The sequence below is a fragment of the Parasteatoda tepidariorum genome, chromosome 3 (genome assembly GCF_982258835.1).
Source record: "Parasteatoda tepidariorum strain Cologne lab strain chromosome 3, Ptep-v5.0, whole genome shotgun sequence".
In the NCBI taxonomy this organism is placed as follows: Eukaryota; Metazoa; Arthropoda; class Arachnida; order Araneae; family Theridiidae; genus Parasteatoda; species Parasteatoda tepidariorum.
The window spans coordinates 28171524-28243612 of NC_141757.1; the positions used below are offsets into that span (position 1 = coordinate 28171524).

Consider the following 72089-nt stretch of genomic DNA (forward strand, 5'->3'; position numbering starts at 1 on the left):
AATTACAGCCAGAATTACACAAGATTGAAGACCTTTGTCTTCAAACTGACAAGATTCTGTCCTCTAACGTCTCTAAGTTAAAGTTAGTTCACCAACTATGCCAAGAATTACAGTTCCAAGATATATTTAGACAATATGAAACGTCTAAAGGCATATTTTCGCATAGACTATTTATCAAAAGGAGATCCCTTTCAGAAACTGAGTATGACACGTGACAGAAATATCCTATGTTTTTGACATGTTTTGCCATTCATGAGTAAATAACCTCATAATAATACAACTAAAGTAGTGTAAGATAATATATTATATAGAAAGAGTTAACTAGCTCTTCTTTTATTTGTATACTGTGTGATATACAAAGTTTTTTGATAATGAAAAAGAAACGCGTTTTAAATTGGTCCGAAACTCATGTTATCAAATTATTTTTAAAATACACGCAGAAATTTTTTAATTGTTCTGTGGTGTTTTGTGACCTAGATATTTGTAATTTATGATGAAACTCAAAATATTATGCTTTAGTATAAACACTGAAGATGGTTGGATGAGAAATGGTGTTATTATTATGCTTCAGTAATAACAATTTTGGAGCTATTTTGAGTAAAAATTGGCTTACTTTAGTTTGTATTTAATATATTTCCCTACTCATAACCGTAATAATATAACTGAAATAGCAGTTTATGTCGTGCATATAATAAGAATAAAATAACCCCTTTTGCTTACATATTGGAAGTGATGCAATATCTTAACTAAGAACAAAACTCAGCGGCGCGACAGCCCTAGAGGGCCAAGGCCTACTGTGCCCCTCGCAGTTTTCTTGACCTTGGGCTCTGGGGTGTAGAAGCAGATGTTCCGGTCAGGTGGTCAGCCAGTACTCATTTATCAACCCACTAAAAGACTGAGTCAACCTTGCCCGGCCCGAGGATCGAACCAGGGACCTGTGACACGACAGCGCGAAGCGCTACCGCTCAGCCACCGGGCGTCAATATCTTAACTAAGTTTTTAATATTGAAGATTTGAGGGTTCTAAAACAAATGATTTGTAATCTTTCAAAAAAAAAAAAATTTCCTAAATTGATTTGTGCTTTTTTACAGTCACAATATTTGCATTTTTTAAACTAAAATTATATGCTTTAATGTAAATAATTTTGAAGGTGCTTTGAATAATAATATTGAAAATATTCTAAATTAATCTAAACAGATTTGAAGTTATTCTGCGTAAAAATATTTAAAATATCATGGTCCGAAACTAAAAAAATTTGAAGGTGTTTTGAATAAAAATACTGAAAACATTATGTCGCAATATAAACGATTTTGGTGATGTTTTGAGTAAAAATACTAAAAATATTGCTCTTGAGTCTAAACAATTTTACAGGTGTTTTGAATACAAATACTGAAAATATTATGCTTCATTATAAATAGTTTTAAGGGGGCTTCGAATAATAATGCTGAGAATATTATGCTTTAGCATTAACACAGTTTGGAGATTCTTGCAGTAAAAAATTTTCTGATAAAGTAATAATATATCTGGTTAATATTAATACTAACAGGCCAATATTAATAATCGCTTAGCGTCAAATTATTCAGTTTAACCGGTTATTATTAATGCTAACCAATGAAATTTGGCCAGCGTGATTAAACGGTTTATATAGCAATGGGACATGGGTGTGCCTCTTTGTACGTGTTTTACTGTGATAAATCCGGTTGTTATTTAGCTTAACCGGTTAAAATTAATAATAATCTCTTCGCTTGGTAAAAGGGGAAAATAAAAAGCTGAGATTTCCGTTTCGTGATGTATGGCAGAATAATCGCCAAGTCTTGGCCCGGAAGAAATTAAAAAGAATCACAGAAAGGGACCAACTCGAAGGTTATAACTCATAGCCACCCCCGGGCAAAAATATACATGTTTTTTTAAATATTTTTTCCCAGTTTTAATTCAATTTGGAGCCTTGGCTTTTGTAATTGGCGTGGCAGATTACGATACGGAAATATCCCCAATAAATACGAGGAAGAATGACGTTGATTAAACTTCATTGGTTATTATTATGAATTATAATGGAAAAATTATATGAGTTATAGTATTATATGAGTTATAATGGAAAAAATTCTCTTAAGTTTTTTTTAACTGGTTTATTTGGTTTTTATTAATATTGGGTTAGGATTAATAATAACTGATCTTATAAACAAAAATGTGAGAACTTCAAAACAAAAACGAAATCTAAAGCTACGCATGTTGGCAAAAAAGGCTCTTCATCAGGGGACATTTTTACACCGTCTTGCCAACATGCCAACCGATTATTCACATTACTGATTATAATAACCGATTATTCACATAGATCGTAACAAAAATATCGTTTGATGTTAACAACTTTGGAGGTTTTGCAGTAAAATTTAGCCTGCTTTAGTTTATTTTCAGAATTTGTTGTTACTAGAAATTAAAAAATATATATATATATATATATATATATACATATTTAAAATTCCTTATTTTTTAAATTCTCTTTATTAAGTTTAAATATTAATATCTTAATTTTTTTATTGAGCTTTCTGAAAACAAATTATTATCTCGTTAAAAAATTTCCATTTCTTAATCATAGTTTTAAAAGTTTAATTAAGTATAAGAGAAAGGCTTTTTGCATTTTCACAGTTAAAGCAGAAAAAAAAATATTTATAAAACATTTTTAATTACTTAAAAAATCATCATTTTAAAATATTTAGCTGAAATGCTTAAAAAAAATTTAACGCCTATATCTCTGTGAATATGCTTTTAAAAGTCAATCAAGTTTTTGTCCTCAAGCATTTGTATTGCTTTTTTAAATAGAATTTAATGTAATATTTAAAGATAAAAAAGTGTGAGACAGATTTTTTCCCCCAACATAACTTAATAAAAAATGCAAATTTAATTTAACGATCAAGAAAAATAAATTAAAAAAAATCGAATGTACTGAAATATTTATTAGGCTTTTAAATTTTTTCCCCTGTTGATTTCTTAGCTCAGGGGTACGGGTAACATTTAAAATATGTTTCATTTATATTTTTAACGCTTTTTTTTACCTTTTAAATATTTGTTTTTCCTTAAGAATATTTTCTCGTAGATATTTCATCATGGAGTGCTAGAAGTTTGTTGGGCCTACTTACTATTTTATATTTGTATATGTAATAATTTATTCACAAAAATATTCGATAAAATTTTTATTTAAAACTGAAATTAAATAAAGAAATTTAGGATTTTAACTACTTATATGTGAAAAAGTAGAATGTAAAACATTATTTGAAATGATAACAGACAGAAAACTTGCTTAAAGTTTTAAACTAAAAAGAGTATCAATTATAAAAATGTGTGTTAAAAAGAGTGCATTGTTCAAGGAAGAAAAGGTGCAAGAGAAACTACAGAAAATCTGTGCATTAATAAGTAAAAAAATCAGTTTTTGCTACATGTAATTAATAAAATTAGTATACAGTCTTAAACATATTTAAAGCAACATTTTAAAAATCTTTTGATTTAATAAACTGATTTTCAACCACTAATGTGCAATCTGATATGTTTGAGGTCATGCTAAGTAATGCATGCTAAGTAATTTGAGTAATTAGTTGGAATATTAAACACAAAATTTTATTTTAACTAAATGAACACACTTTTTAGATAGTTCTAAATTTCCCCACCTTCGAAACGTGAAATATTTGCAATCTGGAGAATATGGTCCCAACGTATGGTCAATAGAGTGGACGAAAGTTCTCCCATTTTAATATTTTTTTTATATCTAATCAATTATCGACCATTTTGTATACAGTTTAAAAAAATAGTCTCAACGTTGAACCATAATGTTGGTGATTTGAAACATGATCTGCAAAAATGTCAAAAATTATGTTCACATCAAAAATTTCAGTTACTTAAATAGAATCCTGTTTCTGTTTCTGTTTGAGAGGAAATGTTTACCATTATTCTAAACTAAAGGTTCAACTCAACATCATAATATGGTTGAACTTAGCACCAGAAGATGGTTGAACTTAGCATCATAATACGATTAAACTTATATCATAATGTGTTTAAACTTATATCATAATATGGTTCAACTAGCATCATAATATGGTTTATCTTAGCACTGTACTATTGATACAGCAAATTTCTGGTTCATCAAGCTTCACAATTTTTTAACAGTGTATCGCACCATATCTCTGTAACTATTTACTGTGATAAAAAATGAATATGATGAATGAATTCTATGAAGAAACTGAAAATTATATTTATTTTTATTTCAAGACAAAATTTTATTTAAGATATTTTTTCTCAAATTTTTTACACTGTACATGTGAATATTTGAAATACTTCATTGTGTTAGTAATTTTTTACGTAAAATTCTTAATTTGGATTTTAGCATTAGGTAATGTATTTTCTTTCATCCAAGACGAATACTTTGTTATTATTCTCTGAAATTTCAATTAAGTTTCTCAACACTCAATTTAAGCAACAACTAATTATTGTTGAGCAATTCTTGATAAAATAAAATAATTGCCTACTTTTAAGTTGTCTTATTGCTTGAGGTCAGTTGCCACAATAAAAAGGGGACAAGCACTACGAAGAATCAAGAAAGAACAATCAACTATAGTTGAGCAATTGTTGTTAGAATAAAATCATGGCCAACTTTTGAAAACATGAAAATATAACAATCTATTGTTTGATGACATTCATAGTAACCTTTAGTTCACACAGCAAGAAAGAGACAAATCGAAGCAATCAATCAGCGAAATAAAATTAGGAAGAAATAAATCAGCAAATTAAGACAATATATCTAAAAGTCATTACAATGGAACATGTAAAGCTTAGTTTGTTTAGTTTAACTTGTCTTTAGAAAAATTTTAGAAGCTTTGGATTTGATTTTATAATTTTTTTTAATATTAAAACAATTGTATGTTTTAACGTTGCTTTCAAATTGATAGTTCGTATTATCACAGATTTAGTAAAGAATACAAAATTCAAAAGTAAATTTAACTGAATTAATGGTTTTTATACCATGTTCTAAGGTAACATAATAAAATTACCAAACTTTTACACATATTATTTAACCATAATTAATAGTTGATTCGACCAAAATAATTATCAAAGCACTTCTATAAAAACTACCGTGCATACAACCAGAATCACGAAAACTTTTTACAAATTCTGGTAGTTTCGACTTTATATTTTTTCTCAGTGTGAATTTTTTTTAATTGCTCAACTGGGAGCAGGGATAGTCTGCTTGGTAGGGCGTTGAACTCCCGTTCGAGAGAACGGTAGAATCCAACAGACCAAAAATCTCCGTGTATTAAATGGTGACTGGTGCACGCTAAATCTGTTGGAGTCACAAAGTCCTCCAAGTGTCCATAACAAATTAAAACCTCTAGGGGTACTAAACCAGGAGTTCCTTTGTCTTCTGGAATAGGTTCTACAATTACAAGGCTACAAAGGTGAATATTGGTAGTTGAAAACTCACATTTGGGTCGACTGTTCAATGATGGTTATATAATAAAATAAAATGCTCAGCTGATTGCTGTGATGGTTCAGAGGTTAGAGCGTTTGCCTCCCAAAGAGGTGAATTGGGTTCGAATCCCAGCGATGACTGTTCGATATGAATTCAGCACCCAGATAGTACCGACCACAGTGCTCACGAAAAGTAGCCTCAGTGGTAGACGGATCATGGGTTAGAGTCTCCTTGCTACAGGTTAACCATGGGAGGATTTCGTGGTTTTCCCCTCCATGTAACGCAAATGAGCCACGTAAGCAAAATTTCTCCCAATACTTGATCGTGGAGTGCTCTTGTTTTCAACACCCAGCTAGCACCGACCACAGTGCTCACGAAAAGTAGCCTCATTGGGAGACGGATGAGTTAGAGTCTCCTTGCCACAGGATAACCATGGGAGGATTTCGTGGTTTTCCAGTCCATATAACGCAAATGAGGCTACGTAAGCAAAATTTCTCCCAATGCTTGATCGTGGAGTTCCCTTGTTTTCTGGAATGGGTTCAAAATTACAAGGATACGGAGATGAACATTGGTAGTTGTAAACTCAAAATTGGATCTGTTGTTCAACGACGGTTATAAATTAAAATAAAATGCTCGACTGTGACTTATTTTGCATGTATTAATTTAAATTTTGAACAAATATCTTGAATTAGTACTAAATTTTTCATATTGGTGCTTATTCTCGATAACAATTTTATAAGTGGTAATAACTCACATCTAAGAATGTAGTTTTGAATAGTTTACATGAGATACTCTTTAATTAATATATATATTTAAAAATATTGCTTTGATTGAGTGCTTTAGTTTAAAAGTTCTCTTGCTTTTGTCAAACTATTTTGATAAATCTCTTCTAAGTTCTTGAAGGGTATTAATTTTAACATTTGTTTAAAATACCACTTCTTTTGATGCTTTTGAAAAGTTTATCATTGCCGCGAACTTGAACCTAATTAATGGTTTTGTTTTCACAAATATCGTGTCAGAGATTTTTAAATCACTCTAAAATCATTTATTACAGAGATAAACACAATTAATAAAGCGTTATGTCTAAAGCCAATAACTGATTCTTATACTGTGCTTGTGAAAAAAGTTGTTTTTACTTAAAAAAGTTTTTCTGAGTTGATGCATTATAGATGCATAAGAGAATACGCGTTTATCGAACTATTTTTAAGGTATTCCGGAATTTGTTTTTGAGATTGTTTTTATAAAAAGAAAAAAAATGAAGAATTGCTTTTTTTTTAATATTGCTGTACCATACAAGATTTATACATGTCATGGACCTTTTCTGGTTCAGTACCAAAAGGACATGAAACAACAACAGAACATACGGAAATGCTAAAAATAATTTATTTAAAATGTTTAAAAAACTGATGCTTTTATTTTATTTAACATATTTTTATTATACTTTTTTATTTAATATTAAAAGTTTTTGGCTCATTTTGAACAAGAATGCTTACGAATTGCCCAAGTCGATCGACACTGTTATTTGTAGTATGTTATTTGTATCCATTCTAAGAACATGTAAATATTTTAATTCTAGAATTAAACTGTCCTTTTTTTTAAAAAAAAATTATTCTTTGCTTAAAAAAATTATACAAAATCAAGTGTTTAAGAAACTTTCTGAAGGCAACTTTAATTAAACTATCTGAAAAAGAAAAGAATTGCTAGAATTGAAAAGTATAAGCATGATAGCAGCAGAAATACAGTAGCGATAGCAACGCCACCTCTCAAGATTAAAAAGGAATGCAAAAGGAATGAAACGCAAACTACGCATAACTGATTAACCACTTTTCCTGAGAGCATTTGAATTGAACGTAAAGTTGAGTGAGGATCAACGTTAAGTAGTACGGTTTTCTGTGGCAGAAAATTGAGCGCAACAAAGATGTCACCTGACGTAATTTTTTGATTATCTCTAAACACAACAATTGAGTAGTTGAAGATCAAGGTGTTTGCTTATTCTAGGTCCTTTTAAATTTTCCTAATTTTTGTTTGTAGCCGTTTTTCTTAAATAGAGCGAACATTCTTCGATAGAAGACAGCATTGCGCAAACCTTCTTCTACAAAAAATTTTACTACTGTGCATTGTGTAAATACTCATCATTAGTATGCCTAACTTTTGTATCATCCACAAGTATTCTCCTTAGTATGCCTAACTTTAGTATCTTTCCCAACTATTCATCTTAGTATGCCAAACTTTAGTTTCTTCCACAAGTATTCATCTTAGTATGCCTAATTTTAGTATCTTCCACAAGTATTCATCTTAGTATGCCTAACTTTAGTATTTTCCCCAAGAATTCATCGTAGTATGCCTAACTTTAGTATCTTCCACAAGTATTCATCTTAGTATGCCTAACTTTAGTATCTTCCACAAGTATTCATCTTAGTATGCCTAACTTTAGTATCTTCCACAAGTATTCATCTTAGTATGCCTAACTTTAGTATCTTCCACAAGTATTCATCTTAGTATGCCCAACGTCAATTTTAATTTGTCCCATGCAAACTGGTTAATCAGTTATGCACAATCTTTGGTATAATCCTTCTAGGGGTCGTTCAAACACTACATAAGCATATTTTGGTAGATTTTTAGCATACTTTGGCCCTTTATCAGTAAAAAAAAGACCCCCCCCCCACGCTTACATAGGAACGTTGCAACGTCCCTTCCAACTTTTTGATTTAATTTTGAATTTATTGTAGTAATTTGTTCTTTGGTCTAAATTTAAATAAACTACGTAACTTCACAAACTAAAATATTACATTTTAATTCATTTTATGAAATTTTGATTTAAATGTACTTTAAGTATCTTAAATGTTTTCCTTTTGTGCTCAAAAATCATAGCTTTGAAGTTCTTGGAAAAAAATCACTTTTCCAGATATTTTCAAATCCTAAATTTGAATTTATCCTAAATGTGAATTTTTTTGGAAGGTTAAACGCAAATAGTTCAAATCATCAAACAAAATGTTCCATATTATCTTTAAATTACACTTATGCATGTTCAATAATAATAATAATAATAATAATAGATTTTCATTGCTAGCTCAAAGTTTGAAATTTATAATTGTTGTCTTAAAAAAGTTGAGAATCTTTTATGATAAGTCACTTATTTCCACTTGCATTTTTTTTTATTTCGATTACTTATAACTGACTAAAATTTTTATTTTTTAAAGAGGATTTAGTTTTAAAGATTTTAAATATTGATTTAAATTCTTAAGATTTTAAATTTAAATTCTTAAGGTTTAGACACTTGAACACAGTTCAAATGGGTTTAACTTAATAGTAAAACAAGCATTTTTGAAAAACATTTTTGAAAAAATACGCAATTCTTATATTTTTTAATTCTTTTATGTCAGGCACAGAACTTTCGTACTTCACCTTGGAAGAGCAGGAAATATTGCTCCTTTATCATTTTCCAGTGGGCACCTGTGAACCTAAGACATGGAGGCGCGCAACATTACCCACGACACACAGCCACAAATACCCATTAATAGGGTGGGCCACATTCAAACATCACACAACAGAGAGAGAGAGAGAGCGAAAGAGAAAAAGGGAGAGAGAGACGCACATCCATGCACTGAGCGGGAATCGAGCCTGAAACCATCGGCTTCTCAGTCAGGCACGCTGACCACTCGGCCACCTAGCTGGCTGTACGTAATTCATTAATTTGTGTAATGGCGAAATATAAAAAGTTTCTTCTCCAAGTAACGCAAATATGGCTTAGCTTAACTCTAATGTTCCTCAACAATGTTGAGTTTGTCTCAATGTTTGATCCAGGAGTTCCCTTGCTTTCTGGGTTGGGTTCAAAATTGCAAGGGTTCAGAGTTAAGCAATGACACAGACCACTGCTGCCACTGGGATTCACGCTGCCACTGGGGATCGAAAATCAGTTCTCTACAATGGCAGTTTAGTGCCTTAACCACTGTGAAATAAACCGTTGCAACAAATACAAACATAGTTTCTACTTATATGACACATGATTTTTGTTAGCTACACTGGTTTGAATTTCTAAACATTAACATTATAAAGGATATGGATCACTTTTACTCCCTTATACTAAATAATATAATCATGTTTAATATTACTAAATAATTTTTTGATATGTAAGACTGAAAGTATAAAACAGATTTTATTAGTGTCTGAAGTACTTTTTAAAGGTCAAATAGATTTTATTTTTTGTTATGAGATTAAATTAAAACTAATGAAGGCAAATCATAAACTAATTTTAAAAAGTATGGTATATATAATTTTTCCGTAAGATAAGAAAATAGTTAACCATAACAAAATAATCTGGTTAAATTAGTTTAAGGCTACTCTTTCTATAAAAGAAAGATGGATGAAAGAATGGCTGAGTTTGATAAGCTGACATGTAAAATTACTTTTACCATCAGACAGCAGCTATTACTTACTCTTTTTTTTACTTCCTTGCAAAGATAAAAGAAAATATTCTTATACTTGTCTTTATTGAGAATTATTAAAAAGTTAAAAATGTGTCAAAACCTTTTATCAACTTTTAAACAGTTTCAAAGTAATTATTTTCGAATATTAAATGTCAAGTTTAATTTCGTAGCATTATGGATTAAAATTTAGTGAAATTAATTTATTTAATAACAGATTTGATCTTTGACCTACACAGGAAGATACATTGTAAAAACATTTTGCATTAGAATATATTAGAAATTATTTATTATGAGAAGAACGGATGGTTTCTGAAAAAATATAAAATAAATATTTTTATAGAGACTTACTAATTCTACAGAAATAAGGCAAGTAAAGGTATGTATTTCTGCTTACGAAAATCTCAGTGACACGCGTTTGATAAAGAATTCTACTGATACAAGGAAACCTCTAGGAAGCGACCATTCTCTGTTCCACAGTAAAATGGTCGTTAATGGAGGTTAGTCTTTCTTAGGGGTTACCTCCATTGACTTCAAAATATTGTCTAATGTACATGATTTCATATGATTGTACATAATTTTACATGAACCGGATCGATGAATAAAATCTAACGTCAATAAAAATAACCTTTAATATAACTAGGAGGCTCCGCCCCCTGCTCGTTAACGCTCGCCAACCCCCGAGAATTGCTACGCAATCCTATGTGGTTCACGCCGTGAACCATGGCTCGCTGCGCTCGCTCGCCAATGAACACAATGTTCTAGCACAAAGACATAATATATTATCATCAAAGACATAGTATTTTATCATCAAAGACATAGTATTGTACTTATGTAGAAGAATTCTACCAATGTTCTTATTGGCTTTTAAAAAAGTATATTAGCTATTTAGATTGTACATGGTGAAAAAATCAAAACATTAGCTAAATAAGAAACATATTAGCAAAATAAATTATCAAATATTGCTTCACTAATATTCTGCAATTTAAAGCGTGAAAATTCAATGCATAAATAAACGCGAAATATAAAAAAATTCAATGCATTTAATTCAAACACTTAAACGCTTTTTAGACGTTTAGGTAGCTCCCAGTAGAAAAATATCAATTCAACAGCGGCCTTTTAAAGCATTCTCACATCAATTAATTAATTAATTCCTAATTGAGTTTAAATTAAATATTGTCATGTTTTTAGTGCATGAATCTGAACTGAACAACCTGATAATGCTCACTCTGGTTATTGTTATCTGGTTGCTCACTACGTGCTCTTGCGCGCCGAATCCAATCAATTAAAAATGAAAACTGTTGCCAGAGCGAGAAAAGAAATATCATCGGTTTTATGGATACATACATACATACGTATTAGCGTTTTATATAATATAGAAGATTATGCGTGAAAATAATTTTTCCAATTATGAATGATTGAACTATTTTAAATAAATAAATAATTGTGCTTTTTGTTTAATTTAAATAAAATTAAATAAAATTACATAAAATTAAATAAAATTACATAAAATTAAATAAAATTACATAAAATTAAATAAAATAACAGAAAATTAGCTTTAAAAGAAGGAAAGAGGTTTGTTTGTTTGAGATATTAGTTTTTCTAAAATAACTTATTTTTCTAATTTAACTTTTATCTTTAATAATAAATTATTAATAGCATCGTCTTTGCATTCTGACTGCAACGTAAGGTTGTAGATATTTTTCAGCGATTGTCAAAAATATCTCTCCAAATAAGAGCCTTGCGCATATATTTTGAATACAATTTAATTTGCTTATTTGTTTGTTAATATTTTTATTTGAATTTTTTTTTTGTGTTTCCTTATTTGACTTTTTCGGCATTTGGCGCAGATGTTTGCCCGGTCGCTGGGAGAGGTTTTGATAGTCTCTCTTAAAGGTTTTCTTCAACTCAAAGCCAATGGAAAAATTCCGTGCCCTTCAAAAGTGGTCGTAAAATAGAGGAGGTCCCTACATAGAAGTGGTCTTTCTTGGAGGTTCCACTGTCATTCTTGTTTTTTTTCTTCTAAATTTGTACAGGAGCTTTTGACACTGTATACTTGAAATGTCAATCGCAAATCAAGATAGATAGTTTTTTTTATACAGTTAATTTTTTGGTTACAAAAAGTATGTAAGTAAACAATAGAGTTATAGTTGTGAAAATGAAAATTATTTAAAATATTTTTAGGAAAATACTTTGTTAATAGCAGAAATTTTGTTACATCTGAAATAATTGACGTTGTTTGAAAATTCTCAAGCGTTTTCTCGTAAGGATTTATATTCATCAAATAAATTCTTATGTCTTAGAATGTAAAAACTACATTAGTTTTGAAAATCATTCAGGTGGAGAAGAAGTCGACACGTCCCGAAAATCGGCGCCATCTACCAAGATCAAAACCCACCACACGTGAGTGAATGAGGAAAACAAAACAGTTTTTAGAAAGAAAAGCAACGTTTCCGATAGGAAAATAGAAAATAACAGTGGAAAGTAAAACTAGAGAAACCGTAGTAGCGGAGAGAGGCAAGGAAGGGCAGAATGCCTTTTCAACCAATATGAAGGATAGATTATGAACTCATGAAGTTAACTGAGAAATCGGCATTCATATGAATGCAGCAAGATTAAACAGCATTAAGATGAATAGATTTCACAGAGGTGAAAAGAATTCCAGCGTTATTGAAATTAAAGCCTTCTTGGTCGGATTTTTTTTCGAATTTCCGACAAAAAAAAAAAAAAAAAAAAAAAAAAAAAAAACACTTTCTGATTGTTTCAAAATTAACGTATGTTCTATCCTTAATTCAAAAATGCAAATATTTTTGTCAGCAAGCAGTTTTTTGCTTGCTTTATTGGTGGTGAAATAGGTTATGTCCGATTCACTGGATTCTAATTTTCCTTTATCCTAAAAAAATACACTGTGATAACATATTAACTCAATTGCTTTAAGGATTTTAAGATACATATCTGCATAAAATACTTATTACAATCCGGTAAAAATATTTTGTTAAATGAGAATGTCTAAAAATGTTAAATGAGAACTGTCTTGTTCCGACTTAGAGATAATAAACTCACTGTCCTCAGACTCACTCTCTGAATACATCAAAACTATTTTAACATGCAACGGCAACACTAATGAAAGCGAAATTACAGAAAGTACAAAATGATTTTGATTTCAATTCAAGGCGGGAAATTTCACAGTGAAAATTGTCAAAAAAATGGGGTTATAGTTGCGCTATCTCTTATTAATATTCAGAAATACAAAAATAGTCACTTGATTTAAACAGACGAATTCAATTCCAATGATATATTATTTCTGTTTGTCGACCATACGGGCACGAAAATGCCGAACTTAAAAAATGTGACGACGACAACGAAAGGGTTAAATTTATGGCACATGACCTTTTAACAGGTCTTCTTTTCCCCCCTTTAAAGTGTTTGAAGCATTAGCAAGTACTCTGTTTTAGTATCTTAAAACTGCTGCAAGTTAAAAAGTTTTATAGTATTTTAAAACTAAATAAACAAAAAAATTTTAAAAACTGTTCTCCGAAACTGTTTTTTTTCTTCATTATTTGAGTCAAATGGTTTTTGTTTCATAGCTAAAATACCACTATAAAAATATAGTAAATAAGGTATAGTACATAAAATTACAGTAAAATAAGTATAGTACCACTATAAAAATATAGTAAAATATGAAATCGAAATTACCAGAGTATGGTTAAATTTACTATGTTTCTGGTTTTACATGAACAGCAAAAAAGCTCGATAATTTGTACTAAAGCGCTTTGGAAATTATTTTAGTGAAATCACCAATAAAATGTAATTTTATAATATGAGGTAAAATTTGGTAACAGTGACAAAATTCGGTTATTTTATTACGATAACGCCGAAAGCTCGGCATAAAAATAATTTATTCGGTTAAATTTACTTCTCAGTTTTGTATTTTTGACTAATGTGTGGTAATAACAACTGCAATTTTGAAAACCAGAATTTCTGCTAAAATATTTTACCATTTGAACGGAAAAATTATATTTAGGTTTCTAATGTCAGAATTATGTTTCTTACCCATTGGCAAAATAGGTCTTGGTTTGGATTTCATGGCGCCCGCACTTTTCAACTACAATAATCAAGAGTAATAACAGTAAACAGCGCGCATGCGCTGCTATGGCGATATGTGCTGTTGTTTGATAATTTTTTTAGAATTCCGTTTTTCACTTTTAATTTTGTTATGTATTAAGTTGGTGAGTTTATTTTTGAGATATGGGACCAGAGAGATCCCATAAATACTTCTTGAGTTGTGAATAAAAGAGAATTTCATCATTTGAACGATATTTTTGTTCTTAATGTTTTAATTAAGAATAAGAAATTCTGACCTACAGTTTAAACTAGATCGTTTTCAATGCTAAATCAGGTGAATAACACAAATAAAAAAGGTCCAAACTGATTGACACGGTCCCAAAAGTTAGAGTTTAAGCCCGAAAAAAAAAACGATGCCAAGATCTAAATTTACCGAGGCTGAAAAATCCAAAGCCAAAGAACGTAGACGGGAATATCTTAAGCGTTACACTCAAACGGAAAAAAGAAAAGATTTCATTCGCAAACGCAAGCATGAAGCCCCCCCCCACGAAAGTATGATAGTGGTTGAGAGAAGTGAACCTACCGAAGAGGGAATGGTGACTCTCCGAACCCCTTTCATGCAAAAACAAGAACAGGGTGTTGATCAGCAGTTATGGATAAAAGGATCCATAGTCCTCGTACCCAATAACTTGCACAAGACCGTAGACTGTCTTCCCCGCAATATAAATGATTCATTCACTATTCATGTAAAATTGAAAAATAGCCTAGCTTTCAAATCATATTTCATGCATGAACTTGTGAGTCCGAAACGGGTGTATGATACAGCTTACAATCTTCATCAAACACCATTGTACCAATCCGAAAATGTTTATATTGATCTTAATTGGCTGTTCAATGCCTATTCTGTCATCAAAAGAATTTACACAGAAAGTGTCTGAACTGCATTTAAATATGTCTGCGAAATTGTATGCCGAGCAGCTCAGGATTAACAGTTAAAAATGTCCAAGATGAAAACAAAATAAAGTTTCTTTTCCAAACAAAATTAGACAACAACCATTTTGTCAATGGGTAGCCTGTGATGGCCTTGCCGCGAATCACAATATTTTTCATTTTGTAGTGAATCGTATTTTTTTAAATTTTTTTATTTTAAATTATTTTTTTTACTAGAAATATTATTACTATACAGTACCGTAATTTTACCGCAAATTTTTCCTCCATGTACTTACTGTACGCACAAAATACAAAAAGTTTATCTCTAAGAAATTTAGATTATTTTCTCTTTGAGTTTTAAGATTATTTTCTTTTTGCATGCATCTAAGAAGCAACTGTTTTTGTAAAAATATAATTAAATTTTCCCTCATTGAAACAAAATTAAATGTAAGAAATTTAATTAAAGTAACCTTTCTTAAAATTTTCTGACTTATAAATATCTTATTATTTGAGTCAAGTAAATTTTGCTTGATGACCGAAATATTACTATTAAATATCCTACTATAATTACTAATTTCTAAAAATATCACTTTTCATGATATAATTATAAATAATTAACGGAGTAAATAAAGTTTAATCAATTGAATTTTTTTAAAAAAAATTATTGCATTTATGTGTATTCACGCGAAATATTTCTGAACCAAAATTCGTATTTTCTTCCATTACTTAAAGCTAAAGTCTCAGGAATTTAAAAAATGTTGTTCCATCACAATTTCCTATATAATATTATAACAAAAATGAAATGTTTTCTTTTTTGTAATTGAATTGACATTTAAACTATAACTTTGAGTAATTATTTGGCATAGAATAGGGTGTGAACGCTAAAGTTCAGAAAATAAGTTTTCTGATGTTAGGGAAAAAAGCAATTACTTACCGTAAACTGATTATTAAGGAACAAGACTAGCGAGCCAAGCATGCATATTTAAACAGAAAGAAATATTTAAGAACATTGAACGGAATTAACCGGAAAGAGTATTTAGCGTATTTCAAAAACAGCGCTTTGTTTCACAGAATCTAATCTAATGAAGTGAGATGTAATTTTTCTATTTAAAAATCAAATAAGTGAATATAATTTTTTTTATACTAAGGGGATATGTTGAGTTTATTTTACATAAAAGTAAATGGTTTGAGTTTACAATTTACTTAGTTTTAAGAAACAATAGAACGAAGAGTCAATATAAGAATAAAGAAAAAAAGCGAAGCATTATTTATTTAATGCAATTTGTCAATTTGTTGAAAACCTGAAGTCAACCTGTGAACTGAAAATAAAAATTGCTTTAAAAGAATATCATGGGGTTTTTTGAAACAATTTCCTTTAATTTCTTAAAAATGGAAGTCGGTTAAAATTAAATTTACCAGGATTAAATCTATTTATTTGACATACCAGTACTGAAACTTTGTAGCAAACAAAAGAGAAAAAAAAGAATTTTTTTAATGTTTTTTTTTATCTCAACTTCATATAGTTAAAAACGTATTAAAATTAATAAATAAGAATTTAATATATTTAATTATTAATAAATAAGAACTTACAATTGACATAGTTGAGAATTTTTTTAAATGCTTGCAATTTTCTTTTTTTTTAAATGCTAGCAATACTTAAATTAAATTTTTTTTAAATGCTTACAAATTTGTTTTGCATGCTTGCATGCATGCCAAACGAACTTAAAGCAAAAAACGCGTTTCTCTTTCTTCAGTGACGCCATCTATGGCTAAGAATAGGACTTTAGCAACACGCGTCACAGCCCGTTTATAGGGTGGACCCATTCATTCATCCACTGATCGTAATTTTGAGCTGAACCACCAGAGAACAATCAATCTCCAATTCAGAACCCCTAGATGTATTAATTTGCTATGGGAACATGAAGGATTTTCAGACCAGACAGATTTAACGTGCACCAGTCATCATTTACAACACGGGGAGTCTTCAGCCGGCGGGGAACGAAATCACGACCTCTTGGACATGGGCCCTACCAACCAGGCTATCCCAGCTTGTAGAACTCTTTAAAAATACTTTAAACGTAACTTCAAAATTTTTTATGATTGGTTTGCTTAACTGATTATGTTTCCCATTGGAATTTCTTCTATAAATATAAATTCATTGTTGTTTCGTCCACGAGGTAACAAAGCGCTCTAGGGCAACACTCTTAATTATTTTCCGTCATATGGTGGACTACTCAAGTGAAAGTAAGAGAAGCAGTAATCTTCTGGCCAAAATAAATTGTCACATTTTCTAGATTTCAGCTACCTCCCCTCACCCCCCCTGATTTGAGGGTCAAGAATCCGAATCATTTGTAAATCCGTGCGTTTTGTGTCTGGTTTCGTGACTTAAAATATCGTCTGCCCAAATTAATTAGCAAACTTTAAAATAAACTCTCTAACTATAAATATTGAATTCTTAGAATGAGAGAAAGCGATTATTTGATCAAAAGTTAGTTAATCTTTGTGTTTCCTTCCTTACTATGTACACTGTAGATTTTTTTTTAGCCTTTTGTTACCCCATTACCAGCTAGCGCAAACCAAGTCTTGAATTTTTACTGTTGTCCTAAGTTACCCTATGTTGAGGTTTTTTTATGTATTTAGCTTGTATGTTTTAGAAAATTTTCATGCATTTAAACATTGAGTAAACTGTTGATCCATGTCTTATAACTTTAATTTAGTCTGTAAATTAATTATTACTTAATTCCATCTTAATTTATTGATTTAGTCTGTAAAATAAATGCTCTTGAGCTGGCGGAGGTTTTAAAATAAAAAAGAGGCTTGAATAATCTCGAAGGACGGTAACATTAAAAACACTGTTTGAATTATAAAAAAATTAAAACAGAACGCTGCTTGAAACACAATTGCTTCGACAGTACATATACTAGAATTGGAACGAAACAGAGACGATTAGCAAGGACCTTGAGCAAGAATGTCACGCAAAACCGTGACGCATTCTACATTTTATATTTAGGCCGTGGTGGCTCAGGGGATAAAAAATTCACCTACTAATGTTGTGAACTGGGTTCGAATCTCAGCGATTGCTGGTCAATACGAATTCCGCAACTAACTCGCACCGACCACAGTGCTGATTTAAAATATTCTCAGTGGTAGACGGATCATGGGATAGAGGCTCCTTGCCATGAGGCTAACTGTGAGAGGTCTTCGTGGTTTTCCGCACCATGTAATGCAAATGCGTATTAGTTTTATCAAAAAGGGACAAATATCTCCCATTACTTGATTTAGGAGTTTTTTTGTCTTCTGGATTGGGTTCAAAATTACGAGGCTATGAAGTTGAATCTTAGCAGTCATTAATCCAAAATTTTCTTCTGCTGTTCAACGACGGTTATAAGATAAAATTGAATTTATAAAACCACTGAATAAGAGTTATCATTTTAAAGCATTGAAAACAATTTTTTTATCTAGTTAAAATAAATTGAAGTAAATTATACATTTAAATTATTTCAACTCACTCAACATCAAAACTTCCTCTAGCTGTTTAAATTTGTTTTTCTTTACTGGATATTTGATTTAAAATGAAAAAGTTTCGTTTCTTTTCGTACTCATTAACTTAAAATAACTAGAAAGTTAGGAAGCTAAACGTGGTAAATAAATAACGCAATTCAAATTAATTAAATTTATTTCTAACTTAGAAGAATATTATTATATGCAAAGAAAGAAAACAAATAACTTGTATTTTATAATTTACCATCGCTTAAAGCTTGGAAAACTAACCGTTTGACTGCCGAATAAATGACTTTCATTTATTTTTTACGAAAGTTTAAACAGCTTTTCTCTTATTTTATATCACGCGATTATAATCTGGGCACTTTAATGGAAAAACTTGACACTAAAACTTGTGTGATTAAATAAAGTTAATCAAATTTTAATGCAAATTGTTTTTTTCACCTCCTTTTTTTTTTTTTAAAGAATCGTTACTGGAGCAAAAAGTTAAGAGCATTATTAATGTATAAGAATATCAGACTTCAAGAAACTTTTAAGTAGATAATATGGAAAAGGGTGTAACTGGAGTTAAATTATCTGTTAAGTCACGCTTTCTGTTTTTTTTTCAAGAGAAAGCTAAATGTATATTAAACTACTTTTTTTTAGGATTTCTTGAAAAGTGCAAAACTAATTTTAAGCATTACTTAAGTTCTTTGGAAGAATTAAAAAAAAAAATAAATTAAATATTTGTACCATTATTAATTGCACGTAATAAAAAACAAAAATTAAAGATCACTTTCCGAAACAATTATTTAAACATAGAACATTAACAACGATTAAACAATTTTCGATAATCGCAACTGTAAAAATCAGAGCCGTTGCTGTTGTTCTTAATTTACGTCGCACTAGAGCTGCACAATGGGCTATTGGCGACGGTCTGGGAAGCATCCTGGAGGATGATCCGAAGACATGCCATCACAATTTTGATCCTCCGCGGAGGGGATGGCACCCCCGCTTCGGTAGCATGACGACCTGCGTGCGAAGTCGAGCATTTTACGGTAGCACAGTTTACCGAGGACCAATACCGCACACCCTCGGTCCTTACGCAGACTGATCCAAGTGGTCACCCTCCCGCACACTGACCGCAGCCAGTGATGCTTGACTTCGGTGATCTGCTGGGAACCGTGTCTTAACGATCAGTCCACCGCGGGACTAAAAATCAGAGCCATTATCAAGGTAGGTAGTAAGGTACTTTATTTACGTCATACTAGAGCTGCGTAATGGGCTATTGGCGACGTTATGTGAAACATCCCTGAGGCTGATTCGAAGACATGCCATCTCAAATTTGATTTCTCTCTGCTTTGTTTCGCAGTGGACTGATTGTTAAGACGCGGTTCCCAGCAAATCATCGAAGTCAAGCATCACTGGCTGCGGTCAGTGCGCGGGTGGGAGACCAATTGGATTAGTCTGCGTAGGGACCGAGGGTGTGCGGTATTGGTTCTTGGTAGACTGTTCTATCGTAAAGTGTTCGACTTCGCGTACAGGTCGTCGGGCTACTGAAGCGGGGGTGCCATCCATTCTGCAGAGTATCAAAATTGTGATGGCATGTCTTCTGCTCATGCTCAAGGATGTTTCCCAGAGCGTCTCCAATAGCCCATTGTGCAGCTCTAGTGCGACGTAAGTAAACTACAATTCCTCTGCTTTGGTAGCCCGACGACCTAAGTACGAAGTCGAGCAATTCACAGTAGAACTGCTTAACGAAGACCGATACCGCGCACCCTCTGTCTCTATGCCGGCTGATCAAAGTGCTCACGCACCTGCTTACTGACGGCTGCCAGTGATGTTTGACTTCGGTGTTCTACTGGGATCCATGTCGTTACAATCAGTCCACTGCGGGACAGAGCCCTTATCAAATAATTGGCTTACATACCGTAAAATTTTCAATTTATAACGATAACTTTTGTTTCTTTCAGAAATATTTTTACCACCTAATTATACCACATATATTTTTACCAGAAATATTTCTACAAAGTGCTTTTTTTTTAAAGATCTTTTTCACGGTGAAGGAATTATTAGTGAGAGGCTTTTGGTTTATACTTTTACACACAAATATGTGTTTCTGTCTGTGATTAATATTTATTAAAAAATTTTAAAATCTTTTTAACAAAGAGGTTTTTGAAATGTTGGGTCAAAGTAATGCATGCTTGGGGCTACTTTGGCCCGGGAAGTTTATTTTAAAGAAACTACCGACTGTGCTTTTTCCATGCCTTATATGAGCTATTTTAACAAATTGATTGCAATTAAAACTTAAATAATTTCAAGCAATAACTTTATAATGAATAAATGTATATAAAATAACTTAATTTATTAACCTTCAGAGCTTTAATTAAATGATTTATATTTTATGTTAAATGACATTGATAAACAATTATGATGGTTCCAACTGAGAAAATAAAATTGATTTTAAATATTATAGCTCCTTTATAGATCATAAATAAATTTTTTAGAAACTTTGGGAGTTACGTTTTCAAAACATAGACCTTGATCAAAGTAATCCCAAAACATAAATATTGCTTGATGTTCTATGAAAAACATTTTTTAAACTATAAAAAACGAAGGAAAAAACATATTTTCCTATTATTTCTTCACTTAATTTGAAGACTATTTTCTCACTTAATTTAATTTTTACTCTTCAAGTTCAAACAGCAGAGTTAAAAGTTTATATGGTTTAAAACTTGCAATAGTTTACAATATCTTCTGTGCAGCTTCTTATAAGCTCCCAAAAACATGAAATTTCCTTTATTTAAAATTTTTCACACTGAGAAAAAAAGTATGGTTGAAACTACTGGAGAAGGGCAAAATTTTCCGTATAAACTCATAAGCTCTCAGAAACATGAAATTTCCTTTTTTTAAAATCTTTCTCACTGAGAAAAAAGTATGGTTGAAACTACTGGAGAAGGGCAAAATTTTCCGTATAAACTCATAAGCTCTCAGAAACATGAAATTTCCTTTTTTAAAATCTTTCACACTGAGAAAAAAAGTATGGTTGAAACTACTGGAGAAGGGCAAAATTTTCCGTATAAACTCATAAGCTCTCAGAAACATGAAATTTCCTTTTTTTAAAATCTTTCTCTCTGAGAAAAAAAGTATGGTTGAAACTACTGGAGAAGGGCAAAATTTTCCGTGTTTCTGACATTATTTCAGCACTAAAAAGCTCGGTAATTCTTACCGAAGAGCTTTGGTAATGATTGTTGCAAAATTAACATTAAAATATGGTTTCAAAATTTGGTAAATGCATAAATATTTGGCAATTTTATCATATCCTGGAGTAGGGCATAGAAACTATTTATTCTGTTAAATTTACTTTTAAGCTTTGATTTTTGACCAAATGTGAAGTATAATTTTGAAAACCAGAACTTCTGGTAAACCATATTTAGGGTTCCCATGGGTCTTGTAAATTTTAAGAATTGCTAACGAAAATTAAACTCTGAAAATAGACAATAATACTGAGATAGATAATTTTATAGTCTGCGATTGTCTGAAAACTCAAATATTTTCGTTTTAAGTTTTTTCATTAAATCCGATTCCCAATTTTAATTTATTTTACTTGGTGAACAAGATTACTCAACTTCAAATAAATTTATTAAGCTGAAACTTAGCCATTAGTTTGAGTACAGCATATTGCATAAATTCATTTCATCACTTCAATATTAGTGGATATTTTAGATTTTTTTTTGTTCAAAATAATTATTTTGAAAAGATCCGAAAAATAAATTTATTTTTAATTAAATTTTTTATCCAATTACGTTTAGTTGGGATGGTTTTAAAAAAAACACATTTGACTGCTTATTAAAAGTTGTTTCAAATCCTCACAAGAATTTTTTCTTGAACGCAAGACGTCAAATTATGTTCTTTTCTTTGTTTAAAGTTTAGCTCTAAAAATTAAATTATAAAAATTCTTTGCATCGCTTACATAAATGTTTGAATTTAAACAATGCTGTGCTTATGTTCAGCAAAAAAAAAAAAAAAAAAAAAAGAAAAAAAAAAAGAAAATCAGAACTCTAAGTAAAAATTTAAGTAGTTTATGGAAAATCAATAGAAGTAGTATATTGATGTTTAATCGATAAAATCAAAACCAATTAGACCTCTTAAATTTAAAAAAAAAATTTGCCTGAAGTTCAGTAAAGTAAAAAAAAACTTCAGTTAGAATAATAAATGTTGAACTATTTTTAGACATTACTCTGTAAAACTTAAATTTATTTCTCAATATTTGAATGGACTTCGAGCTTATTAACTACATTTATCATAATAAGCAACAAATATTAAGCAATATGAATAGCAGTTTTTCATATTCCGGAGCCTTCAATCAATAAAATCAATCTCTAATGGTCAAAATTTTCTTTCTCGAAATGTTGGATTTACGATAATGAAGATTATTACCCTGCGGCTGGTGTCTGAGAATGTATATAGTTTTTTTCATTATTTCAGTTCAGGCCAAATAGTAGGAAGATGGTTTATTAGCGTAACCAATAAGACTTCCTTAAAAAGGATCCATAAATTGCATGTTTTAAACTGGTGAAGAAATCCAAGAAAACTGATTGTTAAGAAAAATCGTACAATGGAAGCTTATTAGTAAAGATACACAATACCAAAGAAGGATATCTCACAAATACGTGAGGTGGATATTTTTAACAAGCAATTACGATAAAAATATATAACTTTTGGATATTGGAGAATAGGAGTTTCTTATTTTCGTATCATATGCTATCTCCTTTGTAATAATGTAATTTTACGATGTTGATAAAATATATTATGTTAAGTTTTTTTCAAAGTTTTTGATAGATTTTTTGGTTCTGTGGCTTGCGTGTAGTAAGTCATTGTTACTGGCTTCTGTTCAAAAATTTTTTCTAAAGATCAGTAGAAAAACAAAGGTAAGAAGAAGTTTTGGATTTTTTTGTGTGGATTAGGTACTGTTTTTTTAAGGTTGTATTACGTTACTTCTTTTGGATTGTAACTTTCGTACAAGTAATTGAAAAATTCAAATTCTGATATTTGTATTTAAATATTAAAATTAATTATTGCTTTCTTACTTTAACAACTTATTTTGTAAGTTCGTCTGTTTTAAGTACAAACTGAATAAAGTATCCAAATGAGGGGATTTATGAGGCAACTTGCGCAGTCGTTGTATGGCGAAATGGGGGTTCAAAAATTAGACTGACTTTCTCAGAATCCCGATCTAAAACACTTGGAACACTTTAAGATCGAATTTAGGACGAATTAGATTGCGTATCTTGTCAAATCAACCACCCTCATTGATAGCCACTCATTTGAGCTACGATGGACTCCTGGATGTCAATTTTCATGGCCACCTATCAAAAAACTCCAGAAAGTCTCCACAGTCGTGCGCAAGCTGTCGTTGATGCAGAATTCATATGCCCTATTTTTGGAGATCGTTAATCTGGTTGTTTGGTTACTTTTGGCTAAATAGTGTTTATGAATCTATATTTTTATCGTTCCAAGAAACATCATTACTGCCCAACTAATATTTTAAAATTTATGGCTTTATTTATTTAGGGGGGTCCACAAGGGAAACCATTTCGTAATTTGTGTAAAAAATTATATTTACTTTGATATCTGTCTATTCTGTTATTTACTATGCGTGATTATATTTATAGGAATTAAAAAATACTGTTACTAACACTTATTAGGAAAGTTAACTTGAAGTAAGATCAATAGTGAACTCCTCTTCACAATGCGAATAATAATGACTTAGTTTTTGTTTTCCCAAATATTGGAGTTGTAAAAATTCAAAGCATTTCCTTATCTCCCCGTTGGGGTCTTGGGGGTTACACTCTAAAAACTGTACCGCTGATTTCAGAGGCACATTTGGATCGTTTGTGCCTCTGAATTTTAAGGGCACAACGTACCTTTAAAAATGAAAGGCACAATGTACCTCTGATTTCAGAGGCAAAATCAGATGTACCTCTTAGCTTGAAAGGTACATTGTACCTTAGATTTTGCTTTTATGAACCACTCATTGAAATAAGCATTTAGTGGAACCAAAACCTGTTATTTACCAGATTTGAACACACTTTTTTTTTTACCCATTCGTAATTTGCTTGCACTTCATATAAAAAGGGGTTTACACTATTACCAAGATATTAATTATAATAATTCTTAATGAAAAATATTTCCCAATTCTTTGAATATTGGCCACTTGAGGTGATCATCTCAAGGGATTCCATCTAATGCTTTTTCATAGGCAATTATAAAATATGTAAATTTATACAATTTCTTTAATTATGTAGCGTTTAATGATACTTCAACAATTACAATGATGTTTTTCTAATCAGATATAGGTATAAAAAATATTTATTTCTGTTAAACCAAGTTAATATAATTCATGGATTTTTTTTCCAAAAAGTATCCTCAAAATGGAAATTTCTTATAAATTTAGATATTTTTTAAATATTTAGAGATTCAATAAAATAGCTTTATAAGAATCAAAATTAAACACTAAATATCATGAAATCTAATATCTTTTATTTTCACACATAAAGAACAATATTACATAATTTAGTAACAGTTGCACACAAATATGGAAAAATATAGAACTTTCACAATATTTTAAAATTATAGATGTAGATTTTGAACAATTTGTATGTTTTATAACATCAAATATGTTTAATCAAATGACTTTACAAGTGTAAAATCAAAGATTTCTTTCTATTGAAATGAATTTTTTTTTAAAAGCCTGATTTTGGCGAAGCATATTAACCCATTAGGCGCCATCATTCCCATTTTGGGAACATTAGCTTTCAATTTTTTTAGAACTAACTGTACTTAATATTACTTAATTGACAATTTTATTTGAGCTCTGAATATATGAAAAGAATTTTGCAATTTTTTTTGAAAGCTTGTTTCAGAATTTTTATTTTTTATAGTATTTTAAAAATCGTGAAATTCCGCATTTTTATCCCCAATCATTAAACATGCATTTGTTTTATAAATATTATTAAAATAAAAATTATTTTAACTTAAACTTGATTACAACAATCTAATGTACTAAATAAAACTAGCCCATAGAGAAAATGTACAATGGCTAGTTTACAATTGAAGAAAAAAGACCTTGTTCCCTTTTGAGGGAAAGTATTGGCGAAAGCTGTTTTCAAACGAAAAACAAGATGCAGATTATTTTAGCAGAAAAAATATTTTTTCATGACAATAATATATGCACTAATTTAATAACGCAGAACATAGCGTCGATTCAGGTTTATCTTTATATTACTACACTAATCTAATACGTTGCCAAAAATAAACCTCAATCTATGTTTATTTCCTCCCCTCAAACACGATAAAACATCTGCATTTTTCAATCTCTCCCCCATTCATTGCACGTTTACTCCTCCCCAACAGCAAAATGACTCTAAATTTCTATTTGCATTTTTATAAAATAATTAATTTATAATAAATTTGTATTATGTTTAAAAGTTTCCTACAGAAAAAATCTATCATAAAAAATTTCTAACATTTTCCTTTGGCTAAGAATTTTAAAATCTGGCAAATAATTTGAAATACTTAGTATAGGCTATGTATATATATATAGTAATATCATAATTAAAGGTCAATAAAGAAAAAGTGCAGGTAAAAAAAGAAAACACAACACCGGAAGCAAAATTATAATGGTAAACACACTTAATACAATGAGTAATTTAACCAGTGAGAATAGTCAAAACCAAATTTACAAAAATTATAATAATTTAAAATAAAACAAAATTAAAAAAATTAATACTATAATGAGAAAATAAAATATCATAGTAAAAGGTGATAACATATAGATAAATTTGCTTTACAGAGTGGAACAACTGTAAGTCAATTTTACTTGGAAATGGTAAGATTCGTTTAATGCAGACCCTTATAAAAAAAGTCCACATGTTTCGCAGAGAACTTTTATTAAAACATTTTCCAAATTTTGAAAAAAATCAAATGACACACATTTTTCTTTCTTTTAGTTTTCACTAGTTATTAATACAGAATCACAATAATTCAGAGAAATAGCAACGGACATTTAAAGGTTGTATCCGGAAGAAAAAATGCTCAACACTTTGCCGGGGGAGGTACATGGGCAAAGCATTTGCAGAGGAGGCCTGATCAAATCCTTCCCACAGCATCCACATTATTTATAGTTTAGCATTGACCACAGTGCTGATGTAAAATACCCTCCGAGGTAGTTGGATCATGGGTTTGAGTCCCCTGGACGCCAGACTAACTGTAGCAGGCTTAGTGGTTTTCCTCTCCATGTCAGTGTTTTGTCATGCATTCATCTCGGCTAGAACATTTAAAACAGGACTTATCAATGTAAGAGTATTTTATTTGAATAAGTTGTTAAAAGTTTCTATCACAATGTACACAAATACATTCATGAAGATTTTATTACATTAAGAATAGGTTTAGCTAAAATAATTTTTATATATAATATTATTGAACTAATTTAACACGTTGAATGCCATAGGGGTCACCGGTGACTGGTGCCTAGATTATTCGAAACACATAACTCGAATAAATTTTTAATGCTCTAATTTTTTTTAATATTATTATTACTAAAATGGTTTGAAGAAATAATTGTAATATATACTGAAAAAATCATTTTGGCCAGACGGACAAGCCATGTAAAATTAGTGTGGCATTCAACATGTTAAAGAAAAAAAAAGTGTAAATCTATCTAAGCTTAAATACATAAGAAAGTGCAAGGATTGTTCTTAACACAAAACAAAATTGGAGTCAACAAAGAAAATTCAAATGTAAATCGAAAAGTAATTATTTATTATTTATAAAAATATTTAATAATTAAAAACATTTTTTTGCATTTACTGGAACACAGTCGAGACAAAAAGTAACAGCAAAAAAAAACTATTAATCATTTAGTTATACTAATAATATAAATTTAGATTACACAAACATTAAATTGTCTTTCAGAGAGCAAAAAAAAAAAAAAAAACTTTCACTGTATCAAGTTTATACACATATCAATCCTTACAATCAATATATTTTCTTTCTAAATATTGTTATCAAAATTGCTTCGCTTCATACTTTTTTTACTACAGTTCAGGAAAAGCATTAGTTATAGATTAATAAAAGTTTTTTGATAATGTTATTCTAAGTAACACAGGTAAGGTAGCAATAACAATAAAAAAAAATAAAAGTTTCTTAAAAATTATTATCACTGATGCTGAATTAGAAAGTTTTACTAGGTAGCTTTTCGTAGCAAGAAAACATGGAGTATAAAGTGTTGAGCATTGAATATGAAGTACCAAATATTTTTTAAATAAAGTATTCAGTATATATCGATAAAGCATTAAGAATTTATCTTGGAAAATGCCAGTGACACAACAGCGATTCTGCATATCTAATCCATTTGTGATCCAATGAATGTTATGCAAATAATTTTTTTATTTTTTATATATAGTTATTGATATCAAAATTATGTAAATTAAACTGCTCTAGTTAGCAATACTTTAATATTTTTCAAAAAGTTCAAGCTGTTAAGTACTTGGCATTATATTATTTTAAACAAAGAGCAAGGTACTCATCACCGCCCATCACTCAACCATGACCAAAAATCCTATTTCTAGGGCTTTACTTTTTAACGGCCATGGTTAAAATGCCATGTAATTTTGATACTGGTCAGATAAAGTGGACTCCGCTTGAGCTAGCTCGTTTGAATCTTCTGCACGATAACCAATGAGAGAACTTTCAGTTGTGGCGGAATTTATATGCAAAGTATACACGCCAGTTGTTTTATACATTGCCAGGATCTAACTCATTACCCTAGTTCTCTAATAAGCAGTGTGAAAGATAATTTAACCAGCTGTGCCACAAGAGCACCCTGGAGCAAGCTATTAATCCTTTTTAAAAATCAAATAAATTAAATTTCAATTTGAAATGTTACAATTTTTAAAAGGAGTTTCACAGTCGTAAATAATTATATATCCCATGTTATCTATTTTGAGTCATAAATTCAAAACTAAAATTTGAAATTTTACACTGAAAGCTGTGATGTTAGAATAAAACATTTTTAAACATTACTTTTTCAAAAAAAATAATAACTAATTAAAAATTTATAAATCATTAGAAGATTGCCTTTTTCTCCCATGCTTACACCTTATTTAAAATATAAATAAAGCATAATCTTATTTTTTTCTTCAGGTTTATATCAACTGTAAGTTTAGTAACAGTTTGAAATAATTATAATTAGATATCAATGTCAATTGTTTTCTAAAATAGCTAATAATTGAAAGTATACTTTTCATAATTATAATAAAAATTCGAAAACATTCTTCGTTGTTTTTTAAATTATTCAATCATTCTGTGAGAGAATTTCTGTGATAGCTCTCGAATGTAAACTAAGATAAACAAAAAAGTAAATTGGTATTTCAAATAAAAATGATTTCTTATTCATAGCTATCGCCACATTGAAAACCTCATACAGAATTATAATCAAACACTACAGAACAAATATAGGGCACTTTAAAAACATTCCTCTTAATATTATAATGATAAAACATAAATAATACAACTACAACAGAAATGTAAACATAACTAGGGTTAGCTCTCTCGCTTAAACATTTTTATAAGATTTGTAGCATTAATAATTCAGTAATAAAAATTGAAATGTATTAATAAAAAAGATGCCGTCGTTACTTAGGAATAAATATAAAAATAAGATATAAGTATTAAACTTACCAAATTCAAGCATTTTTATAACATCGATAGAACACATTTGTAGACAAACTTCTTCCATCGGTAGCGTGGATGGGAAGGGACAGAAAACGTATTTCGTCATAAAATTTTTCACTGATGTGCGCATGCGCTTGTTCTCCGTTACATGATCGTACCGAAGAAAAAGAAATGAAAGGCACAAAAGTCTTTTCGTACCGCGCATTGACTGGCGTTTGCTTTGGTGCCTTCAATTTCTCGTGGTGCCTCTCATTTTTAAAGGCACATTAGTTATGTGCCTCTTACGCGAGAAAATACACGGTACATTTAGCTTGTGCCTCTGAAATCAGAGGTACAGTTTTTAGAGTGTAGGGAGGTTAAGGCTTCACAATTTCCTGGACAGCGACTTGGCTGCGGTAATGTGGTCTTCATTGCGGAAGTATTGCCTTTACTTCCCATGGGAGCTGGTTACCACCGTTCTGAAACTGGGTGGGCTTCAAGCGACCTTTGAGGATCAAACTCTAGTGCTTCACAATGGCTTGTAAATTTATATTTAAGTGAAAAATTATTTTACCTCAAATGATTTTATTTAAATTTATAGCTGTCGTTAAACAGTCGACCCAATTTTGAGTTTACAACTACCAATGTTCAATTCTGTAGCCTCGCAGTTTTGAACCCAATCCAGAAGACAAGGGAACTCGTGGATCAAAAATTAGGAGCAAATTGCCTTCATGGGGGACTTTTTGGTGAAAGGAATCCGCATTTGCGGTACAAGGAGAGGAAAAAATGCGAAAATCTCTTACTGTTAGCCTGACGGCAAGAGGAATGTAACCTATGATCCGTTTACCACTGAGGATAGTTTACATCAGCACTGTGGTCGGTGCGAGCCTGGTGAGTAATTCGTATCAATCGAGCAGCCATTGCTGAGATTGGCATCCGAGTCAATTCATTGGGAGATGAGTGCTCTATCCCTTGAGCAACCATGGCAAATGTTGATTGATCATCATGTAGCAAAAAATATCAGTGCCCTTAATATTTTTACAAAATAATAGCTGGTTTCATGATGAATTTCCACTTTGCCATTGTTGTTGATGGAAAAGCTTCATCGTACGATGGTTAAACAGTATAAATTAAAGGTAAGTCATCGTGAAGGCACCATCTATTTCAGTTTGCCTAGATCGACACTAAATAAATTATTCAAATTTAGGTATCTAATTACTTTTGGTTATGAATATAGCACAGGACTTTACAATTAACTATGTTTGGTTAGAATATAGCACAAGACTTTACAATTAACTTTTAAAATATCGGGATAGTATATCTAAAACTGTTTAGCCTCATTTTACTCATAAACGCTCAAAACAATTCGCAATATTTTAAAATATTTATCGTTTCATTCTCAGAATACTGGGTGGCGAATTTCGAACTGTAGTAAGTTAATAAGACCGATTCTCAAAGGAATCGTTCATTTAACGGAAAGAGAGCTAGTTAATTTAACTCGATTCGCTTTTGCGTGTTTAAACATGTTATGACCTAAATTAATTTTCTCAAACCGCAAATCGTATTTCCTAAACATACCGTGAAAACATAACGAAATACGTTTTGTAAAGCGAAAGAAATCATTCCTACTGTTCCGATGTCTGGAAAAATGTGAACAATTTGTGAGAACGAAGATAATATATTAATATCAAGATCTATTTTGGGGTACAAAGCACAAAATAGAAAATTCAGAAATGAATATATTAGTTATTATATTATATTGTTAGTTACTATAAGTTATTAGTTTTGCAGATTTATTTGGGTTAAACTATGTTTAAAAACAATTGCATGCATGTTTCTATTAAATAGATGTGAAATATATTAGGTAGAAGCATTTATGTATAAAACTACTTTCGCTGCATTGTAATAAAATGGGCACAATTTTTGTTTTAGAATTTAGAATTGCAATTGTTTTAGAATTGCTTTAGAAATGCCCTCCAAAAAATATTATTAGAAGAAAAAAATGATCTTTCCTAAGTTTAAATTGAAATTCAAGTGAGCTGCTCTGGGAGCAAATTTTTGTATCGACGCGACATTTTTTAGACAGTTTTTAATCATTTTTTACCTTTTTTTAATAGCAAGATTGTGAAGATTTCGAAATACACACAGTTTTCCGAATTTTTCTCAATTCAAAAAAAGATGCATTTATTTTTTCTAAAATATTGCAAAAAAATAAAGTGGAATATTTACAGATGAAAGATAAATATAACACTGTTTATATTAACGCGCATAAGGATGAAATAAGAATCAAAACCTGTTTAATAGCCGGAAGAAACAGAGAGGAATTTGAAGGAAAGATACACCTCCAAGTTTCATCATGCAGTTAGGTATAATTTTTAAAATTTTTTTTTTAAATCCACAGGTTTCGATCGTGATTACATTTATTCTTTGCGTGACCCTAAAGTGAATAATTTTCGACTATTTGCGAATTTTTAGCAAAACTTTTAAAAATATGCATTAAGTGCGGTAATTATGAAACACCCTACACTATGTCTACTGCCTAGTCAAGCGTGTTTATAAAAAGGCAGTTTTGATAATAGGGAACACATCACAGATATAAATTTTAAAAACTAAGTATAAATTTCAAGTTTTAGCTGACAGAAAAGTTACAAAATAAATTTATAATTCTATCTAGTGGGATATCTAGAATAAACATAAATAAATGCAAACGTTTTCGGAAAATGCATTAAAAATTCAATCAATTTTAGAAGTTACTAATTCCAATGCAAACGCTTTTGAGCAAAAAAAATTTTTTTTTTATTTGAATAGTGTCTAGGTGCTTAAAAATAAAAATGAGTGAATAAAGTTTATATAAGACGGTTACTTTATAATATTCGTAACATAAGGAAAACAAATTAAAAAATAAAATGACAGGTTTTTAAAAAAAAGGCAATTCGGTATTTCGATGCATCTTGAAAAAAAAAACGCACGAAAATGCGCTATTACTTAGACAAATATTGATTAAAGGAAGCACTCAAGACTTATTTATTCATCTTTAAAATAATTTTAAACTATTTAACAATTTTTTTTTGCGGTTCTATAAAACATTTATTCAACGGAATTACATTGCACTTTCTTACACATAAAATATAAGATTGTCCGAATCCTTTGATATACTCAAAGCCGATAGTTTCTTCCATAAATGAATTGCATATGGACGAATGTTGTTGTTCAAATATTCAATGACAAAAGTTATTATCGTGTCAATTTTAGTCAAATAGAAAAGTTCATTGTATATGCTGTGAAAATAACATTTAAGAACCAGTAGCTGTTAACGTTATTGTTTCAACTTTTTAAAAAGTAGGGGAGAGGGGGGCACATGTGAACAAATTTTTTTATTTCTTCTTTTTTCAAAAAATATTATAAATTTCTCACAGTAAAGAAGTCCATGTGTTTAAATAGTCTTTTCTTTGTCTTATGGAATTTTTTGAGATTTTTCAATAAAATATTTCTTTACTTTATGATATTTTAAAAAAATGACTTCAATTGTTCACATGTGCCCCTATTGGGGGCACATGTGAACATGCCTGGGGCGCATATGAACAAGATCAAAAACACAAAGCAATCATCATATTTCAAGGAAAAAAATCTTTAATATGACAGATATAGATACGTATTATACTGAAGGGGTTGTAGCTTACTATGTGAATTTAAACTGTACAACAGTTCTGTCAATAAGAAAATAATTTTTCAGCTGTACAATAATTTTTTCACTGTTGGGTTTTTCGCAACTTCATGTTCCTCAGGAGTTGTAATGGGCCTTTTGTTTCCCTCACTGATACTCTTTCGTGCTTTTTTTTCATTTTTCTATCTTTTCATCTGTAGTTTAGCAATTCTATCTTTCTCAGGCGTATCAGTCAGTAAGCGTGATGCGCGATCAACCATTTAATAAAAAAAAAATTTTTTTTAAAGAAAAAATTAATAAATTAATTATGGAAAATTAAATAATAATAATTTTAAATGCATACATATTTTTTAAACTTATAATATCATGAGGATAATAATCTTAATACTATGTAGGGGCACATGTGAACTGTTCACTTCTGCCCCAGATGATTTGTTCACAAGTGCCCCATCATCCTTCTTAAACCTTACTTGAAAAATAAAGAATTTTTAATTGAGTAAAAAAACAAAATTATTGTCATAAACTTACCTGAATGTTCATATAATGGTCTGCAATAGTTAATTTCAGTTCATTAGTTGATTTATACTATGCTTTCACTTGAAGAAGCTAGTGATTATAATATATACAACACCAGCTGATACAAAGAAATTGTCAGAATAGAACAACAAAATGTCTCATTGTTCTGAAAGTTTCGCAGAGAGGTAGGACTAGTACTGCAATCAATTGAAAATTTTTCAAGATTTTATATTTCAAATCATATTGGTAAAACATACCATGTTCACATGTGCCCCCTGTTCACAAGTGCCCCCCTCTCCCCTATCTTTATTCAAATTTCAAAAACTCCTCTTACTGCTCTCTGCAGAAAAAATTGAATAGTTTCCTCTGAAAGTTTTGAATCCCAATTTTAAAAATGTAAACTTACAAGTTAAATTATTCTTTTCGCTAGAGCATGAAAAACCTCTCCTCTGGTATATATAAAGCTGGTATATATTTCCTCTGGTATAGTACTTATATTAGTTATTGTTGTTGTTGCCGTCGGCTACTGAGGCAGAGGGAGTGCTATTGCTCTTGATTTCTAGTGACGTCATCAATACCCGAGAATACGACTTCTGCCACACCCATACGTCACACCCGTTCCTAGGGAGGACCCATTCATACGTTCATTCATTCGTCCACAGATCGTAACTTTGACGTGAACTAGAGAACGAAAAATCTCCCGTTCAGTACCCATAGGTATTGATTCCTAACGGTAGCAGGGAGAACTTTGTGATCTGATAGATTTAACAAGCAACAGTCCCCATTTACTACAGGAGGAGCCTTCGGCCAGTTGGATTCGAACTCCCTTTCTCACAAATGTGAGTCCTGCTCCCTGCTAACCAGGCGATTCTGGCCACTTATATTAGTATATTTCTTATTACTATATTTTGTATGTATATTAGCAAATACAAAACAACAGTTGCCGTAATACCTGTAGCCTAGTAGTACTAATTACCAATTATCAATTACGTACTATTAATTACCTAATTACTAATTACTTAAGCTATTTAGCGTATTGGGGTCAATAATGTATGTCGAATTGTTTAATTTTCTCTTTAAAAAATCAGTATTTTTTCTCGATTGATTTTGCTTTAGCTAAGCTTTTAAATTTAGCTTAGCTTTCTTGCTTTTAAATTTAGCTTAGTTAAACTACTTATTTAAATTTTGTTAATTTAGTTAAACTATTTTTAGATTTAGATAATTATTTAGATAAACTAATTTACATAAACCATCGAGTTACATTTAGTTGAACTATTTAGCGTAATGGGAACAGGTTTTAAAACTTTAAAAATATTCAGGAATACTAATTCAGTGACGTAGTAACCGATTCACTTGACATTCACGCTGTTCACTGAGGTTATGAAAATAATTAAATATTAAAGAACGTGCAATCGAAGCTTTCACAGAAACGTCTACAGTTTTATATATAACAATGCTAACGTTAAATCAATGCCAAAAAAAAAAAAATTTCAAACATCTCTCCCGAACAGACTAAAAAAATATTAAAAACAGTTTTTAGGATCAGGGTTAAATTTTTTTATTTGTAGTTGATGTTCAAATTTTAGAATCCTAGAACAAGCGGTTCTGGAGTTACAAGAGGCGCATACCGAGGATAGACAAAAATACTGAAGAACAAAAAATAAAATAAAATAAAGAACAAATGAATTTTAAAAGGAACTGTCTAGAATGCAAATTAATTCCAAAATGAATTTAAATCTAGAAATTGATGATTCTTAAGATAGAGTTTAGAGTAGGCATCATTTCTGCTTAATTCATTTTAATAATAATCTTCATAATGCTTCCGTGGGAAATCCTGAAAAATGAAGTGAATATGTGAGTTAATCTATGATTAGTATTTTAAATAGGAGTTGTATAGAAATGAAACCAAGATATTAACAGTAACACTGAAAGGAAAAATACGAGATGCATCTTACGATATTATTAATTTCATCTGATAAAACTGAGATACGGCAATCAGAAACAACCATTAAAGACGCAAGAGATTAGGAAGTAGTACAGAGAAATTTTAAAAGAATAGTATGGTATTTTAAAAGACTAATAAATAAAATACTGTTTAATTAATTGAATTTGTATGCTGATATAAACTTAATCCTTATTTGAATCTGAAGAACTTTCTTCGCTCGCCACTTTTGTGTTTAGATTACTTTTTGATTTTAGTTTTCTCTGCGATTTTGTTAGCAAACCATTAATTTTGTTAATAAACCATTAAACCATGGTACCATTAAACAGCTTAAATGGAATTTTTTCTAATACACTAAAGCGTAAAAGCTGGTTAGTAATTTAAAATTTGTTTATGTTTATATTCTTAAGAACTTACTTTGCGCAAAATGACGAAAACCAACATGAATGAACTTGAAAAACTCATTTAAGGTGGAACGGATGTTGAGGAGATTTAAAATGGTTAAAAAGTGAAATTTAAAAAAAAAAGATTGAATTTTTAGATAGTTTGTATTTTTAAGATTTTTCTTAAAAAATAAATTGATTTTCATAAAAATATAAAAAAGTTAGAGAATGATATGTTGACCCCGTCGCTGAACGCGCGGTGACATGCATGAACAAGTGTTGTTGTTAATTTACGTCGCACTAGAGCTGCACAATGGGCTATTGGCGACGGTCTGGGAAACATCCCGGAGGATGATCACAAGACATGCCATCACAATTTTGATCCTCTGTGGAAGGGGTGGCACACCCGCTTCGGTAGTCCGATGACCTGCGCGCGAAGTCGAGCACTTTACGGTAGCACAGTTTAACGAGGACCAATGCCGCACACCCTCGGTTCCTACGCAGACTGATCCAAGTGGTCACCCACCCGCACACTGACCGCAGCCAGTGATGCTTGACTTCGGTGATCTGCTGGGAACCGTGTCTTAACGATCAGTCCACTGCGGGACCATGAACAAGTGAGTTTGTGTTCTCAATTGATTAATGGATTTGTCCACTCTAATTATCAAATTTTAGTAAAATACTATATTTCTAACTATTTTACAGAAATAATTGATTTAAATTGTGTGAGAAAGAAAATTAATGGCACTTTCAATAACACCCAAAAAAACTTTTGAAAAGTTAAAAAAGCAGCCGACTTCTAAGACTAATATGCAAAAAAGAAACACAAGTTGCTTTGTAATGAAAAAATAAAGTGAATTTCTTTTTTTAATAAACAAACGCTAAGATGAAGGATTAAAAAAGCAATGAGCAAGATAAATACCTTTAAGTAATTTGTTGATCCGTTTTTAAGCTCTTAACTTCATAAAAATGCACTTATATTTTCGGATGGAATATATTTTTTATTATGGAGTATTTTATATCATAGAGTATTTTATATTATTAATAAATATATTAATATTATAAAATACTATGTAATAATATTTTATATTATTTAAAAATATTTTAAAATAACCAGCACCTTTATGAATTTTAGATCTTAGACAACCTAAGAAATTTTAATTTTCAAGTGGGAAACCTAGATCATACTATTTTAATTTATAATCCTATGAGAAAGCTTGGACCTATCATCATTATTTGTTTTTTTTTTAAATAAGACATATCATCCATAACTAATCTTAATTTAAAATCAACTCATTTAAAGATAAAAAATCTTTATATTTTTCGGCATGTTAAAGAAATTTGTTTTTACTTTAATACTTTTCTCAATCCAGCATCTGGCAACAAAGAAAAAAAGACTTATTTTTGCGATTTGCTTATAGTTAGTTATATTTTTTTAACACTGTGAAAGATATTTATTAATTCAATGCAATACAACAAGAAACAGATTAACACAGAAGAAATAAATTGATCGAATCACTTGTGGATCTCTAGTTCCATGACAACTAGATCCATATATAAAGTAGAGAAATGAGTTTATATATTATGATAAAGAAAAAACGCTTACACATGAAGGAAAACACAAAAGAGTTTCGTGGCAAGCAGGAGTGTCTATTTTAGCTGAAAACTGAAAGGTAAATGTTTTCGCAAGAATTTAATGGAATGTAATTTAATAAAATGTTTAAGTAGCATATTCTGTATATCGGAAAAGTATTCGTCTTTAATTATGTCTATTCAAAGTTTAACTCTATAATTTGAAAGACGTGGTAAGTTAGTTTTAACTAAAGAAAATCGTTCATCTTGTACTTTTACATTGTCGTTAACCTTTGTTAAGCCTAACATGTCGGTGAAAAACGACTCAACAAAACGATGGCTAATCTCTTTTGTTCTGGCATACAAAGACAATTTAATCGCCTCTCTTTATAACCAAACTAGGAAGCGATTAAAATGATTTTAAATAATTTAAAAATAGAAAGGTTAATTTATAGATGTTTAAACCAATAAAAGATTTTAAGTTGGAACATTCTAAAACATACAGTAGAATTCGCTTCTCGATTCAGTTGGGTCTGACTGTCTGTTCGAAATGTTACATGTTAAACAAATAACTCTACTAAACATTTCGTTTTCAGAAATTTCAACAATTTTTTCTATCTCTGTTTTATTTAATCCAAGAATAACAATGATTGTTTTTCTAGTTTAAAAATATAGCCAAAACTAGTTTATTTCCCCAGACAGAAAATAAAATCAGCTTCGACTTTAATCACAGTAATGACGAAACAAATTAATAACCAGAGTAGTTAATGACCAATGTAATTAATCAGATTATATATATTCTTTTGGAAGTTTCTAACTTTTCAGGTTTTGTGGTGAAACTACCATCTCGTCTGATCATTATTTAGTGTATTTAGTGTAACTAAGTGTAATAACTAATATAGTGTAACTTTAATGCAACTAAGTAATCTTAGTTACACTATCTCTATTTAGTGTAACTAAGATTCTATTTTTTTAAAAAATAAAAACTTCCATTAAAAACTCTAAGCGGTTTATTAGCAGTTAACTTAAGTGATATCTCGAATTAAATATTGTTTTCCAAGACATTATACAGACAAATTATTCAAATAAATTGGTTTCGTAGATTTCATGCATATTTCTACTGTGTTTGACAATTTTAATTAAAAAAGAAAAAGTTTTGCGATGAGCGTAACAGATTTCTGTTTCTTTTTTTTATTTATTTTGTTGATATAATATGGGGGAAAAGTTGAGTATTTAAATATTTGATTTTCTCCTCGATTCTGTTCCAGTTTAAATTTTTTTTTATTCATTAGTCAAACAATGAAGTCATTCATTCATTAGTCAAACAATGACAATTCATTAGTCAAACATTAACTTCACCGTAGAGGTCTTAACATTAAGAATGTGTCAGATAGGCAATCCTGTGCATACCTTTATCATATCTTTTTATAAGTCAAAAAACAAACAAAAATTAAAAGGTTTCTCATAGATGTTTTGTGACAGTGATGGTCCAAATAAATATGTATTTCATTTTTATGTAGATATTTAATTTCATTATTAAAATTAATGTTGCACAAAAAACCATTTAATTCCTTTATCTTACATTTAAAAGTATTATTTATTATGTTTTTCTTCTTGGTTTAAAAAAATAAATTAGTGCAGAAATATTATTTTGAAAAATCAAATTAATGATTTATTTACTTATAAAATAATTAAAAGTGACAGAAGTAGATTTAAGGATTTAATGCTACAAAGTACTTTAAAAATAATTTAAATGGTAGAAAGAAAAAAAACTACTATTTCTTACATTTACGTAAAGACATTTGAGATAGTTTTACATTAAAAATACTTTTAATGATAGCTAAAATTTATTTTATTCTCAACACTTCGGTTTAAATGTTTCATATGATGTCTATATTTTCAATGGCAATGACTTTTATTTAACTTTTCTTGATTCCTGAATTTAGACTTATTTTTCATTTTGAAATGAAATTATTTTGCGGCATATAAACTGTGCTTGAGATGCAGTTATTAACTTTTTATATTAATACTTTGAAAAAAAAGATTCTGAAATATTTAACTTTCTCCAGGAATCGAATTTTAAAATTTTATATTCCTCGAATATTTGTCACTGAAAAAAAAACGTTGTAAATATAGAGTGAAATTGTAAAATAGGTTATGATTATTGTATAAATTAAGCATTTTTACTTTTTACTGTAGCTTTAATATTCGTTTTAATAATTTATGTAAGAAAAAAATGTCGTCATTGTCTATGAGAAGAAAACTACTATGAATTTCCTCCGTGTAATGGAATATTCAAGGATTCGAATGAATTTCTACATATTTGTGGCAGAGAAGTTGGAAATTTTCCGTTCCTCGAATATTTGTCCCTGAAAACAAGACTGTAAATTCAGCATGCATTTTTAAAATAGGTTATGATTTTTGTATAAATTCAGAGTAGAAAATATTTTTACATTTAATTGTTGCTTCAATATTTGTTTTCATAATTTGTGTAAGAAAATAATGTTATTGTGTAATGAGAATGAAACTACTATGAATCTGCTCCGAATAACGGAATATTCGAGGATTCGAATGAATTTTTACTTGTTTGAGGAGTAAAAGTTGAAAAGTTTCCTTTCCCCGAATATATTTGTCCCTGAAAAAAAAACTGTTAAGTTAAAGTTAAACTGTAAATTTGGGTAAGTCTGTTACACAACAGGTAATAAATTATTTTTACTTTTTACTGTAATTTCAATATTTCTCATAATATTTTATAAAAGAAACAAAATTGTCAAAGTGAAAGAAAGCTACCATGAAATTCTATTAATATTGACCTCAACTACTTTTCCTATAAAATTGCAGAAAAGTGCATTGTAGAGACTAAATTTTTTTGTTATAGTTTAGTAATTCCAATCTTTTTATTTTGATCTTTTATTTACGTTCTATGCCCAATTACAATTGCGTAGGTTATATGTATATTTTTTTCTGAAACAAATATGCAATTTATTCGCCTTTCTTTTAATATTTTTGCTACTTTGTATAATCTACACAAAAATAGCTATAAATTTTTGATGTAGCGAATATGAAATGCATACGCTTTGATTTCAAGCCTTTCAAGAGCAGTAGGATAAAAATTTTAACAATTATTCTTGACAATAACACAAACCACTAAAGTTCTAAGAGTATTCTTAGAACAATGTGGATCAATTTCGAAAAATGTAACTATAAAACAAGTAATTTCATTATGGATATATGTTTACAATTCTCTTCGCTTTCCTTGAATAAATTTTTGGATTAACATTTTCTGCCTGCAAAAATATAAACTTTTAGTTTCATTGTTTCATACACTGTAACAAAATAATATATCTGTAAATTCTATATTTTTTCCGGAAATAAATACTTTATAACCTAATACTGAGAACTATATATAAAAATATTCCAATGAACGATATTTTTCATGAAACCTAAGCTTCAATTTTTTACATAGAAAATAGTAGTTAAGGAGAATTGAAAATAATAAATTTAAAAATAGCAATTTTGAAATGAAAAGTATATCGTATATTGAAAGAAAAAGCATGTTTATGAAAATATTAAACGTTCTCTCTCAGTTGGAAATCTATCTGTATACGACTTTACTTATGCCGTCTTCTTGTCACAGAGAATGTTAAGATCAATATTTTTATGCAGTTTTATATTATTTGTGAGAATATCGGAGATGCAGTTTAAGCTTGAATAAATAGTTTTGCAGAGTATCACATTACATAAATTTAATATATGTATTTGCTTATATTGAATCATCTTTACTTTTTCATTACAAAACTTGTGATGTTTTAGAATAGAAGGAGGTTTTGTCCCCTTCTCGCTCCTCTCACCCACCCCGTAATTGCTTCTGTTTTATATATATATTTTAAATCTTAAACATCAATATTTTCCAAAAAATCCCCACTTTGTTTTTAAGGCATATACAAATATTGTTGCTTGCCGGCCTGGTGTTCGAGCTGCCAACGTGCCTGATTGCGAAATCAATAGCTGCGAGTTCGAATCCCGCTCAGGGCATGGGTTTTTTCTTTCTGTGTTGTCCTCTGCTGTGTGTGATGCGAGAATGTGGCCCACTCTATGAACGGGTATCTGTGGCATGTGTAATGCTGCTTACCTCAGCGACGTTGGTCACAAAGTGCTCACCAGGCAAGGGAAAATGAGCTACACCTCCGACATCATCCATGGCAAAGAACTTAAGTCTAGCGTCTGCCGTTAAAAAAATATTATTGTAGCTTTATGTAAGATCAGTTCGTTATTGTGTTGATGGTAATCGAAATAGAAGATTACCAGTTTTTAAAAAAAATAATAATCTGAACGTATAAAAAATAATAATCTGAAAAAATTTAATTTAAGGAATACAGATTGTGAGACTAAATAAGAAGGAAGAAGTGAAAAGTTATTTTACTAGTTGACAAGACTTTTATAAATTCAGATGAAGAACGGTTAATATCGCTCTTTAGGGATTTTTTTTTATACTTGAAAAAAATTTCACTAAAAATGTTAGGTTAATTATTACTCCCGTTCGTAATTATTAATTACGTCTAAGGTATCAGTCTTGACTTTAGTACTTTAACGCCATTGGACATTTTTCTCCGTTTCGTTTTTCTGCGTCTAAGGTTTAGATATAAATACCCCTTCTACCGTGATGTTTAAGCGAAATGAATTTATGCAAAATAATCATTATACATTTCTTCAAAAGAGTACATATCTGCCTGCAAATTCGTTGTTGCTATTTATCCGACTTACTATTCTATATATAATCCGATACTGTTTACTTTGCTGATCAGTAAAACAATCTCAATTTTTAATCAAAAATTTGTGTCTTCTGCTAAAATTACTCCTTAGGGGAATTTGATACCCTGTTTTGTGAAATCGAAATTTAAGGCCAGTTCCTAAAAATCACAGGAAAGTTTAATTTATTTTATTCTCATCTAAGGACTGAGGCTACGTGATTGATCACTAAATTTGTATTATATCGCTATACCCTAACTGTCAAAAGGTATTTTTCAATCAAAACCCAATTATTCAATGCGGTGATCATTTTAATACAGTTTAAAATTTTTCTGAACAAAAACAACGGCAAAATTGTTAAATCATAGTAGCAAGGAAAGCATATTTTTTTAATATTTACGTTTTCAAGGGAATACAACTTAAGTTGATAAGATAAGCTTTTCAAAACAGCGTTTGCAATACTACTACGCTGTGTTACTTTGTAATTTGACACATTGTTGCTTTGGAATTTAAGGGATTTTTTTTTATTCAAGATATTTTATTTAGAAAGTTTTATTACAGAATTGTAGAATACATACTATTTTAAAGTTGAATGATTTTCAAATTCCACCTAAATATTTAATACCATATAAGAAGCAATGCTGTTGCTTTGTTAACTCGATTTCGTGTATGCGACTAAGGAATCCTTCCACTAAAATTTCGACCTTTTTTCGAGTAGCTAGAATTCTTAAATTTTTATTGCAATTCTGATTCCGATGAAAAAGCAGCTTTCGTTTCACACAAGTAAAATTTTTTGACATTTTTTTTCCAAATTAAATTTGAAATTAATTAAAATTTTGCCTACTTTAAGGCTAACCAGAGCACTCAAATTTTAAGTGGTGCTCGTTCTGGAGGACAATGCCAGTTTTCCTCACTTCCTAACAAATATTTAGGAGAATTTATTGCATTATGATCTTCAAAAAATTATCGTAAAATGAATTTCCGACTGCACTAAGGATTTCTAGAGCTCTAAATTCTTAATTGAAACCTTATGCTGCATAACCGTACAAAGTTCCAATCAGTTTCTAAAAGTTACAACAAATATATATTTTTCTAAAAATAAAATTTCCAAAGAAAAAAAATATCGTCATATTATTGGCAGATAGATTTTATCATCAACTGAAATTTCGACTCCCTAATTGTGCCTTTATGTGTGATAACGATTTTAATTTCTGTCGTTTCTTAATAGTTACTGGTAGAAATTTTTACCACATCAACGAAAAATGGAAATGTCGACCTCTTTTCGACTAGCTACAGTGATCAAATTTTAACTGGAGTTCTATGTAGGAGGAGAGTATAGGTATCAAACGTTTTCAAACCATTTCAGTCTGAATTTATGGTCATATTAATTACATTAAAGAATTAATCACCGATTCCAACTACTTTCCGACTAGCTAGATTGCTAAATTTTCAACTGTAGCTCTGTGCCTAATAACTATGCAACTAATAATCTGTTCCTTATAAAGCCTCTACCCTCGCAATCTTGGATGTTAGGTTAAGTTTTTAACTTGTATTTTCTGATATTTTTGTACTTAACACACTTTTGATGATACAGTTTTATTATATAGCACAATACCTTCTAATACAGGTAGAAAAGGAAGGGGTCGTTTTATAAGATTAGGAAAAATAGAGCTAGATAAATTTTAGAACTTCTATGAATTTTCCTCTAAACTTCTAAGCTATAAAAGGATGTGATTTGTTTTTTTGAGTAAGTAATTTAAAACTACACGTATCTCAGTTTTTAGATTTTTTAAAATCTAATTTCGTTGTAGCTTAAACTGAGGAAAACTGATTTGAACGACGCTAAAAAAATTCGTTTAACTTTAATTGCATAAGAGCAAAGGTACGGTTAAAAATTCTAAAAACAGGCAAATGTATACTATTTAAGAACATATTAAAAATGCTTATTGTCGAATTATATTGATAAAATTTGTCACAAATTAATAGAGAATCTAAAATACCCCATGTTTAATATCTCAAATTGAGATCGAATTTCGACCTTGTATTTTACAAGTAGCAAAATATACATTCAAGTAGAGTAAATATCCGTCATCAATTTATTTAAATATTTAAAGTATTAAAAGAATATTTAGAATTTTCCCTCCCCTTGACCACCCCCTCCAGATTTGAGTTCAGTCGGGAGAGTTTGTCAAAGTCAAGTTTACAAGCAATGTTACAAGCAATTTTTCCCCGCAACATCTTTCCAATAAATATAACAGGTAGATAGCTAAAAAGAATAAAAATATAAAATAAAATTTAACAAGTTTTTCAAGTAGAATTGAAACGAAGTAGGTAATTTTCTTTTTGTTAGTGGAAAATTGGAAAGCATAAGGCTCATCTAAAATCAGCTTCCCGCGTCTCTCAAAAGTGATTCGCCCAACGAATTAAAACTTTACACTTGAAAATTCATTATTCTCAATCCGAATTTATTTTTTCTGAATTTATTTTAACGCATTTTACATTTTATGATTTTTTTTGTCAGAAAATCTATTCAATTTATTTGATAAAATTTTGTTAAAAAAAATTTGATAATAGGATTTATAGAATTTCTATTTGAATGTAGATGAATCAAGAACAATTTAAATGTGATTGTAATTGCAAGCAAATTTTTCCCACAACGACATTCCATTAAAACTAGCATGCAGATAACTAAAAATTAGATAAAAACATAAAACAAAGCTTTTAAAAAAATAATCTTTTCAAATAGAATTGAAAGGAAGTTGATAATTCCGTTTCTTGTCAGTTGAAACTCGGAAAACGTAAGGCTCATCTAAAATCCGCCTCCCACGTCTTTCAAAAGTGATTCGCCCAACGAATTCAAACTTTACACATGAAAATTCATTACTTTCAATCCGAACTTATTTATTTCGGAAATTTACTTCGATACATTTTACATTGTATGATTTAGTTTGTTAGACAGTCTATTTAATTTATTTGATAAAACTTTGTTAAAGAAAAATTTGATAATAGGATTTATAGAATTTCTACTTGAATGTAAATAAATCAAGAACAATTTAAATGTGATTGTAATTGCAAGCAAATTTTTCCCATGGTGACTTTCCATTAAAAATAGCATGTAGAAAGCTAAAAAAATAAAATAAAAATAAAAAATAATTTGTAAATTTTTTAAAGTAGAATTGAACAGAAGTTGATAATACTGTTTTTTTGTCAATTGAAAATTGGAAATAGTAGGGCTCACTTAAAATCCAACTCAAACTTTTTTTTAAAAGTGATTCCTCCAACGAATTAAAACTTCACACATGAAAATTTCGAATTTATTTTTATACATTTGACATTGTATGATTTAGTTTGGCAGACAATCTATTCAATTTATTCAAGATAAAATTTTGTTATAGAAAAATATGATACTGGGATTAATGGAATTTCTATTCGAATGCAGATGAATCAAGAACAAATTAAATGAATTAATCATGAATCACCGTAATGAAAGATTTTATCTACTCTATTACAATAAATGTTTTACTTTCCTTTTAATTTAGAAGATTTTACCCAAGAAACTAAATCCTTAGGGATGTTGTTGAAAGTCCCGGACATCCTGAAGGCTTAAGTGATTTTCTCCTTTCTTATCACAAAAAAAAGTATTTTCAAAGCCCTTCGTAATTCATGATCAACAAAATATTCTCGGAAAACACGAATAATGTTTGTTTTCGTTATTTCTTTTAGACACATGAACACAAATTTAGTTTAATTTGATTTGGTTTTATTGCTTCACACATTTTCATTTACCTTTATTTATTTGAATTCTTTTTATTACAGAATAAAAGCAATCCTTGGTTTTTAAATTTTATTTAGTTTCTTCTGAATTTTATTTCTTGCTTCTCAAGCGTTCAAAAATTGATTGAATTTTTTTTAAAACTTAAAAATGTTGATTTTTTTTTGTTGATAAATCTAAAACAAATATTTTGCAAGCTGCTAAACTTGCTGTTTGAATTATATATGAACGCATGTTATCCAAACTAATTATTTTTAAAAGAAGATACAATGTTTCCAGTGTTACGGAATGATGCTCACTTGATAAATCCTTTGCTTAGGTTAGGAAAAAATAATTTGCTATTTAGTGAAAATAATTTAAAATTAAGTAGTGCTTATTTCATCAAATTTACGGAAGTAAATAACAATACAACACTGTAAAAATTCTGTTAAAAAAAATTTCTGAAAATTTTCACCATGAAATTTTTGTCCTTTAACATCACCGAAACTTCCAGCGAAATTACGCCTAAGTCTGTCAAAAAGCTCTTTGTAGCTAAACATATGAAATCAGTTACCATTATCATTAAAATATCAGCCATGACAGTATATTTTCAATTTGAGCCAAAACAGGATTTTAATATCGATGTGACAAAGTACAAATAATGATTATCAAGTATTGATAATCATAATCATTACAATAATCATTGATAATCAAGTATTGAAAAAGTACCTTTTTTAGTATTGATTCATTTAAGTTAACTTAAATATTAATTTGTGACTCCTAACATGTATATTTTCATAATTTAATTTTTGTCAAGAAGTAAAAAAAAAAAGAAAAAAAATTGTAAACGATCATCGCAAAATATTTTGTATTTCCACTTTTCTTAATTTTTAAGATAAAATGAGTTTAGACATACAAATCATTGCTATATTAGCGAAAAGGCCATTTTTTGTGTACAAGAGTCAATCAAGCACAAGAGAGTATTGAAGAAAATCAAAATTTCATAGGAATATGTCAAAATCTACAATAGAAGAATTTATTTTATAAAGGTTCTGAGGGACATTTTCAAAATTTTTTTTCTTCTTCGGGAAATGTGTATTTTAGTCGCATTTGTTTATTACATTTAAGTTCTTGTATTGTGATTTATCAGATTTCGATAGCTCTTTTGTTTTCTCTTTGCCTAAATATTAATTTGTGACTCCGTATGTACAAGCCTTTTTGTTTTCATTTCTGATGAGGATTCTAATTTTTATGTAAAGGGTGGTTTTTACGCTACACCCTGTATGTACTATATAACGTATTCTTTCACATTGGAATACATTAAATAGATTTTTGTCTATTATTACGATTAAGACAAACTAAAATCAGGTCAAAGATAACTTGGTTTTTAAAAAGAAATTTTATTTTTTTAAAATTTTTGACCCTTTTTGTTATGACTGCTTTTCGAAGGCTCTATCGTAATATGAAATGATGCTCTTTTAAGAATAATATGCTATTTTTATAACAGCTGTGGTTTTGCAACTGTTACTTATGACTGTTAGGTCAAGTTTAGCCTATCTAAAACCATTGATGTCTACGCTTATTTTAAAAATGGCGCTAAACGTCAATATCAGGGGTTTCCAACTTGCATGAGGCCGGGGGCCACAATTAAAAACACATATCAAATGGCGGGCCGAAACTTTATCAAAATTTTTTGTAGGACACTTTTATGTTTGAAGGAACATTAAATATTGCTGTCAGAGTTTTACCAAGTTGTACAAAACAAAAGTATTGAATTACAAATTAAAATAAGAAGTGGATTTTTAAAATTTTTTTATTGCTATTAATAATATTTAAAGAAATATTAAATAAATAATAAAAATTCGGGCTACAATAACTTAATGTGCACCTATGTATTAAACAATTAATGTGCAACAGATATCTAAATGTTAAGATATTAAACTTACATAGTAGCGCACAAAATATTCAAAGAGAAAATTGAGGTTTGTCTGCTGCAACCACCAGAGAATAGATATTTGCATTTTAAATTTACAATTACAAATGTGTGTGAAAATATTTTCGTCCAAAATGAGTGGTTTCAAAAAGTTAAATCGGAGAATTTCTTCGAGAAAATTTCTGATGTGCACATGCTAAGTTATATTCACGAAATTCAAAAAAAATAAAAAAGAAATAAAAAAGAGCAACATACACGATTATTTTTGTATTTGAATAAATACTTTCTTGGGTGCAAAACCTGAAAAATAAATTTCTTTGCACCGTTGGTATGTTAAATTTCACAGATACGAAGAAATTAGGTTTTTATTAGCGAGAAAAGTATTTTAAACCCATATACATACCTGCCAGCTTTTAATCCCTTCCATTATCATTTTTCCCAGTGGTATTAAAATGGAATTAAAACTTCAATTTTAAGCAAACAAATGCGTTGTATTTGAGAAAACTTAAGTTGACAACCATGATAGTAACGCATATTAATATATGTGCTTAATTTTTGCAAGAATAGTGGTGATCAAAACCATTTAAAAATTAAATTTATGAAAGAAAAAAATAGTATATCACTTTAAATATGAAAATAAAATCTTCCGGAAAATCCGGAAGAGTTGGCAGGTATGCATATAGATTTCTTACGAAAATTGTCCGCAAAAAATGACAGCTGATATATTTTTATATCAGCATTTTACCCCGGGCCGCCAGTTTTAAACCCCCGGTCAATATGGAGAAAAGCCGCAGCTTCGGGAAAATTAAAAGTTTATGGTCTAACTTTTTAATATTTAAGAACTTACTCAAATGCTGCATTACTTGGGTTCATAAAAATTTTCAAAATCTGAGAATAAGGCAGCGATTTTGATAATTTTCATCTAGGTGAAAAAATGTTGCCAAATTGACGATTTTTACAAAAGATTAATAACTTCTAAAATATTTAAGTTATTTGTTTTCTCTTAAACCCAGATCATTCTTCACGGCAAGATTATATATATATATTTCAAAAATCCACGCATTGTTTTAAGTGTAACTATGTAAACTATGGCTTTACTGTTTTGCTTGGCTTCAGAGCTTTGAGAAACAGAATTAAGTTAATAAAAACTTATAAAATTAAAGAAAATTTGAAACTATAATAATAAAAAGCTTTATCGAAACTCTGAAAATATTACACTGATTTAGTATTAAAAAACAACAATGCATAAAAAAATTCAAAAATTAAATATGGTATTTTCCCCCTTTTAAAATGCATTGATATGGTTTTTTAAAACAGTAATTAAGAACGAAATATGTGGTCTAAAATACGATAATTAATCGGAGGCAAATTTTAGTTTTAAAATTAAGAAACAATTAAGCGGCTTTGTGATTTCTAATTAACGCTTACAGACTTCTTGTTAAAAAGTAATGTTTTTTTCCCTTTTTTTTAACTAAAGCCTTTCTTATTTTTTTTGTTACATAAAAAAGCTATTACGCCGGTATAAGTAATTAATATTTTTCTTAAAATCCGAACAAGTAATGAGAAAAAAAAAGATTATTTTGATAACTATCTCGTTTGACGGTATCATTTTTTTTTTTTATCGTTTAGTGATTTTGGTTGGATTAAAAACATCAAACGAGAATGGAGAATTTGTCGGATTAAAATTATTTATACCCAAATCTTTTCATTATAAGTAGCATTTGGGCCAGAAATATGGCGCTAAAGAAGTTTAATGATGTCGAGTTGTGTGATATTTTTTTTAAAATTAAAAATATATAAAAAAAGATAATATAAAAGATTTTTTTTTTCATTATGTTTCTTTTAAACTTCATTTGAATATTGCTAAAGCTATTCACTATTTTTTATCAACTAATTCTTATACTAATAAGCATTTTCTTTGTATTAGTGTTGCGCTTTGTGCTTATTTTTTTTTATTTATTAATTTTTTCAGACAAAAAAAATCAAGCTTTCTTTAGCTTAAATAAAGACTAAATCGATGAATATTATTCTCGCATTTCTAAAGTGAAACTTTACTAAGTGATCCTTACTTAGTAATTTAATGGAAGTTTGATTAGACGATAAGCTTTTTCTGTACTCAAATGCCTAAACTTTCTTAGCACTTTTAATTGGAGAACTAGCTTATTCTGTATTAAGAACGTTTTTAGATGTTTCACGGATCCTTACTTAGATATCAAGCATTCTCTGTGCCAAAACTTCAGTACTTTTATAAATCTTTAGTAAGACAACAAGCTTTTTCTGTACCGAAACATTTAATAGTACTTTCATGATAATTTTTAAAGTACTTTTAAGAATTTTCAGTTACAGGACAAGCTTTTTCTGTGTCAAAAGGTCTTAGTACTTTTAGAGACCTTTAGTTAAATACCAAGCTTTTTCTGTGCTAAAGCTTAGTACTTTTATGGACCTTTAGGCAGAGAGCAAGCCTTTTTCTTTACCAATATGCTAACATAAAACATTCCACTGTTCTGTCTTAGAACTAATATTTCTTATAAAAAAGTTTATAAATTTTTTTGGTAATTTTCTTTGTATTTGTATTTTTTGTAATTTGATTTGAATTTCTGCTAGTCAAATTCAAACTAGTTTAAAAGTAAGTATTTTTTAAATCTGTTGTAAAATAAGGAAAGCGAAAAATAACAAAAAATAAAATTAACAACTCTCGAATTACTATTATCTCGTATATATGAGACGAAATAAAAGGTTCTTGTCATAAGAATTTTGATTTATCTAAAAAAGAGACACGGATGTTTATTGACATTTTACCTATACTGTTAAATTATTAACATCTGAATGTCTCATTATTATTTTTTTCATCATTAATAAATTAAGCAATAAATCATTAAAAAATTACGAAAATTATCCTTGAATCAACGGTTTTCAAAATTAAGTTCAACGAGGACTCGCTTACCTTGAATGAACGTAACATTTACTTCATGGGAGTCAAACTTTTAAGTGTTGTCCTGACTTTACAATTATGTGATCGAAGATGGAATCCTTCTCACCCATGTTCTGAATGCTAAAAATATGAATCCACTGAATGTAACGTCCTTTTTCAGAGAAAGTAAATTTTCATGTTTGAATTCGCAATTTCAAAAGTGTTTATTAACAGGAATGAAAGTTTCGTTCATGTAGTTTAATTGTTGGCTAGATTAGAAGAGGGAGAATCCTTCTTTTATCTGAAGAGGATATTGTTTTGCAAGTAGGAGATATTTTACCACGGGAAAAACCCCCATGGCAAATTTTCTTACACCTACATAAGTAATTCCAAATTTAAAGTATAGAATGTAAAAAAAAATTAGTGTATGTCTAAGCTGAAAATGTTGACAATCACTTCACATTAAAATGGTATAGTGAAACGCTATACATAATGGATCAAGTGTTTCATTACACCAGCATTCTTTTGACAACTTGGTGTAAAGTAGCCGCCACCATTTTTCATTCAATTACATTAAAATATATAATAACAGCTAAGATATATTACATATAAGTGACAGTTATGCTATTTCTACTATATAATATAAAATAAGAATCATTAATTAAGGTAGCATATATTCACTATATCTTAAAAAAAACTAGTTTGCAATTGAAACATCTGAGGAGCATAGAGAGAATCTTAAGACCAATTCGAACTAGGCTTAACAGAATATAAGGGGATAGAAATTGCACTTTATAAAATCCTTTAATACAGTTCTCAGAAATTTTTAAATTAAAATACAATTATTCTTTTTCAGAACTAAAAAATATATATACATACTAAGCGGCGAATTTTTGTTTCTCTTAACGAACATCAGCGTTGAAATACAACACACTATTGCCAGCTTATTATGGATTGTAAACTAACTACTATTGTGCTTGGCGTTTCTTGATATTCAAAGCTCGCAAAGTGCCAATCTTTTAGTTTTCGGAAAGGGAATATTTCTTGTATGGGGCAAAAGTGTGAAATTTTTATGTAAGATTATTTATTTTTAAATGCTTTAACTTTAATTATACCCTTTAAATCGTATATGAAGGCTCAATTTTTTGTAAACCAGGAAAAAAGTGTTCTTTTACACAATATTTTAGGTTGTTCAACATCATATTAGGACTGAAACAGTCAAACCGCGGAGCGACTGAATCAGTCAAACTTAGGATTGACTAAACTGGTCACACGTAGAAGCAACTGAACCAGTCATACGTAGGACTAAACCTAGAGTAAGCCATGAAGATTGAAATACTAATTTTGTTTTCAAATTATCATTACGAGAACAAATTATGACTGGATTTCTCAGAAACACGCAGAATCTTGTCTGCATTTTGATATTGTGAAAATATTTTTTTTTTTGCATTTGAGCCTTATTGCTGCGTTAGATTTAACTGTACTCACTTTTCCATTAACTTAAAATATTAAAATTCCAAAGGATCTAGAACAAAATTTGCTACGAAAAGTGTCACCCGTGGTAAAGTGTCCTCTGAAATTTTAAAATTTTGCTTCGCTGATTTTGTTTAATAAATAAAACGTTCCTTCAAAATATATTACTGAATTTTGTCATTGATATTTACTAACTATTTATTGATTACTTAACCTTTATTCATAAACGTTCTCTAAACTTCAAATATTCAAATTGCAATAGATCTGAAGCAAAATTTGTCATGAAAAGTTTCCTTCATGTTACAGTGCCCCCTTAAATTTTAAAATTCCCCTTCTCGGATTTTGTTTAATAAATAAAACGGTCCCTCAAAATATATTATATCATTGATATTTACTAACTATTACTTAACCTCTGTTCATGAAAGTTCAAGTCAAACAAGTAATCTCATCGCAAAGTATATGATTTATTATTATGCACGTGCAAGATATTATCTCTCCAAGAGAATAAATTTTACGCGTTTCCAAACCATTCAGAAAACATTTTATGTTCCGAAAACTGTATATATTAACGATCCTCAGCTTTGTTGTTTATGCAAATACGCTTTGAAAACTCTTAGAGAAAAACTTATCCCATCTCAAAACAAAGGCACTTATAGAATCAACAAGATTCACCTTATCTGGTAGAAAGTTGCTCAAACATCGAGCTAACAAGCACAAGCCCCTTGTGTCAGAGATGGAAATTTCAAACTCATACTGCGTGAATCTATTTAAAAGCAATGCGACGTCAAAGCAAGTCTGATCGAGCGACGACGAATATTTTGTATCAGGTATCGAGGAACATGCGAGGGCAGGCTTCCCCCTCTCACGAATACGGGTTCTTTTAACCTTTTGATATTCTAATCAGGGCAGAGAGTCTATTCTGATAGACAAGAATAAATCTAATCTTTCGAGTCCGTATTGTGTTCGAAAAATGGTAATACGAATCACGTCATTACCGAGCATGCGAAGTTCGCAATATGGGAATGTATTATTTGAATATAAAACGACGTGAAACAATATGTTAAAATTTTCATTCTGGCGAATTTTACCTAAATCAATATACGTGAGTAGACAATTCATGAGTCTATTTAATTCTGGGTGTTTTAATTACTCTAATTTAAATAATTTTTATTCGTTTTTATCTATGGAAAGATTAAGATTTTAAATACAAAACCTGTTGAATAATATCTTATTTCCAAGAAAAGTGTTAAAATATTTCAACAAATTTAGCATATGAATTCATTTGGAAATTTATAGCGATCTTACATAAATTGAATTCGTATTCTCAAGTCCCCATTGTGCTGAAGCTTAAAGTAACAGGAATAAAGGCTAAGGCTAGATACTATCAGCATTAACTTACCAAAATAAACCTTGTTTTGATAAACATTATTTGGTACTAAGAACAGAAGGATAAGTCAGATCATAGATTATCATCATTGTTTTGATCCTCTTTTATTTTAAAGGAACATTTACCTATTTATCAAAAACGAGTTTACTGTAGCATGGGACAGTAAAGTTTATTTACATAAAGATAAAAGTTTATGAACTTCAATCCTTTTAACTAAAGAAAATGGTTTTTTACAGGTTAAAATTCCATTAAAAAAGTGTACTTTATCTTTTTATTTGAAGAAAATTATGTTTTACAGGATAAAATTCCATTTAAAAAGTTGTAATTTTTTAAACTAAGTTTTGTAGTTTAAGGCACTTGCATGGGTGTTTATCGAATAATGTACACTGTAAAAACTGTGGTGTAATATACCAGAATATGGCGAAGAGAAACTCTGAAAATTAAAATAATTATTATTTTATTTCAAGTTAATACCGTATCATGCATTCATACACAAACTAAAGTGTGCAGTAAAATCTTAACATCAATAATTGCTACAGTTTACACAAAGCTCATGTGCATTTACTCCATTTATTAATTATTTTCCAGAAATTTGGCGTATGGTTCGGAAACCGTCAGATGAAAATGGTAGACTGTTTACAATCGAGAAGGTGGAAGTTCGTTTCTGTTTCGCCTGATACCGAGCGTTCCACAGAAACCGAAGTAAAATATTATGAAAGCCATGTACAGAGCGACAAATAAATTATAGTTATAACCGGTTAGTATCAATAATAACCGACTATTCACATAGACCGTAATATATTATTTGAATAATATTTATTCATTTAATTAAAAGACAATAATAACAAAATAACATAATTTGAGTGTAATCTTTATTTGCAGACTGATTTCTGAATACTTCGTCATACATAGCATTCAAATTTATTAAGAAACTCATAATGATATTGAAAAGACTGAATTTACTCTAAACCCTATAGTTTTAATTAATTTCTCTAAACAACGACAGTAAAGAGTAAGCAAGATATTGTCAATATTAGGTTGTCAAAATAAACCTTGTTTTTGATAAACTTCGTTGGGATGTATGGAAAAGTTAATTTAATCCAATAAAGTTCACGCTGGGTATTTCATTGTAGGATTATCACAGCTGTTGTATTTCCTCTTTAATTTCACAGGAACGCATGATGAAATATTTCTTATCTGCCTGTCTATAGGTTATTTTTTATGTGTAATTCTTTAACACTTGGAGCATAATGCAGATTTAAACTTTGAGCTATGACAAAGATTAAGTTTAAATTTAATTTGCAGTAAAACTGATAGAGTACATTTATATTTCTGTTTAGAGATAAGAATGACAATATGTTAGAGATAAGAATTACTGTAAAATAGTTTTATAGATAGCTTAAAAATATTTCTTTCAACTCAAAAAGCCACTTTTTGTCATTTCATGATGTTAACTGGGCCGTTGTAACCCTAAAATTTTTATAATAAATAATGCTAAGATGTTGATATTTTATAATTTTTATATTTTTATAACCGTCGTTGAACAGCCGACCCAATTTTATGGGTCGGCTGTTCAAAATTTTTATGGGTTTACGACTAACAATGTTTAACTCCGTAGCCTTGTAATTTTGAACCCAATCCAAAAGACAAGGAAACTCCTGGATCGAATTTGCCTTCGTGGAAGACTTTTTGATGAAACTAACCCGAATTTGCGTTACATGGAGAGGAAGAGAACGAGAACCTTCCGCGGTTAGCCTGACGGCAAGGGGACTCTAACCCATGATCTGTCTACCACTGAGGATATTTCACGTCAGCACTGTGGTCGGTGCATAAGGTGTTGATAAATAAAAATAAGAGTTTAAAGTTTAAATCTGAACGCAAGAAATGGTTTTCGGTAATGGTTTCACAGAAGTCAAGCATTGCTTGCCTCACTCAGTGAGGGGATGTGTGACCATTCTTATTAGCTTTCGAAGGGACCGGGAGTACGCGGAATCGGTGCTCGTTAAACTGTTTTACCGTGAAGTACTCGCCTTCTCATAGAGCTCGGCGGGCTATGAAAGCAGGAATCTGCAGAGAATCAAAATTGTGGTGGAACGTCTTTGGAACAATTTCGGAGCTGTTTCACAGACTGTTGCCAATTGCCCATTGTTGTTTATCGCCTTACTCGTCTCGCAATGGACTTGATTTCAAATCCCACCGATGGCTGGTCGATTTGAATTCCACACCCGTCTCGCACCAACCACAATGCTGATGTCTAATATCCTAAGCAGTGGACGATCATGGGTTAGAGTCCCGTTGCCATTGGACTAACTGGGAGTTTTTCGTGGTGTTTCTCTCCATGTAACACAAAAGCTGGTTAGTTCCACGAAGTCGAATTTCTCCCAATATTTGAGTCTCGAGTTGCCTTGTCTTCTGCATTTGGTTCAAAAATTGACAAAGCTACGGAGTTAAACATTTTTAATCGTAAACTCAGAATTTGGTCGACTGTTCAACGATGGTTATAAATTAAAATAGCCCATAGTGTGAGCCATGGTGACTCAGGCTTACACCGTCTATGGTGCGACAAAATTATTCTCAGTGGTAGACGGATCATGGGTTAGAAGGTCCTTGCAGTCGGGCTAAACGTACTCTTAGTTGCTTTCCTCTCCATGTAACGCAAATTCGAGTTAGTTTCATCAAAAAGTCCGTCGTGACAGCTAGTTTATCCCAATGCTTGATCCAAGAGTTCCCTTGTCTTTTGGGTTGGATTCAAAATTACAAGGCTACCGAGTTGATCATTGTTAGTTGTAAACTCCGAATTGGGTCTGCTGATCAAGATCGGATATAAAATGAATCAAAATAAAACAGCCCTTTGAGCAGATATATTGTGACATAAATATGGGACTACTTCTACTAGTTAAAATTTAAACAGAACGGTTACTTGTTAATATCATTATGAATTAGCAGAAATATAAAACTTATATATGACTGTTTAAAAGGTTTTTAGAAAAAGCATATTAGAGTTTCGATGCATATCCATTAAGATAGCTATGAAATCGACTAAATAATTGCTTCAATAAAAACAAAATTGATATTTTAAACCTATTTATCCATTCTTACATTAATTCGTCAGCTATTTAAGTATTTTTTTAAGTTCAATAAAATATTTCTGGTACAAAATAATGCTTTTTTTTACCCGCGAAATATAAGATTGTCTAAAAATTGTAATGTAGACCATCCATGGGGTTGCGGTCCTAGTGCTTTGATCCCAACGTTCCGGTGGTATTTCGGTTCCTTCCGCTTCAGTTCTGTTACTTATTCGATTTTTTTTATTTTGATAGGACATTTCACCTCTTTTCTTACTTTTTTATTACACTGATTATATTTCAATTGTCCTGAATATAGTTTTTTTTAAGTTTATTTAGTTACTTATTTATTATTTCCAGTGGCAGAAAATCAGGAATTTTAAATGGTTGTAAAATTTTTAAAAACTATTCAGTCTAAGATAAAGGAATTTTAATCTTGTTTTTAACACCTTTTCTCATTCTATCAGTTTCGCAACTGTGAGGGGGGTTGGGAACAGACTTCCCCCTCAAAATAAGTCCAAAAATAGACATTTAATGAGTGCGAATAAACTTTTTTCTAGAAAAAAGTGCAATTTTCTTCTGAATAACAGAATGCTAGAAAATTTCAATTCTCTGATCCTAAAGTTTGACAAAAAGTTTCTGGGAAGAGTAGTTATCGACAATGTCAACCTTCATCTATGAAAAGGTAAACATGCGTGGGTCTTCCTCTTTTTGGAGTGCAAGTACCTAATTCAACGTAGCTTAGGTAAATATTGTTGCCAAGTTTTTCTACGTCTTTCAAACTATATCTTTTTAAAAATATCGCTTGCAAGCCCTAGCTTTATCTCATTAAAATTATTTTTGTTTTTCATTTTCTTAGTAAAATTCATTGCTAGTGTGTCTTACAAATAACATAAGAATAAAAGTAAAAAAAAAGTTACATTTCTTTTCATTATTTATAACTGTTATTCACAACTATTACTATAAGACATTTTTTTTTCATAAATTGATGAAAACTAATATGTATTCCAAGGGAATATTTTGATAAATTTCCAAGTCAATTATTTTATGTTTTTAAATTTTTTAGCTCTTTCGGCTATATTTTAAAATAATTATACTTTAGAAATCTAAAGAAAATGCTACTATATCTGATATTTTTAAAAGTTATTATGGTATTTCGTACTCTTTAATTCTGATATCAAAAGAGTTAAAATATATTTTTCAATTTACTTGTCTTTTACAAAATTTACTTTTCATATATAACTCATTAAAAATAGTGTCAGATAAAAATTCAGAATTCTTTCACTTAAAAGACTTTAAACTTTGGTTTTTGTAATTTTTGTAATTACAAGGTATGCCTTCATTTAAATTATAGGGATTTTTTATCTTCTTTAAATAATGTAAGACTACGACTCCGAAAATGAATTCAATCGAAATTTATTTTATCATAACTTCAAAACCTTGTTAATTAAGTGCAATATGTATAGCATATTTTTTAATTTAAAAAATGAAAATATGTATTTTATAATTAAAAGCTTTTACGTTTAAAAAAAAATGTTGAAGGAGTTAAAGTTAAAATTTTTATCTCACTTTTACTTTATTAGTAACTAGTTGAATACCTCTTTATCATACAGGGGAAAAAGTACATGGTTAATAAATTGGCATTGATCAGCACAACGAAAGCATGAGTAAAACTTAGAGACAGACGCAATAAATTAAACTAAAAAAATCATTATTATTATTTATTACTACTTCCTGGTCATTTTAAGTCATTAGATTACGCAAAACATTTTTTTTTAAAAGTTCATTCCATCAAAATAAATATTAACTATAATCTGCATCATTTAGCATAAGGCCACAATAATTGCACTTGCAGTAGTACTTGGAACAAATATTATTATATTTTGTACCTGTTAAAACATCAGTTTACATTTTAGCAGTTGTAACTATTACTCAAATATAATTTAATTTCACTGGCGTCAATAACAAAGTGTCAAATTTTACGGTTTTCATACACGAAGAAGTACCTTTTCTCCATTATGTAGCATTTTAATACAAAACTTGCTTATTTTGATCAATTTGCACGGGTTAACTAAATTCATTAATAGTAATTCTCGAAAATAATTAGCGACGGCGCTAATATTTTTCTAATTGTTTTCGGCGAAAAATCGCTAAAATGTTATCGACTCTAGTGATGCTTAATTAGTGCTGGTATTAAATGCTACTGATATTATACCGTTATTGGTGATCTAGCAATGGAAATCTATTATATCACTGTCACTGGCCAGGTGGCCGAGATGTTCGCGTGCTTGACTGCGAAGATAATGGCTGCGGGTTCGAATCCTGCTCTGGGCATGGATGTTTCTCTCATGTGTTGTCCTCTGTTGCGAATGTGGCCCACCCTATGAACGGTGGCGTGAATAATGTTGCTCGCCTCCGTGACTTAGGTTCACAGGTGCCCACTAGGTAATGTTAAATGAGCAACACTTCCGGCATCTTTCCAGGTGAAGAACGAAAGTTCAAGTACCTGCCGTTAAAATCTTTTTTATATAACTGTAGGGTGCTGTAGTAACAGGTTTCTTACCACCTTCCCAAGCAGATAATCCTTTTTAAAAAAACAATTTTTTTGAACATTCCTTTGTAGCTTAATACTTTTAAATTTACCTTAATATGAGTTAGAAGTTCAACTCAAGAAAAGAAAAAAAAACATACATAGGTATAATTTAACCTGTGAAATTCTGAATTTGTCACAATCTTTCTGTAGCTTAATAGGCATCTTAAACTTCATTTTATTAGTTCTTGTTGAGTTTCGCTTTAAAACTTGATTCGCTTTAAAAAAGTAACTATCAATATAGGAAACACGTGGTTTCATATACCTTTTAAAATGCGAATTCGATGACGTGATTACTATACGTCACAGAATTATTGATGTTGATTTTAAATGTGGAGTAACTAAGATGGGAAGCTAAAAAATCATAAAAATTGGCTGCAAACTAATTTTTAATTGATTAGAGCTATTAATCTTACTTTAAATCATTCATATTATAAAATCATGGATGAATATCCATTCTAAGTAAGGGGGAAGGGAGGAAATCAATAAATCAATACTGAAACCTACTATTAATTCTTGCACGAAATTGAAAGTTATATACCAACACAATTGAAAAAGCCAAAATAATTCCAATTTTTTTAATTTTTTTAATAATATTTTGGTGTATTTTTTTATCGTATTTTCTGGTGACTTTACGTTTTTAGATTAAGCAAAACACACGTTTTTATTAGGTCATCTCATGATAATAAAGATTAACAGTTTTGATTATCATTTGGAATGATTCTGTTGCTCGAGGCCAATTCATGATTGTCAAAATTTACCACTATCAAGCAATTTTCTTGAGTATTTATCCCTTTCGAGGAGACGCTAAAAACCTTTTTTGACAGTATATATATTAAAGCTTTACAGTATTGATTCAGTTTTAATAACAAATAAACTAAACCTTGATAATAAACTGTTTATTATTAAAAATAATAAACTGTTTATTATAAAAATAATAAACAATTTTAAGAGGCATCAATGTAATACATTGCATCTATATTACTATATTTGGTACCTATTAAGAGTAATTATCATAGTACCAGCATAGTACTATTAGGGCCTAGTACTGGAATTAATTATTTTTCTTTCACGTCAATAATAGCTTTGTGATTTTTACAGCTCTCTTAAAAGAATTAGTATTATTTTTCCGTTCATTTTTAGTTTTAGTGTATCACTAAAAGTTTTAGTTGAATTAGTACACATTGTCAAAATTAACTTAGCATCACTGCTGTCCAAAACGGTATGGCGATTTTTAACTTTTCTCCTAAACGAAATTAATCAGTACTAATTCTCCATTAATTTTGCTTATTTCTTATTCATTTTCCAGCTATTAGAAAAATTAATTAAATAAATTAAATCAATAGCATCAATAAGAGTTATAAGGATTTTTATTCATCTTTTATATGAATTAGTGTCAATTCCTTATTAACTCTACTTTTTAGTTAGTGGTTTATTTTCTTTTATTCGTAGAGAGAGGAATAATTTCAACTGTATATGGATCAAAATTAACTTCTAGATACTGTTTTTTCCATAAATTTCATATTGAAATTAAACATTGTGTATAATGCAATAAGCAATGTGAATAATGCAATAAACAATGTGTATAATACAATAAACACAATAAAAAATAAATCTAGAAGAAATAGTTCAAAGTTCTATCGTACGTTATGGTAAGAATCTATATTTTGTGTGGAAAGTGAATACAATTTATGAGAACTATTGTGAATGATAAATGAACATTCTTTAATGTTCGAAGGCGTTCTGTGGTGTTCTCACCATTTCTTGCAAAACAATATTTTCTTTGAAAATAAGCAGGAGAAGATGATCTTATAAGGCATTTTTCTGCCATATAGAATGATAAATAGAAAAAAATACTTCGATAACCGCTTTGAATACAATGATATATGCGTTGATACCCATTCTAGCTATTCACAATCTATCACTTGAAAAATATCATTATTTCAATTGTCAAAGCATTTACTGTAATATTAAACCTCTAAAAATTCTAGGAATTTTAAAACAACAAGTAAGGTAAATAAAATCAATAGGTAGAAATTTCAGTTATATATTATTTTAAAAAATGAATTTCCTTAACAATTTTTATGAAAGATAATAATGAGAATAATAAGGAAAATAAGAATATCTTTAAAATAGATTTATGAAATAGAGGATAGTTTTTTTGGTTTAGCTAGAAGCCAATCATCAAACTAAATGTAATATTTCTTTTTATTATCTAAACATAATTGAAAAAAATATTAGCAAATAAACTAGTATCATACGCAAGCAAGTACTAAAAATTAATGTAAAATAGAATGGCAAGTTATTCTTCGTGAATATAATGGAGTGAAAAGAAACATAAAATTTAGGATTTTCTCACGTATGGTGTATGAAATTTTATTTCGCTGCATTATTTTGAAAGGTTTTTCAAAATTGAATGCAAAATTAATTTAATATAAGTTATAACATAAAATATGTTTAAAAAATTAAGCTTACAGGGAATCATTTTCAACGTATGTAGAACAAATTAATTTAAAATTTACAGTTGTTTAAATATAAAAATAAATTCCAGTAATGTATATTTTCATATTTCTATAACAGTTGCTGAACAATAGACGCAATTTTTAGTTTTACAACTACCAGTGTTCAACTCCCAAGCCATGTAATTTTGAATCAAATACAGAGGACAAGGGAACTCTAGGATCAAGTATTGGGAGAAATTTGTCTTCATGGAGGACTTTTTGATGGATTTGCGTTACATGGAGAGGTAAACCAATGAGGAAAATATGTAACTTCGTCATCAGCTCCCACGATTATATCCGGAAATATAGTGCTTTCTAATATTGTATTAATATTACTAAATCAAAACATATCAACACAATAGAGTGAGGGGCACCAAAAAGGGAAAAAAATTAGAATTTATTAAACAAAAATATAAATTTAAAAAAAATGCAAAATAAAGCAATCAAGCAAGAATAGAAAATGAAAATTCTAGAAAATACAGAATAAAACTCAAGATGTAATTTATAAAGTGAGTAGCGAATTAAAATGCGCAATCAGTTGATTCCCTTTATCCTATATTTACGCTTTTATTTTCATATTATGCAATTCGACAAACTTGTAACGAAAACATTTTTGAAAAATGCCTGTAACTGTAAGTACGTTCGAATTCGTTACTCTCTTTGTATATTACAGTTTGAGTTTTATTCTGCACTTTCTTGAATCTTAATTTTATGTTTTTGCTTGATTTTTTGAAGTTATACTTCTTATGCGACTTCCAACAAGGTTGCGTTAAACGTCTAACGCTGCATTTTTATTGGCCGAGAAATCACGTGGTAGGATCCAGTTTTCCCTCATTCATTTCCATATTGTTTTGGCTCTCACTAGCATAAAAATAATAAAAGTCATAAAAGTATTCGCGATCGCAACGAACTATAGGGGGCGTTGTTGTATGAGACGCATACCTGCGATTTCTATATGAACCGTTATTCAGTTACTCTGGAGACGTCGTTAATGTAGCGTGTAGCATTGCAACGTTCCTTCTTTAATGTGGCTTATTAAATTTAAAAAAGAAAAATGCTTGATATTCTTTCTTGTACAACCGAAAACAAAATGGTATCTCTTTTTATTAGAGAAGGAATATCCAAAAACATCGGAAAAATATTTGCACATTAACAGAAAAAAATATGTATATTCTTATAAGAGTTAAAACCTAATGCCCGAGAAATAGTTTGACCAAATTTAATGATATAACATGAAAGGCCCATTTAAACTTTACATTCTAAAGTTTTAAGAATCATATTAGTTCAAAAATTAAAATAAACAAGAAGTATACATAAACCTCATAATTTTATGAAATTTAACTTTGTAAACAAAGTTTTTTGACAACAATTTTTATCAAAAAATTTCAAGTTTCAATAAAAATCATTATTTAGAAACTAAGAAACGTAAAATAAAGAATGCTGACGAAACAAAAACAAAAAAAAAAACAATTCTTTTTTGTCGCCATTTTTAGTGCTACCAAAATTCGTCTTTGGGATTTGCCAAAAACAAAACAAGATGCAATTTTATTTTTTCAGGAGGGAAATATTTTACCGAAAAAACGGAAATGCACCAATTCCCACAACATGAAACTTTATCTTGGTAAACGTACGTTTTGGAAATGTTATTTCATTTGGAATCTTATTTATCAGAGTTCATATGGCGATATGATTGTTTTGAATCTATGCTAAACTCTATATCGGCTCATTTTCCACCGAAATCCGATTAACTATTTTGATTTTAAATAAAGTGTTTTATTTTATGAATTGTCGCAAAAATTTTAAGTGTAGATTGGCGGCACTTAAAAACCGCCAAATCTGTAGCGGCGGTGGCGTTAATACGTAAGTACCCAATTTTTATTCCATACTTTTCTGAATCATATTACTTCAAACATTGGAATATGCAAGAAGTATACATAAACACATAATGTTATACCATTTAATTTTTCAAAAAAAGTATTTTGAGAACAATTTTTATCAAAAAATTATAAACTAAAAAACGGAAAATAAAGAATTCTTAGGATAAAAAAACGATTTTAAGAATTCTTAACATTGAAATAAAAACTTTCATATTGTTTCTTTTTTTATTATTCTTATAGTTCTTAATCAGACGTAAAAAACCATTCTGTAGAGAACCATCATCAAATAAAAAAAAATATTTACAAGCAATTTTTTATTGTAAAAATCATTGCACTTACCTGATTTATAATTCCCGGAGAATTCCAAAATGATAAGTTCCTTGTTTGAAAACTTTATTCTCAAATAATAGATACATAGTTTATCCCTTCATTAATTTTAGATAACATACTACACAGCAAAATTTTATAATTGATATGAATTTGAATATGTAGCTAAAAACAGAATAGCTGAATTCTAGTTGAACTTATTCTTTCAAAATTAAAAAAAACTTACCAAGAAAACGATTAAAATTAATTAAGAATCAGCACAAATGGCACTATTTCAAGTAACTTGGGTAATTTTTTATTGTTGTTTTCCGAATTATATGGATACAGAAATATATACTATTCTATAACGAAGAAGAACATGCTATAACTTTTACAATTCTGTATGTTCTGAATTCATATTTATTCACTGGAATGACGAAAGCAATGTTGACTTCACTTTAATTCGTAATGAATTGAAGACAGAAGAAATGCATTTTACCTTAATACACACATCTGTAACAGTATCCGAAATCGGAAGCCATCAGTTGCAACTTTGTTGATAATAGAAATTAAAATTTATTGAGGAATTTTTCTTCAAATGTTTGGCGTGTTCTGTTCCTGAAAGATTTACTAATATTCTGGAGATTTTTTTCAAGTTCTTCGGCCTTTTCCTTAGGGAAATTTTGTTTCTTATTTGCTGCTAAAAAATGGCGTCCGATTCAGTCAATGACTTTGATGGAACTAAATGAAAACGTGATAAATTAATGTCCGGTATTTACAGGTTCCCGCTAGACGGCGTACTCGAGCGTTACGATCGCGAATTGTTTTTCTGTAAATATTTTTTTAGTTTGTTTTGATACACACATAATTTAATAGGGTAGTATTTTTTATTTTCAAATTTAGTGGATAACAATTGTAAAAAATGAGCGAAAACAATCCCACGGACCATGCGACGGATTTATAAGGTTATGTCAAGATACGTCTCTTGTGAATATCAATTGATTGTTAGGTTTTCTCTTCTGAAATTACATTATGACGCACTCACATACATTATTAATACAAATACATTTTCCAGGGCGAGACGATGAGGCAACCACAAGTACTTCCACTGGTTGAAGAGGTCCACGAGGGAAAAATACGCAATATTACCGTGATTACAGAGCACGGAAGCGAGCGGAGCAGGAAAAAGAGTCGTTGAATAAAACTAGTGATCCTTCTACGACTGCTGATTCTTCTACAATTAACGTCGCAGGTTGCAAAGTTTAACTTCTTCCACGTGGAGGGACTCCACGCACTATTTTTTTATTTCAATTTTAAATTTTTGCTTAATAAGTTCTATTTTCGTTTGAATTCATTCTGGTGCTCCTCACACTTTTGTATTGCGATGTTATGCTTTGGCTATATTAATACAATATGAGAAAGCACAATTTTTTTTCGAATGTAATAGTGTGAACTGATGGCGAGATTATATTTTCTCCTTATCTTACTCTCCTACTTTTTTTAATAATTAATAATTTTTATTTTTGGAGATTAAGGACTTGTTATAGTTAGGCTCAAATTTTTAGATTAACTGCATAAAAGTAATAATTTGCAAAACAATCTTTTACTAAATATAATTTATGTTTCAAATAAATATCAAAGCTCACTGAAAATAAAACCCTGAGAAATACTAAACTAGAATCCTATAAGGGATTAAAATATGTCATTGATAAGATAATCGATGCAAAATTGTTAAAAGTTTTTCAATTTTAATTATTTTTAAATGTGTATACGTCTGTAGCATACGAACATAAAAAGAATATTATTTTGATATTTTTACAGTGAAAATTTCCTCCTAAGAAGCAACTAACCTTTTTTGAAATGAAACATCCTTAATTAAAATAACGGAAAAAAGGAATGAGGAGTATAGAAAGTGATTTTATCTTTGATCTAGTTTATCTATTCAGTAACTGAATTTAAATAATCAGTAAATTCATGAGAAAAATATTTGGTCAGATCAAAGAATATGTCGTTAATATATTTATTAGTTCCCTACTTCACTCTTATTAGCAATCAAATTGAATAAAAATGTAAAGAAAATGTTTTAGGAGACAATACGATCTGATTCATACAAAAAGTAAAAGTAGTTTAGTTTTTTTAAAGTTTTTTCCTACCTTAAGCATAATACCAAAGTTCATCGCATTTTAAAATTAAAATTTACATAAAAACAATCTTTAACTCCGAAAGTTTTTCAGAAAAGAACTCAAATATTCTAATTTTTTTCTAAGACTTCAAAACATTTAAGCGAAATTTGTTTCTTCTATTTAGTTTAATTTAGTAATGCTTAGTTTAAATTACGAAACCTTCTAACCGGAAGGTTTGCTGGCAACTAATTATTTATTGTATTTATACTAATTGTAGAATTTTTTTAGATACATTATAATGACAATGCTTTATAAGTTTCACTCAATTCGTTTCTTATTTATTTCATTATTAAAAAAAGTAATGTTAATAATAAAATGATAGAAATTTCAAAGATTCACTGTGTCATGCATAATTTATACGTTGGAGAAAAAGTAAAACATCTTCTTTAATCTGTTGAGGAAAAAAAACTCTCCAATTAAGTCAAGAAATTAATTTTCCAAGCAAGAATTTCTTTTAAAAGTAGCGATTTAGGCTTAGAAAAAATATGTATGCATCATTTGGTTTAAAAAAAATATAGGTGCGAAGAGAAACAATGATAACATGCTATGCCTCAAAACATTTTATTTTACATTGTTCGCGAAGAAAGTTTTTATTCTTTAAATTTATTTATGTGTTAAATTGTTATTTAAGTTCTGAATATATTGAATATATGAGAAAAAATTGTGTGTGTTCCATAAAATATGGTAATATTCTGGTTTTAATTAGGCCTTGAAGGGAAGAATTTTATCAACTTATTATGTTTATGTTTGTTTTTCTTTGTAAGTTGCGTAAAGAACAGAATAAAAAATGGAAGGAAGAAGCATAGTTAAAATTAAAAAAAAAAAGATTTTGTAAAAGAGAAATTAAATATCATTTTCTATAATAATCTTATTTCCCCTCTCTAGAATTCGAGATGGATGTGTGCAAAAAAGCACCCACCCTTAAAAATCTTTGATCTAATGATCAGATTTTCACAATCGTTAGGACTCAACTTTGGTTCCATGGAAAATTTTAAGTATCCTTAATCACTTTTGGAGGACAATATTTTATGTTACGAAACCAGATACTAAAAACAATTTCGCTAAATAAACATTTATTTATTTGGAAGGAATCTTAAGGTGTCTAGAGGATCTTTCAACATTAAGTTTTTAATTAAAAAAAAAAACTATAAACCTCTTTTATTTTGTAGAATTCGACACCAAGTAGAAGATAGCATTCGAACAACTTAAAAAGTTACAGCAAAAATGAAATCCATTCATTGAAAAAAGAAAATAGCACACCCCTTTTCTAAAGTGGATTCGTCTGCAAACTCAAGTATTTTGATTGAAGTTATTTTTTCAAAGTTTTGTCTTTAAATACATTTTTCTCAATTCAAATTTTTTCACTTTCCGTGCTAGGTTTCTTGAGTTCTGTGAAACCTAGTAAGTTTAAACTTGGTAATTAGTTTGAGTATAACATGTCATTTAAATTTATACTTGAATTAGAATATTGATAAATATTTAAAATATTTTTTGACTGATACAATATTTTTCAGAAAAATCGAAACAATAAATTTTTCTTCAAAAAACTATTAAAATTTTTTTTAAATTTCTTTGAATTGGAATTGTTTTAAAAAGAACTTATTTGACTGTCTATTAAAAGTCGCTTGAATTTCATAACATGATCACTGTAAGAAATGGACACTTAAATTTTGAACTTTCGAAGCGAAACTTTCTTTATTTTTGACGGAACAGTTTCCTACTATACGTTCCGAGCGAATATGTCAGTGACGAAATAACTATCATCACTTCTTCGAGAAAACGAATCTCGTCAAAAGTAAAGAAATTTTTTCTGTTATTACTTTTTTCCAAAGGAAAAAAAGAAAGTAAAACTCCATGTGGTACTCGTAGAATCAAACGGAAGGGATTGTTGATAATTTTTCTGATGGTAGACCAGACAATATGTCGCACCAATAACACAATTACAGATAGAATAGAGAGAAAAATTACATCCATGCCCGAAGTGGGATTTGATACTCTTGATACGAGGCTAACTCTTTGACCACCATATCGGCTGGTGAACTTATTTCATCATTCTAATTTCGATAATTTAGTATTCATACTAGATAAAGTCCCGCAGTGGACTGATCGTTAAGACACGGTTCCCAGCAGATCACCGAAGTCAAGCATCACTGGCTGCGGTCAGTGTGCGGGTGGGTGACCACTTGGATCAGTCTGCGTAGGGACCGAGGGTGTGCGGTACTGGTCCTCGTTAAACTGTGCTACCGTAAAGTGCTCGACTTCGCGCGCAGGTCATCGGGCTACCGAAGCGGGGGTGCCATCCCCTCCGCAGAGGATCAAAATTGTGATGGCATGTCTTCGGATCATCCTTAGGGATGTTTCCCAGACCGTCGCCAATAGCCCATTGTGCAGCTCTAGTGCGACGTAAATTAACAACAACAGCAACAACAATCATTCTAGATAACAATTTTCTTCTGGGATGAGGCTCTGAGTTAGGGAAATATTTTCGACATACACTGCAAAGTTCGAGTTTCGTCTCAAATCGCATGGTTTCGGGACGAAATGATTCTCAAAATTAACGAAATAGAGTTCAAGGATTGCTGAATCGAAAAAACAAAGAGTTTTATTTCTGAGAGTGATTAATATGTGTGTAACGCATGCGCCAGACTAGATAGTATTTTTTTGTTAATAGCTTTAAAGAAAATTAAATTATAAAAGTTCATTGTATTATTAAATGAAAAATTTCTTGCATTTGATTAATTTTTGCGCTTATGTCAATTTCTACTTCATCCCGAACAGTATCCTACTTTAAATTTTAGATAAGTAATACAGAGGGGGAACTTTTACTTATCTAGGATCAGAAATAAACTATCAAAATGACATCAATCCTGAAATTAGAAAAAGAATAATCACAGCCAATCGCTGCTTCTATGGTTTAAGATCATTATTGAAATCTCACTTAATAAAAAGAAAGACTAAGATCTTACTTTATAAGGTATTAATCAAGTCAGTTTTGACTTATGCTTCAGAGACATGGACTTTAACAAAAAGGGAAGAAAAGTTATTAGCAACCTTCGGAAGGAAGGTCCTACGAACCATCTTTGGCCCTATACTCGATAACGACAACTGGAGGAAAAGATATAATTTTGAAATATATAGGATCTTTGATGGCGATGATATCATTAAATCTATTAAATTAAGTAGAATGAGATGGGCCGGGCATGTAGTGAGAATGAGCCCAGAACGAACAGCAGTGAGAGTCTGTAATGCAACCCCCTCCAATAAAAGGCCAAGAGGAAGGCCCAAAAAGAGATGGAAGGACTGTGTAGATGAGAACTTTGCCATCCTAAAAGTAAAGAACTGGAAAACAATTGCTGGGAGAAGGACAGAATGGGAAAAGCTTCTGAGGAAGGCCAAGGCTCACAAAGGGCTGTCGTGCCAATGCTGATGATGAATACAGAGGGGAAAAAAGTCCTTCCATTGATGCTTTCTCGATGAAATAAAAACCATCTATACTCGCAAATTAAGGGGGGAGGTTTAGTCATAATCTGAAAAATATGGTCCTAATAATTTAGGCAGGACAGCAGTCGATAACTAGATTCCCATAATTTTAGGTTTGTGTATTTTGCCTCAGCAAATAAACCGTTTCTTTTTCAGATTTTTATTTCACACTAATTTCTTCCAAATTTCGAATTTCACCATTTAAAATTACGTAGATTAAATTGTTTCTGAAATTTGCACACCTTGCAATTTAAAATTTTTTCAACCAATAAGATATTAAACAATAGTAAAATATTAAAAAAAAACATTTTTTCTTACGTGGAATGATGTTTAGAAAAACGAGTTCTATCGCTTTAAAAACGTTTTAGATAATCTCAAACATTTCCGGATAGTTAGTGAAATTTAGCAGAGTAAATTTCGTAAAAAGTTAAGAGTCCAAAATTTCGACATCTCTCCTGTCGAAATTACGACGGAATTCGGTATTGCTATTTGTACTGCATTTTTCCTTTAATGAAGTGAAAATAAAAATCAAATATTTTCCTTCTTTCATAAAAATTTAGCCTCAACAGCATACAGTTTTTTTACAGCCTACTCAATTGCAGAGAATAGAGAAACTTGCCTTATTTTCTAACATGGTATCTGCTTTGCTTTGTTCTCTGAGACCAACTCTGAATTCCAGATACAAGTAAAGTTCACAATTAGAATAATTGAGAATTCTTTGTATGCAGTATACATGAGTTTCATAGATAGATCAGTAAATTATTGGAATATTTTTAAATGCATAGTAGCTATAGATACTTAATGGCCAATATTTCAACATCAAAAGCTTAACAGTTTTAGGAAGTTTAAGTTAGGGGGGGGGGATCATGAGATATATGTTGGGTGGGGGGATTGTGAGCTATAGGTTGTTAAAAGGATTATTAGAGTTATAAAAGACGATGAAATTGCAAGAAGGTAAAAACCATAATGTTAAAGCTTATAAATCAGACGATGTGATTTGATAAAAAAGCTAAACATTATGCTGATGATTGATTAAGTAGGTAATTGTAAATTCTGCTACTTTATTGCTCTATTTGTATGGCCCTTGATATAAAGTAATTTTGACACTTTTACTTTCGTTTTTAATTTAGTTTCGATTTAAACCCTTAAATTAATTAATTGACCCTCTATGCAAGCTATGAGCTTATCTTCTCATCTTGCTATATTCCGATAGTAAGCTCTAAGCCCTTCTGAAAGTTTCCAAATGTAAACAAAAGGAAAGGAGAGAAAAGAGAACGATTTCTTGTCATCCAATGGCATGACGACCTCCTCTCCTTTTTGGCACTTTCTTAAAGGAAAAAAAATTGATACTCGATTTTTTTAGAAATTTAGGTAACAAACTCTAAAAGAAATAAAATCTTGCATTATAATAGCAACCAACTACAACCAGGAGAAAAATTTAAAAAGAAATCGAGTTGTTAAAGACAGCTGGATTGTAAATTAGCTCCAGGGAAAGTTTGGAAAAGTTTTCTTTCCGAAAGATAAAACCTTTTACACAAAAAATTACATAGACTTTTACCTATATTATACGAACTATTACATAGACTTTCTATAAAAGTTACAATTAGGATTGCAAGTACGCAATGAGCATTTATCATTACAGTTCTTGTTTTTATTTAATGAAATTTTATTTAAAAGTTATAACGATGTCAATAAGGAACAAAATCTACTTGCGTGAAAACAAAAAGATAGCCTAGTAAAAACCATACATATTTAATGAATATATTTTCTTTCACAGCTAACACCCCCGATAAGCATATGTTTTTTATTAGTCGCTGAATATCTAACTTAAAGCAAGTTTTTTTCATAAAAAAAGTGTCAAAAATATTATTGAAAAATGGTTGTGCGTAAAAAAAAAAACTTCGTAAAAAAATTATAACTAGTACTTTAATTTCTTTCCCCATTAATTTTAATACTAAATTACTCTAGAAAATTTAATTTCGTGTGATAGGAAAAATTAATTAAACGTCACTTTAAGCTACTTTTTTCATGAGAAGTAATTCAGATTTTTTTGCACTTTCTGTCGCTAAAATATGGCGCTAGAAAAAAATAACCAATTTAGTTTTTTTTGCAACTATTTCTCTCTACCATTAGCAGAGTTTCAGCAATAAAAACATATCGAGTTTAATGTGTTTATTTAGCAGTTAAAAACTAATTTTATCGACCAGTTTAATTTATTTAACATAGTATAAAATGTTGATTTGGTTTAAATAAAAATGATGTTTTACTTCAATAAATACCTAAAAAGTACTAGAACTGAGATATGGTAATTACTTAATGAAGTTATAAATTTATAATTTTTTTTAAATTTAAAATGATTTTGATAGCTGCGATATTAGGAAATAAACTTTAAAGTAATGTTTTTCCTATAATTTATCCAATTAATATTTTCATAAATCATTATAAAATCTTCACAAACTGATTCCTTTGCTTCATTTTCTTTCGAGATTTTATTATTTGACATTTAGATTTTAAGGAAAATTACTTCAATTTCACATTGATTAGCTTCGTAGATAATAATTATGATCGTTAAATACTCTCTTTGAAAGATGAAAAATTCATTTTCTCTAATTAGCAATCCTTCAGCTGTCTTTTGTGATTTTTGACAATTCTTTCGACAACAAGTCACATGATTTTTATGAACTAGGAAATTTTTCTTTAATTTGCCTGCCCTCACTGTTTTTATTATTTTGCAAT

The 72089-nt window shown here is 29.7% G+C and overlaps 1 long non-coding RNA gene and 1 other non-coding gene across 2 annotated transcripts; one reads left to right on the forward strand and one right to left on the reverse strand.

Moving 5' to 3' along the window:
• The first annotated feature begins 17774 nt into the window (after nt 1–17774).
• On the forward strand, nt 17775–17877 carry LOC122270340 (U6 spliceosomal RNA). The gene has a single exon (XR_006225741.2). It is a non-coding gene; the product is annotated as a U6 spliceosomal RNA (small nuclear RNA).
• An 8469-nt stretch (nt 17878–26346) lies between these two features.
• On the reverse strand, nt 26347–29437 carry LOC147813486 (uncharacterized). Its single transcript, XR_015432471.1, has 2 exons — nt 29098–29437; nt 26347–26683 (listed from the first exon to the last, which is right to left on the reverse strand). It is a non-coding gene; the product is annotated as an uncharacterized LOC147813486 (long non-coding RNA).
• Nucleotides 29438–72089: the final 42652 nt, after the last annotated feature.